Genomic DNA, 72,089 nt, shown 5'->3' with positions numbered 1-72,089 from the left:
AGACAATATCTCCAATATCAAATTTAATTCATCCTTGGAAATTCTAAAATATTAAACACATAACTAATTTAATAACTATTCTAAATAACTCTTCTATCCCACCCTCACTTCTGCTATGCTACTCTAATAATTAATATATATATATATATATATACATATATTATATGTATATATTATTATATTATTTAATTAATTAAAACAAATTTAGGATTGTTACGTTAATCATGTATATATGTTTTTGGGGTCATTACATTCTCTCCTCCTTATAGAAATTTCAAGAACGAAATTTTGGTAAACATACGTAACAATAGGTTTAAACCTATCCTAATCTACCCATTCCTACCCTTATCCTAATTCATACCTATATTCTAGTAAAAATCATTCTTAAAATCTACAGAATTTATATCCCGACGCTCTGATACCAACTATAGTAACCCAAAAATTTGCTCTGATACCAACTGTAGTAACCTGAATTTTATATAGCGGAAGACCTCAAATTCATTATATCATAGTACTAAATAACCTCATTACGACAATATATACAATGTCAAATTTAATTCATCCTTAGAAATTCTAAAATATTAAACACATAACTAATTTAATATCTATTCTAAATGATTATTTTATCCCACCCTCGGTTCCACTATGCTAATTTGATAGTGCGTATGTATATATAATATTAATATATTATTATATTATATTATTTAATTAATATAATTAATTAATTAATTCTTTTTAGGATTGTTACATTAATCACGTATATATGTTTTTTGGGGTCGTTACTATAACGACCTGTTTACTTATCAAATAATAAAACATAATTAATAAGATGGTCAACCCAAACCCATAGGTAACGAGGACATACTTGACATATACAGCGGAAACCTAAACAGTAGTACAAATAATCATATACATCCCACCATATATTATATAATACCAGAATTATCTACATTCCCCAAAATACTGTATTTATTTACATTCTTCCAAAATATTTCAAAATACATCTAGCATCCCATAACCAAAACAATTCTGATCCTACTACATTGCTTACCCTCCTAATGGGGTAATATCACTGACTCAACGGTGGCTTCGACCCACCGGTCTTTCTGGGTCTCCTGAAAAGTTAATTAATGTTGGGGGTGAGACACATCTCAGTAAAGGAAAATAAACTAAATGCAACTGTGTGGCAACATGAACATTTAATGCAATTATACATATACAGTACATTTCATATATCTATAGACATTTATCATAACATACTGAATAATCATATACTTTCATACTTGCTAGTAAATCATATCATACATAAAACATCCGTTATAACTGATAACACTAAAAACATACCCAAGATGAATAGCTAGTTGATGTCATGTATTACCCTCATGACGGGTTGTGCAGCCCGAAGGCGGGACCCGACAATGGCTGACCGACCACTGCCGAGTCAAAAATGTATGTAAGTATGATGGGCCCGCCACACCCTGGTCCGGACTCCTAGGTGGACGTCTACAACTCTACACTGAAAGCCACATCGACTATCCATCTCCCACCCCCTTGTGGGGTGGTTAGCACCAATCTGAACATAGATATCTGATCTATAAATAGCTACGGTACCGTGCTCCTGGAACTAAACTAAACTAACATTCGGGTTCTGATAACATATAATACATGATAATATAATGTTTAACATAAATAGATTGATAACGTTTTCTATATTTTCATAAATATGGCCTTGCACCAAATATTTCATAAATTACGGCCTTGCGCCAAACATTTCATAAATACGGCCTTGCGCCAAAATCATATGTAAAACACGGCCTTGTGCCGGCTATCAATCACGGCCTTACGCCAAATATCTCATACACATCAATCTGAGTAAGTAAATCAATTATCATGTATTTTGGAATCAGAATGTACTGCATTTTTCATAATTCCTGAAAACATGTTTTTCTCTTAAAATTTCCATATCATAATACATTTCATACAAAAATAATATTCATGCCACACAGAGCTGAGCAAATCCGTACATTTCATTCTAAAATCACATTTCTGTATAACAGCAGTATTTCTCAATAACATACATTTTCTCAATAATATTCAAATATAATACATGTTCCTTGAAAATCACTTTACTGATAATAATAATAATAATAGTAATAATAATAATAATAATAATAATACGTGTGGAAAAATAACTGCTTTAGTTTATTCCCTTACCTAGCAACTAAAAAGCCCCTATATATTCCTGGCCTTACACCCGTAGGATTTCCTGATCAATACCCTGGAAATGAAGACAATCAATTCTAAACTTCAGTATTTCTACGTGTATATCATTTCCTATAACTACCGTAAGATCAAATTTGACTTAAAAAGCCTTACCTCAACTTAGAGATGATTTCCAACTGGTTTTCACTGACGATCTGCTCTGGTAGATTTGGAGAGAACTTCCCTAGGAGCGTCGTGGTGGCTTCAGATTGTCGAACAAGCAGAAATCCAACCCGAAATCTTAGAGAGAAGAGAGAGAAACCGTAGAGAGAGAGAGAGAGAGAGAGAGAGAAAGAGAGAGAAAGAGAGAGAGAGAAAATGAAAGATTGCTTAATGGTGAAGTAAAAATCAGGATTTTTGATATTTATAGAACCAGATTCGTCGACGACCCACGTCATTCATCGACGAGTCCTTTAATAATTTCGTCAACAAAACCCACTCTTCGTCAACGAAATTCAGACTACTCAAAACCTCTCAGTATCTCCTCGTCAATGAATCCTGTCTTCGACGAAGAATCCTCTTATACCCTCGTCAACGAATCCCCTGTATTCGTCGATGAAGCCCTGATGATTTCCCTCGGTTATTCCTTCCAAAGTGCAATGTCGTCGACGAACGCAAAGCGTTGATCGACAGAGTCGACTTCGTCCTTCTGTTACTGTCTCCATTTCCCTTCCTCTTAATCATTATTTAAATCCCATTATTATTCGGGTTGTTTGCACATTCTCCCCTCCTTATAAAATTTCGTCCTCGAAATTTACTATTCACGTAGTTTATCATCCCTTAGGCAAAATGGTCTACTTATTTTATTACTTACCCTCACTTATGGCAGAGGAATATCGTGGTTACAACTCAAGTTCTAGGAGATTACATATACCAAAAGAATTTCCCCTCAAAACTAAAAGACCACATACTAACTATAGTATTACATGTACCTGCAAAAGAAAACTGTATATTTATTTATATTTCTGATTACATTTAAACTTCTTGGAATAGTTGCGGATATTTCTGTCTAATCTGCTCCTCAAGCTCCCAAGAAGCCTCTTCTATCGCATGATTCCTCCATAAAACTTTTACTAGTGGAATCTTCTTACTACGTAATTCCTGTTTCTTTATGTCCAAAATTTGCACTAGTACCTCCTCATAAACTAACGAATCGTGAGCTCTAACTCACCATAGCTAATAATATGAGAAGGATCTGGGACGTATTTCCTCAACATATATATATGGAATACGTCGTGTATTCTGGATAGTGTAGGTGGAAAAGCTAACCTGTAGGCCACCGACCCCACTTTCTCTAAAATCTCAAATAGACCGATAAACCTAGGGCTAAGTTTACCCTTCTTTCCGAATCTTATAACTCCTTTCAATGAAGCTATCTTCAGAAACACATGATCACCAGCGTCGAATTCCAAATTCCTACAACGATTATCAGCATAACTTTTCTATCGGCTCTGAGCTGCATTGATTCTTTCCTTGATAAGTCGAACCTTATTGTATACCTGTTGTACCAGCTCTAGCCCCACAACTCTCCGTTCACCCATCTCGTCCCAATACAAAGGAGATTGACATCTCCTACCGTATAGTGCCTCAAACGGTGCTATGCCAATACTAGACTGGTAACTATTATTATATGCGAACTCCACCAGTGGCATGAACTAGGTCCAGCTACCCCCAAAATCTAATACACATGCACGGAGCATATCTTCTAGTATCTATATCTTCCTCCCAGTCTGTCCGTCTGACTGAGGATGGAATGTCGTGCTAAATGATAACTGAGAACCTAAAGCCTCTTGCAAGCTCCTCCAAAATCGTGACGTGAATCGCGGGTCTCGATATGACACAATAGATACGGGCACCCCATGAGAACGAACTATCTCCTGAATGTAAATCTCCGCTAAACGGCTGAGGGAATAGCTGATCTTGATAGGGAGAAAATGGGCAGATTTAGTCAACCAGTCAACTATCACCCAAATCGCATTCTGGCCATGCGATGTCGACGGCAGCCCTGAAACGAAATCCATGGATATATGATCCCACTTCCACTCAGGGATAAATAGCGGCTGCAACTGACTCGCTGGCCTCTGGTGCTCAGCTTTTACCTGCTGGCACGTCAAGCACTGGGCTACATACTCGGCAATTTCTCTCTTCATGCCACTCCACCAGTAAAACTCTCGCAGATCTATGTACATTTTCGTACTGCCGGGATGAACTGTATACAAAGAACTATGAGCCTCCTCTAAAATAGTCCTCATAATGTCAGCATCAGCAGGAACACACAGTCTAGAACGGAACCACAAAGCTCCGTCATCTGAAATGCAGAATTCCTTTCCCTGACCACTTTGCACTCTGTCCATTAACTCTACCAATTCTGGATCTTCTTCTGGGCGGCTTTAATTCTTTCCTGCAGAGTAGGTTGTACCACTAAACTGGCTATACACACTGGAATATTTCTCTCAATCAATTCAATGTCGAGTCTCTCTAGATCCATCATGATCGGATGCTGGATCTCCATAGCTGCCAACGCTGATACCCCAGACTTCCTGCTCAGTGCATCAGCTACCACATTTGCTTTCCCTGGGTGGTAACTGATAGTACAGTCAAAATCCTTAATCAACTCTAACCATCTTCTCTACCTCATATTCAATCCCTTCTGGGTGAAGAAATACTTTAAGCTCTTGTGGTCAGAGAAAATCTTGTACTGCTTGCCGTACAGGTAATGCCTCCAAATTTTTAATGCGTGTACCACTGCAGCCAATTCAAGATCATGGGTAGGGTAGTTCTTTTCATATTCTTTCAATTGTCGGGATGCGTATGCCACTACCCTGCCATGCTGCATCAATACACAGTCAAGTCCTTTCAAGGACACATCAGTGTAGATAGTATAACCCTCACCCCTAGACGGGATGATCAACATAGGCGTTGTGACTAACCTCTGCTTCAGTTCCTGAAAACTCTGCTCACAGCTATCATCCCATTCAAATCTGGCATTCTTCCTAGTCAGTCGTGTCAGAGGTCCTGATAAAATTGAGAACGCCTCAACGAAACAACGGTAATATCCAGCTAACCCCAAGAAACTCCTGACCTCCTGGACATTCCTCGGTCTAGCCCAATTCACTACTACCTCAATCTTGCTAGGGTCTATAGAAATTCCGTCTCTTGAGATAACATGCCCCAAAAACACAACTTTCTCGAGCCAAACTTCACATTTACTGAATTTTGCATGCAGCTTCTTCTCCCTAAGCATCTGCAAAACCTACCTCAAATGTTTCTCGTGCTCCTCATAGCTCCTCGAATAGACCAATACATCATCAATAAAAACAACCACAAACTGATCTAAATATGGATGAAAAATCCTATTCATCAAATCCATAAATATCACAGGAGCATTCGTTAGACCGAATGGCATAACAAGAAACTCATAATGCCCATATCTGGTCCTAAAAGCTGTCTTCAATACATCCTCTACTCTCACCTTTACCTGATGGTAACCTGATCTAAGGTCAATTTTAGAATATACCCGTGTACCCTGGAGCTGATCGAACAAATCATCGATACGGGGTAGAGGATACTTGTTCTTGATTGTCACTTTATTAATCTCTCTGTAATCTATACACATCCTCATAGACCCGTCCTTCTTTTTCACAAACAGTACTGGAGCTCCCCACGGAGATGCACTAGGTCGTATAAAGCCCTTATCAAGTAAATCCTGCAACTAATCTTTCAGTTCTGCTAACTCTGCCGGCGCCATTCGGTACGGTGCTTTAGAGATAGGCGACGTACCTGGAAGTAGATCAATGGAAAAATCTACCTCTCGATCAAGTGGCAAACCTGGTAATTCATTTGGGAACACATCTGCAAACCCCTTTACTACTGGCATGCTGGTGAGCTTTACTTCATTCCCTGTTGCTTCCTTTACAAAGGACACAAACCCCTAACAACCATTCAAGAGTAGTCACCTCGCCTAAATAGATGAGATCAAAAGAGGTAAAGATTGCACTTGAGACCCTGTAAATCTAAATTCTGGTTTCCCTGGAGGTCTGAATATCACTTCTTTTGCACGACAGTCCATAATAGCAGAATTAGCTGCTAGCCAATCCATGCCAAAGATGATATCAAATCCATGCATATCCAATACTACCAAATCAGCAGATAGAACCCTCCCCTGAATATCAACTGGGCAACTACAGAGCATCCTACTACATCTTACTGCTGACCCGATCGGTGTAGCCACTAATAGTTCAATATCTAGTGATTGCGTTTCTGCCCCACATAGTTTAACACACGCCACAGAAACAAAAGAGTGTGTGGCACCTGAATCAAATAATGCAGTGAATTTAAATAAAAACATACTAATCATACCTATCACCACATCGCCGGCTGCCTCAGCATCACCTGGCTTCAAAGCGAAAACCCTGGCTGGAGCTATGTTCCTCTGCTGGCCTCCACGTGGCGCCTGGTAGCCTCCTCGAGCAGGTTTAGGAGCAATAACAGCACCAATCTAAGCCTGGCAATCCCTCATCACATGCCTTAGCTCCCCATATCGATAGCAAACACCTCGCCCGGCACGATACTCTCCTAGGTGCCTCTTCCCACAAGTCAGGCAAACTGGAGGTGGCTGCACACTCTGAAAAACATGAATCCCTGTCTCCTACCTCCGATCTCTATAGAAACTACCACTCTTCCACGAACCATGTCCAATCCCCTGTTGGGAACCAGAGGGTATGGATCTCTTCTTCTGTCTCTGCTCCTCAGCCTCCAACCGCTCTCCAATCTCTGCTATAGTGGCCCTATCAACCAGCTCGGCAAAGTCCTACAACTTCAGTATCGATACCTGCTTGTATATTTCTCTCCTCAGGCCTCTTTCAAACTATCGTACCTTCTTTGTTTCATCTGATATAATACACGGGGCGAAGCGAGATAGCTCAATGAACCTCACCGCATACTGCTGTACTGACAGCTGTCCTAATTTCAGATTCAGAAACTCCTAAATCTTAGCCTCCCTGGACGAGGTTGGAAAATACCTGTCGAAGAATATTTCTTTAAACCGCTCCCACGTCATATCCACAGGTACAATCCTCTGCTGCTTTAATAATCTCACTGTCGACCACCATCTCTCGCCCTCTCCGGTTAGTTTGTATGTGGCAAATAGAACCTTCTGCTCCTCAGTACACTGCAGTACTGCAAACACTTTCTCTATCTCCTGCACCTAGTTTTTAGCGACTGCAGGATCTATCCCTCCTGAGAAAGCTAGAGGGTTCATCTTAATAAACTTCTCGATCAAGCTATCATGGCCTGCCGATGGACCACCCTGTTCCTTCAAACTCCTGGCAATTTCTGCCATAACCTGCTGTGTCACACTGCGTAAGACGGCATCTGAATCACTACCCACAGCGCCTGAGGGTCCAGCACCCTCACTCCCACTGGCGTGGGCACTATTGCCACCAAGGTCCATCCTGAAAAAAAACAAGTAACTTAACTCAAAACCCACTTCTCTATATATATCACTCAACTCATATAATATATTCTCCTAATTAACTCGTCACTCCTGATCTTAATTTAAGGTCCAATCCTGCAACTTAGATACCCAACCCAACGATGGTTTACAATGACTTTCCTGAAATCGTCACCCTAGGAAAATCACACAAACCACCACAGAAGTCCTGCATCTAGACTACAGAACCAGACCTCAAATTCCCTTATCCGATGCTCTGGTATTATTACTACTGAACTCTAGAGTCTACGGAACCTAGTATCCTAGGCTCTGATACCAAACTGTAATGACCTGCTTACTTATCAAATAATAAAACATAATTAATAAGATGGTCAACCCGAACCCATTGGTAACAGGGACATACCTAACATATACAGTGGAAACCTAAACAGCAGTACAAATAATCATATGCATCGCACCATATATTACATAATACCAGAGTTATCTACATTCCCCAAAATACTGTATTTATTTACATTCTTCCAAAATATTTCAAAATACATCTAGGATCCCATAACCAAAACAATTCTGATCCTAGTACATTGCTTACCCTCCTAACGGGGTCATATCACTGACTCAATGGCGGCCTCAACCCACCGGTCTCTCTGGGTCTCCTGAAAAGTTAATTAATGTTAAGGGTGAGACACATCTCAGTAAGGGAAAATAAACTAAATGCAACTGTGTGGCAATATGACCATTTAATGCAATTATACATATACAGTACATTTCATATATCTGTAGACATTTATCATAACATAATGAATAATCATATACTTTCATACTTGCTAGTAAATCATATCGTATGTAAAACATCCGTTATAACTGATAAGACTGAAAACATACCCAGGATGAATAGCTAGCTGATGTCATGTATTACCCCCCATGATGGGTTATGCAGCCTAAAGGTGAGACTCAACAATGGCTGGCCGACCACTGCCGAGTCAAAAATGCCTGTAAGTACGATGGGCCTGCCACACCCTCGTCCGGACTACTAGGTGGACGTCTACAACTCTACACTGAAATCCACATCGACTATCCATCTCTCACCCCCTTGTGGGGTGGTTAGTACCAATTTGAACATAGATATTTAATCTATAAATAGCTACAGTACCGTGCTCTTGGAACTAAACTAAACTAACATCCGGGTTCTGATAATATATAATACATGATAATGTAACGTTTAACATAAATAGATTGATAGAGTTTTCTATATTTTCATAAATATAGCCTTGCGCCAAATATTTCATAAATTATGGTCTTGCGCCGAACATTTCATAAATACAGTCTTGCAGTGAAATCATATGTAAAACACGGCCTTGTGCTGGCTGTCAATCACAGCCTTGCGCCAAATATCTCATACACATCATTCTGAGTAAGTAAATCAATTATCATGTATTTTGGAATCAGAATGTACTGCATTTTTCATAATTCCTGAAAACGTGTTTTTTATCTTAAAATTTCCATATCATAATACATTTCATACAAAAATAATATTCATGCCACACAAAGCTGAGCAAATCCGTACGTTTCATTCTAAAATCACATTCCTGTATAATAGCAGTATTTCTCAATAACATACATTTTCTCAATAATATTCAAATATAATACATATTCCCTGAAAATCACTTTACTGATAATAATAATAATAATAATAATAATAATAATAATAATAATAATAATAATAATAATAATAATAATAATAATAATAATACGTGTGGAAAAATAACTGCTTTAGTTTATTCCCTTACCAAGCAACTAAAAAGCCCCTATATATTCCTAACCTCACACCCGTAGGATTTCCTGATCAATACCCCGGAAATGAAAACTCTCAGTTGTAAACTTCAGTATTTCTATGTGTATATCATTTCCTATAACTACCGCAAGATCAAATTTGGCTTAAAAAGCCTTACATCAACTTAGGGATGATTTCCAACTAGTTTTCACCAATGATCCGCTCCGGCAGATTTGGAGAGAACTTCCCCAGGAGCGTTGTGGTAGCTTCAGATTGTCGAACGGGCGAAAATTCGGCCCGAAATCTTAGAAAGAAGAGAGCGAAACCGTAGAGAGAGAGAGAGAGAGAGAGAGAGAGAAAATGAAAGATTTCTTAATGGTGAAGTAAAAATCTGGATTTTTGATATTTATAGAACTGGATTCATCGACGAGCCACGTCATTCGTCGACGCATCCTTTAATAATTTTGTTGACGAAACCCACTCCTCGTCGAAGAAATTCAGACAACTCAAAACTTCTCGGTATCTCCTCGTTGACGAATCCTGTCTTCGTCGACAAATCCTCTTATACCCTCATCGATGAATCCCCTGTATTCATCGATGAAACCCTGATGATTTCCCTCGGTTATTCCGTCCAAAGTGCAATGTCGTCGACGAACGCATCGATTTCCTCCTTCTGTTACTATCTCCATTTCCCTTGCTCTTAATCATTATTTAAATCCCATTATTATTCGGGTTGTCATTGTTACACTCCAATAAATTCATTATGCATGAATCAATAATGAACATTTGCAAACTAGATAAAACAAGTTGGAAGGGAAGGAGCTTTAAATGTAAGTCTGGTCAAAATGACCATCGACATGCACACCTTAAGGGGAGCCTAAGTGTAATGGTAAAGTTGTTGTCATGTGACCTGGAAGTCACGAATTTGAGGAGTGGAAATAGCCTCCCATAAAAATGTGAGATAAGATTGCATACTATAGACCCATCGTGGTCTATCTGTCCCTTTCCTAGACCCTACCTATGCAAGAGCTTTTGTGCACTGTGCTACCCTTTGTATTTCAAATTCCAACACAAATTAAGTTGATGGCACAACATAATGTTTTTTTATCATAAAAATTATATAAAATCTTGGAGCTAACATTCTTTGTTAACCACAACAATAAAAAAAAGACTTTATTTAGAAAACCATAAGATCCAATCATACCTAGACCTTGTATCCTTAATAACTCTTCAATGATCTTCAATTTCAATTTCATCTAACCAATGCATCTTCACTTGCATTTGGAAAACCTTGAATATAAAAAAAGTCATTGCCAATAAAGATTAGATTGCTTGGGTTAGAAGTTGCAAACCTCTAGTGTTTGAAGTAGCAACCAAAGTGTTAAGCCTAGGGTTCTTTCCATTTAACTAAATATGGATTCAAAAGTGCTACTACTAGCATCCTTCATTCAAAAAGTATGTGCATACAATCAACGCATCATTAACATGGACATTTTCTTAGCCAATATCAATATGTGTTACAATAAAAGAACAAGTACTCATTGACTTTGCCTAGAAACCATTATGCTCCTTAAAAAAGATTGAGGCTTCCAAATTTGTGCCGTGCCCATTACATGTATTAAAGTCACTAGATATATTGATGCCGATTTACATGTCATAACCTTGCAAGATATTCACAATTTCATTATAATATTCTATAGGACTACCAAAAATCCATGCCACAACCAAACTTGCTAAAAGGTACCATAATCATCCATAGCTTTTGTGGTGAACCAAAAAATCACAAATGATTAACTCAATAAAATAAAATGCACAACTGTTGAAAATTTACCTCGTTGGTAATTTTTGATAATCAAAAGGTCTTGTCGCTCTATAGTGTTGCTCATCCCACAATAGGATGCAAAATTTTTAACTTAGTAACATGTGCTAATGCTACATTTTGATTTCTAATTAAAAGGACAAGGCAAAGTGGAAGACAATTTGAAATCATAACATCAAATAGGTCAAAGGTCATTGATTTTTTTTTCCTTTATCTTTATATTAACCAATGTTAGCATATTTAAAAACTTAATATTCAACTATGGCAAAGAAAGGAAGGTAAAAAGAGGAAAGCGATAGCAAGTAACAATAGCAAAAGAACAACATATATAACGTATATAATGGACATGCAAAAAATGTACTAGTTGAATGGAAAATCATAATCTTGCCATTCATATATAACATAGTTTTACCAAAATAAGAGAGAAAAGAATGAGTGTATGAGCCCCACACGAGCTTTAAAATTGTACATGTTCATGTGACCTATGCACAATGCTCCAAATAAGAATTACTAGAAGGTGAACTCTAGAAACCAAAGACAAATTTTGTGTGCATATTTGTGTTGTTGACCACCCATTCTTATTCTTTGGAATAGGACAAACCTCACATATATGCTTTCATGGCCTTTTTTTTTTTTTTTTTTTGCAAAAATAAAAAAATGCAATTGACATCATTACTTTTCCCACATTCACAAATTTTATTCTTTGGTGATAAACTCTTTTATATTGATAGACACCTAAAACAATTAAATTTAGAAAGCGTATTAAGGTATCAAGTCATATTAAATAGGGACATATAAGGGCTATATATCTCTAGACCATTATGTATCGACATAGTAGATTTGATGCAAAAATATGACCACTAGCAGTATGACCAAAATAAAAAGTTTTCATTACATTCTCCAAAGGAGTAGGAATCAACATAATAACATTAAAATTATAATTGGCTTAAGTTTTTCAACACCTAAGTTCTATACCCAATAAAAATAACTTACATTAGCATTCCAAAAACCAATGCCCAAAGCAAAATTAGAGGCCAAAGAAAACAAAGATTTTTGAAAACTTAATTAGAAGTCCAAAAACTCATTTTTTTAAGATTGCATACAATCCATCTCATACCTTTAAAAATAGTCTACTTTGCTATCCAATCAAAGGTCTCAGGTTCTATTGACCAGCCATTTTTCTAATTTAATCTGAATTAAAACATACCGCTATTCAATACCATGCCTAGTAGATAAGTTATTTGGAAAAGAATTTACAATCTACCAATCATTGGAGTATAATGTTTTGAATCTAGGACAACTTTGCCACAATACATTGCAACTAAGTTTAAAAACTAAAATTTGAATATCATTTTGAAAATGCCAAAATTTCAGATTTTTTTTTTTAAAAGAAAATCAATTCAAAAAGAAAATTGAACCCTAAAAATCAAAGTTGTTCATGGGCATTAAAATATTTTAAATTCTTAAGCAATTAGAGGTGATTAGATTTATAAAATAATTGAGATTCATGTGGATTATTAAAACAACAAAAAGGAAGCCTTAGAAAACAACATGGGAGAGAGAGAGAGAGAGAGAGAGAGAGAGAGAGAGATCTAATGATGGTGAAAATACAATTTTGATCCATGTTGGTGGATATTCAAATGAGTGAAAGAGACAGGCGATATTTAAGATGGTGAAGATTTGAACGAGAATGCAATTCTAAGATGCCCTATTAATGTGATCTTTAGTGAACAAGAAAGAGAGGTGGGAAATGGTTGAGGGGTCAAGGAAGATCATAGAGGATAAGGGAGAATGGGCATTTGATTCTTACTACGGGTGAGAATGGACATTCCTCAATTATATGTTAGAATGAACATTCCATTTTATTCCATTCTTTCATATCAAACATGACCATAGCTGTATATATTCAAAGGTGGGGTGAGAATATGAGTGTGAAGGAGATGGAATCTTAACCCATTTGTCCAATGAATCCCTAAGGAGATATCAAGAAATCCTTTTTAAAATCAACTTATTAATGGCATGGAATTTTTGCTCAAATTTTGATCAATTTTGAAAATAGAAAATTGCAAGAAGATGGAAAAGAGCAAGGAAAAGGGGTAGCGGAGGGAAAGGGAGGGAGTGTTTTGGTTATTCGAACAAATGACTATCGACAAGTTACTTTGTTATGACACCTTTTGACATAATTAAAGAATATTGTAGGTAATATTTTCTAGAAATTTGTTAAATAAATTGTTATAACTTGGTCTATTATGGAGCCTAAGTTTATTGCATTAAATTTGATGCATTAAATTTGACAAGAATTGAGACTTATATATGACTTAAATGTTAGGACTAGAGGAATCCTCATAAGTGAGATTGATATATACAAGTAAGCACCTACTTGACTTAAAAGGCTAGGCAGTAAGCATTGGACTGAATTTTGTATTTAAACCTCCATCACCAATCTAATTTTTCAATAAGAAACAAACTCATAAGTAAAATTGCCAATAATTAACACATCTTTACAAGTGTTTATGCATTACAATTGCCGCTACTATCTATTTTGAGAAAAATATATGTCATTTAGAAAAGTCAGCATAGTCCTCTAATTAGACTTCCTTATTTAATAATATTATTTCAAATAATAGATTTTATTTAATAGGCACACGTACAATAGAGTGGAACTTATTATTTACAATAATTTCATTAAATAGGAAGATGTTATGAAATATAGGTGGATGTCTCCCATGAACCTACTCTATATATCTACACTAATCTATATCCCTATGAATCTACCCCATATATATACACTAATTTATATCCCTATGAACCTGCCCTATATGTTTGCACTAATTCATCTTACATCCTTATCGCCCTATAAAAGGGCACTCCCTCCCTCTCATTTGTATACACATACATATAGCATGCTTATATGTACATATTGCATACTTGTGAGGAGCATATAGAAAGGACAAGAAGACGAGAGATAAAGAAAAGATAGAGATATCTTGTACAAGGTTAAGTTCCATATCATTTTGTAATTCCTCCCGTGATAGTGAAGTTTTGATCCCATCCGCCCGTGGAGTAGGCATAGCCGAACCACGTAAATTCGTCTTGCCTTCATTTATTTTTTCTGCTCGTTTCTATTTATTTTATTATTAATTTCTGCATCATTTTATAACACATTATCAGCACGAGACTCTAATCAACTGACATATTTCTTTAATTCTTATTTAATTCACGAGATTCAACCCGACTAATATATTTTTATATATTTATACAACCTTAATGGACGGTTTTATTTCTATTTATACCGCCTTAATGGCTAGTTTTATTTCTATACCACACACACACACACACACACACACACACACACACATATATATATATATATATATATTTAAACTACCAATCTCTTCCAGAAGAGATTCTATATATTTAAATTTCCCATCTATATATTTAATCTCTAGAAGAAATATTAAATATTTACCTCCCGAAGAGGGTATATTTTTAACCTCTTGAAGAGTTGTTCAAATCAACCTCCTGAAGAGGTGAAACGTTTATCCTCCAGATGAGATATTATATTTAACCTCTGAAAGAGGTGGAAATTTATTATCCAATTTAATATTGTAATTGGGATCATACTCCTGAAGAGTACAAATTAAGAAAAATAAAATAATGTCCCTGAAGAAACATATTTAAGTAACTCCAAAAGGGTGAAAATAATAATATATTATTGTCACAGTTTTATTTTAACTTTAACATTCTGTTTTTACAAGTTGCCTTATTATTATTGTTAATTTATTTGCATGTCAAATATAAGTAAAATTAAATTTGTTGTACTTGACATCAAAAGACAATAATTGTATATCGTATATTCCTGATGTCAAAATTCATCTAAATGCAATGAAATTGAGAAATACTATTTTAGATGGAAATATCACATCCTTGTAGGATTGCGTAAAAGCCATGATCTTCCTCACACATGTATGTATGATGATGTGTGGAAGGTGCATGGATTGAACAGTTTATTAAGAAAATACTATATATATATATATCATGCATAGGCTCAAACGTATTTTCCTCTTTTACTTTATATTCAGCTCCTCATCAAATTAATAATTCTTCTCTCTCTTATAATTATTATCTTTTTCTAATTGCTTTCTCTCTCATATATTTTTATTATCATTGTTATTATCATTGTATTTATAGAGGAAGAATTAAAGACTGAATACCTCACTATTAAAGATCCACTTATCCTACGGAAAATTTTTAAAGGATATATTTGATTATCTGATTTTACCAAAAGGTCAATATGAATAGTTCCACCTGAAGTTGCAAGATTTTAAAACAGTTAGTAAATATAATTGAGCTTTACATAAAATTATCTTGAAGTTAAAACTATGTGGTGAAAATATTACTGACGACGACATGCTTGAAAAAACTTTTACTAGTTTCCATCCCACTAATATGCTCCTGCAGCAGCAATATAGGGAAACGAAATTTACTAAATTCTTTGAACTTATATCATATCTTCTTGTCACTGAGCATAATAACAAGCTTTTGATAAAATATCAACAAACTCGTTCAATTGGTTTGACCCTATTACCTGAAGTGAATATGAAAACATTTCATGGTCAAAGACGAGGACAAAGGTATGGTTGTGGGCATGATTATGGTTGTGATTGAAATAATCAATGACATCGAGACGTGAGGTTACGATCCCCCAGAAGAGGGATAGCCCCCAGAAGTGGGATGACCCTCATAAGGGGGATAATCAATGATACGCATCATGAAAATAAATGTTACAGATGCATAGTAAAAAGTCATTGGTTGCGTACCTGTTGTACGCCGAGACACTTGATAGTAAAGAAGTAAAAGTAAGATTTTCTTGCAAATCAAACAATGATGCAAATGAAGCAATTTTATGTTTGGATTTATTATTGCTTTGATTGATTCTAAATGTCTATGGAAAAGTTTATTTAGCTAATATTGTTCTATTACATAATAGGAAATATTTCCATTACTTGAATATATTTTCAATAAATATCAATACAATATATGGTTCTACAAATTTGATTGAAGGCTCCAAAAGAGCTAATATAAAGTTATCTAATGGTACTTTATTACAAATTGACAAACCTTTATATTCTAGTAGATCTAGAAGAAATCTGTTAAGCTTTAAAGATTTAAAACTCAATGGATATCACATTGAAACTAAAAATGAGGGTAGTAAATAATTTCTTTATATTACTTTTGTTGTTTCTGGAAGAAATAAATTTTAGAAAAATTGTCAACTTTATTTTCTGGTTTGTATTATACAAATATTAAAACAGTTGAATCATATAATGTCTTGCACCAGAAGTGTAATGACCCAAAGTTATTTACACTTTGGCCTGAATATATTGGATATCCTGGAGATGTAATGATGCAAAGAATCATTGAAAATTCACACGGTCGTCCACTAAAGAACTAGAAGATTCTTTTATCAACTGATTTCATGTGTACTGCTTGGAAATTAATTGTTATTTTAATGAAGCAGTTTTCCCTACATTAGGGGGGGAGAAATTAGTGCCTGAAGCACAACATTAAATCACATGGAAATCAGTTTTCCTTGCAAGGGATTGCAAATCAATTACCAGTTTCTTTTGCAGATATTGTTAAACGTCATAGCCTGTGGAGTATATACGTGTGTCCCACAACAGATATACAATGTAGAGTTAGAGGGGGAGTGAATGGCTCTTTTCGCATATTAAAAATATCTCTCTACAAAATAATAGTCTTGGCAAGATGGCAAGTAATTATATCACAATATACAAAATATAAATCATGCACAAGACAAATAGTAAAATAAAGAGTAGGGAGAGAAAATCTTAACACCGGCCTTTAACATGGTTCGGCACCAAATCTATGTTCACGCCTTAGCACCAAGCTAAGGATTCCACAATCCACTATAAACGCTCCTTCCCCGACGGAGCAAGCCTTACAACTTGGGTACACGACCCTACTCTCGGGAACAAATCCCTACACGCTCACAAAGAGCTTTTGGCTCACAAAGAACCCTCACCAAAACGATTCACAAAGAACCTTCCAACAAATGGTTCACAAGGAACCTTACAAGATGATGGAAATACAAAGGATGCTCCGAAAATGAGCTGATATAAATGCAAAGTGCCTAGGTTTTGTAATCAAAGAGATTTTTCACTAAATGCTTGTATAAATCACAAAAATCATACTAAACAAGTTTATGGACTTGTATTTATAGGCAAAGTGGGCTTCTAGCCTTTTTATGTCCATTGGGCATTTAAAACAATAAAAAAAAAAAAACTATGCAAACTAGTTGTTTATAGCCGTTATGGCAGAAATCCCGACGCAAACCGTCGACGATTTTTCTAAAACCGTCAAAGTCATCAACATAAAAGTTATGGAATTTTTTCTTAGCTTTCCATAGACACCAAGACTGCCCTTTTTGAATTTTTCTACCAAAATTTATGCCCCAAATACCGAAAGGTGTTTAAGAAATTTGATAGGTGCATAACTGAGATTTTAAACCCAACCAAAAAGCCTTTTAATCTCTTAAAACATTCTTGGACAAAAGTATATAAAATATATAAAGTATAATGAAGACTAAAACTTGTCCAAGTGAGCTTTTCCTCAAATATAAGATATCTTATTCAATAAAACACATTTGAAAGCTCGTTTTGATATCTTATATGTCATTATGTCCTTTAATGAAAATATGCTTGACTTCTTGAAGCTTTTGGACATAAGACTCATTTAGATAAAAATTGGGACTAAGTATGAAGATGTTCAAAATACCAAGATGTTAAAAACTTGTCCCTTTGAAAAACATATTTGAGTTTAGGATTTTTTTAACAAACTCTTTGATTTTAACTTTGAAAACTATGAATTGAGTTTGTGACTTTTAGTGCAATCTTATAAACTCAAGTGTCCTAGTATGCATGCATTGGCTCAACTCTTGCTCAAAAATCATGCAAGAAACACACCCGCAAGAGTTACAAAATGTCCCTAACTCACACAACCCTTATTACATATAAATTAACAATTAATCTTCCGGCTGTGCTTGGGTCCTTCCGAGTATGTGTTCTTTTGATCTTCCTACTCGCACCTCAACTCGGTTTGATTTTTCCTTTGATCCAGTACTTCATGTATGAGTACCTGTACTAAACATGATCTGTAAAGATAAGAAAACACTAGGAACAATATATAGGTTAATATCATCAAAACACTTAAAACAATGATGGTGTAGCCACCAAGGCTAACATTCTCCTCCTTTTTGATATGAGTACCTGTATTTATACTTGCTATGGCTTGATATGCAAAGATAAGATAAACTAGAACCACTAATGGGTTGTTATCATCAAAACAAGACAATTAAGCTCACATAGCCTCTAAGGCTAACAGATACCAAGGCCATATTAAAATCTCATATACCTGCTACAAATATTCCAGCATGTATTGATGTCCCTGAAAGACAATAGTCGGTTAATAAACCTAAGCCACAAGTTAAGTGTGGTAGGCCTATTGGTGTAAAAGATAAAACTCCCAGATTGGGAAGATCGAAATTTGTAAACACTCCAAAGAGATTATAGAGGTGGATAATCCATTCGACATTCACAAACCCGTTTCTCCTGAAAATGAAATTTCTATTATGAAACCTCCTGAAGAGAAAACTCCTCTTCAAGAGAAATCTCCTAAAGAGAACTGAACTGAAGAGGAAACTCCGAAAGAGAAAACTCCTAAAGAGACATCCCTTGAAAAGGGACAGGTACCTGAAAATAATAATGAGATATCAATTCATTACACAAGAGAAATGTTGGATAGAAATAAAGTTGTTGTTAACAACACATTTGCATATGCAGTAGCTACTGACATTACCACAAGAAATGTAATTACCAAAAGTAATGACATTACGAGAAGTAATGAAGATTTTGAACCTAAATCTATTAATGAATTTCGATATAGAAGTGATTGGCAAAATGAAAAGAGGCCATCACATCAAAATTAAACTCTTTATCAAAAAGAGAAGTTTTTGGATTTGTAGACCAGACACTAGAAGATGTCCAACCTGTTGGATACAAATGGGTATTTGTGCGCAAGCGAAATGAAAAATAATGAAATTACTCAATATAAAGCAAGGCTTGTGGCATAAGGTTTCTCGTAGAAACCTGAAATTGATTATGGGGAGACATATTCTCCCATAATGGATGAAATCACATTCAGATTTCTAATTGAGCTAACAATCACTGGACGACTGAGCATGCGTCATATGGACGTAGTAACAACATGGATCATTGGATAGTGAAATTTATATAAAAAATCCCTGAAGGATTTGAATTGCCTGAAGCAAAATCCAGATATATATATATATATATATATTCAATTAAACTCCAACGTTCCTTATGTGTATTAAACCAATTTGGATGCATGTGGTACAATCGATTGAGTACCTTATGAAAGAAGGATTCATAAAAGATCCAACTTATCCATGCATTTTTATCAGAATCTAGATTTTCTATAATTGTTGTTTATGTTGATAATTTGAAATTAGTTGGGACTCCTGAAGAGCTCACTAAAATTACTTATGGCAGATTTAAGATGAAAGATTTGGGAAAGACAAAATATTTTCTTGGCCTACAAATGAAACATGTAAATGGCGGAATTCTTGATCTAAATATACCAAAAAGGTATTAAGGAAATTTTATATGGATAAAACTCATCATTTGGGATCTCCAATGATGGTGTAATTATGACCTCAAGATGAGGGGGAGGAATTACTTGGTCTTGAAGTACCATATTTAATTGTTGTCAGCTCTTTGATGTATCTGGAAATTGTACAAGACCCAACATTGCATTTGCTATAAATCTACTAGTAAGATATAACTCTACTCCTACTCGACGACACTAGAATGAAATTAAGCACATTCTACCCTATTTGAGAGGTACATCTGATTTGCGTCTATTCTACTCATTTGATTCCAAATCTCAATTAGCAAGATATGCAGATGCTAGATATGTAAGGACCTGGAATATTTATATAATAATAATAATAATAATAATAATAATAATAATAATAATAATAATAATAATAATAATAATAATAATAATAATAACAATAATCAAATGGTTTGGTACAAGACCAAAACATCGACAGTTTCAGGGAGCTCAGGGTAACCATTGACTGTTTTAGACAATCGAGAGACTTTATGTAAGAACATAGAAAAATTGGTTTGGTAGGGGACCAAACCGTCAACGGTTTCAAGAAAATCATCAACAGTTTCAGGCAGCCGAGGGTCTTTAAGTGGGGAGGATCTTATGTTTTTTTTCAAAAACACTCTCATACCTCTCCTTCTCAAATTAGGGTTTTGGGCTCTCTATCTCTCCACTCTCACTCTCTCATGTCCCTCTCTCTCCTAAGCTCTCCTAGATCTCCACTCCCACTCTCCGATCTCCTCTCTCTCTCTCTCTCTCTCTCTCTCTCTCTCTCTCTCTCTCTCTATCTCTCTCTTCTTCGATTGTTTCTCTCTCCTCGGCCAGGTTAAGGAAACTCGAGTTTCGTCTTCCAAAATTTGTACACTCGATTTAGGGAATGTGGTAGGCCTATCTTCAGTATTAGGTAAGGGGAATAGATTATGTCAGTATATTATGGAAATTGAACAGATTAAACTTGAATATGTGGATGATTTTTGCTATTATACAAGTATTTGGGAAAAGTTAAAGTGAGAAGGGTGATCATCTCCTCTTTTTTGTTAAACATATATTTGGACTTGTATTAAACTGTGGAGGTGATCATACCTTTATTTTCAGCAAACTGTACCGGTTATGTTTTGATTTAACACTCAATTAAGTGTGGCGTGAAAATGTATTGTTAAACACATAATTAAACTTGTGGGAATTGTTATGGTATTAGATGACAAAAACTGTGGTTTATACTAAGTTCTTGAAATGCTGAGAATAAGGTAAAGATTGTAAATTTAACGGTGAATTATTGATCACATGATTGTTGAGAAATTTATGTGTTGAGAACAATGGGGAGGAATTATTTGCAAATTCTGTGTTGATAATTATGAGCATGTTATTTGTTTTATTTATGTAAATTGCAATGTATGTTCTAAGAACCTTAATGGACCTATGGATGCTCGGTACCGTAGCTAGTAGGAAAATTAGTGCAACCACACTATTTTTAAAGTGTAGGCCATGGGATAGTCGATTTTTCCGCGAAGAGTTGTTGTACCCTCCTAGAGTCCGGACCAAGTTGTGGTAGGCAAATCGAACTTACAGACGAGATACTTTGACTTAGCTTGGTGGTAGGCCATCCAAGGCTAAGTCTAGTCTTCGAACCGCACAACCCGTCATGGGGGTTAAACATGTCGTTAGTCCAGAATGAGAGGTCCTTTTAGACATAATTATAGATTTGTATATTTATATATTTGGGGCTATTATTAAGCCAGAGTTATTAACTGAAGGAAAATATGTATTTTCAACTATACTAATGTGAGTACAGTTTATAAATGCCTTTTCAGTTAAAGTTAAATAAATGGATATATTTGCTTACACAAAAACTCATGTTAGCCACACACTAATAATAATCTATTCCGTCTTATTGAGAAGTGTTTCACCCCAATAAATATTTTCACATTTCAGGGCGAACAGGGAATCAGGCTTAGGAACTACAGAGCGGGGTGTAGATAGTAGAGTTAGGGTAAGTGTTTGTATGAAACTGAACTAGTTATGCTTTCGTTTACCTTGGGATGTAATATTGTTTTTGGGGGAGATACCTATGTAATAATGGTGATGGTTTTAGTACTCTGGTATGGTATTTGAGGTTTATTGTGTTTCCACTGTTTGTTTTAAATTTTTGATATGGGAAGGTGTACCCTAGACCCCACTGGGTTTCGGGTAGTTACAATTGTCATATCAGATATATGTTACAGATGTGGTATCAGAGGTGTGTATGTTTCGATGTGTTACAATTGAAGTATCAGAATCTAGGTTGTTAGGTTCTGTAGACTTTAGCGGATAATAATACCAGAGTATAGGTATGATTTATGAGAAGGGTAGTAATGGGGTAGGCTAGGTGTTGTAAGGTTAACAGGGTATAGGATGTATATCGGGGTATAATACATTAAGCAGATGGGAATTTTGGATTTTTTCTCGCATCCACAAGTAGAAGTCCATCGAGGGTTTCCTTGGATTTCCCTGAAACAATCAACAGTTTCTGAAAAGCCACGGTGAACTATTGACGATTTTTCTCCCTGAAGGATGCGTTATGTTCTTCTCTTAGTGAAAATTTGTCATTATAAGAATTGAACCACCATTCATAACACTAGGATACATATTGTTTAGTATTCAGAAAGTTGCAATTATGTGTGTGATTAGAGGTTCATTTTTTTTTAAAGTGCGTAACATTTTTATAAAAAGAGGGATTTAGTATGGCATATAAGAGGCAAAATCGTTGACGATTTTCTAGGGCTTTCACAAACCGTCAACAGTTTCCTCAAAGAGTATGCTCTCTGTATTTCTAGCCATTGATGGTTTTTGAAATCTCAGGGAAATCGTCGACTATTTTGTGTCTGAGCAATGAGATTGAACCTTAAATTGAGAACTTAAATGTTAAATTAGTTTAATTGTACCAATTATGTTACGATTTTAGGATTCTAAAATGATGTGTTGTCTCATCTTCAGAATGGACCCCAGGGATAACAACGTGAACACTGGAGGAGGTAGCAATTTGGGGGCTTCCAGCGAGGATGTCATTGATTCCACGTTAGTGCTATAGGGTTTAGCCTAGTAGGTCATGGCGGAGATCATGCTGACCTCTAGGGGCAAAGCTGCCCACCCGCTGATTAGAGTTGCTCTATTGAGCAATTTACTCGTATGAATCCCCCGACGATTTTGGGAGGAGCTGACCCAATAGTTGTAGAGAATTGGGTTCAGGAGATAGAGGAGATACTAGCAGCCCTTAGCTGCACAAATGAACAGAAGGTCCTATATGCCACCTTTAAAATGATGGGGGAGGCCAAGTGTTGGTGGATATCGGTGAAGTTGCTAGAAGAACAGAGGTCAGTACCCGTAATTTTGACCTAGACCTGTTTCATGAAGCTCCATCCACCAAGTGTTGGTGGATATCGGTGAAGTTGCTAGAAGAACAGAGGCTAGTACATGCAATTCTAACCTGGACCTATTTCAAGAAGCTCTTCTTTGATCAATACTTCCCCACTTCCACCAGGGATGCAAAGGCGAAGGAATTCACTAACTTGACTCAGGGGAACTTGACCATGTAATAGTATACGACCAAGTTTGTGAAGTTGTCCCGATTCGCCCTTATATGGTCTCAAATGAGTCAATGAAGGCTTGGAGATTTGAGAAAGGCTAGAGTCTGAGGATCTACGAGCAGGTAGTGACATTCCAAGTTCAGATCTTCTCGGAATTAGTGGATAAAGCCACGGTACTGAAGATGTGATACCCAATGGAAGAAAGGCTTAAAAAGAATTTGATGTTACTACCCATATTAACAAGGTGCACATTTCTTTTCGAGGGCCTTCCCATAAGAACTCCATGGTTAAGCATGCTTGGCTTGGAGTAATCTTGGGATGGGTGACCTTTTGGGAAGTTTTCTCAGGAAGTGTGTGAGTGAGGACAAAACACATTAAAAAGGACACGTGTTGGTCTATAAGGCCAGTCATTAGTTCGATAAGGCTCACCCCCCGTGGTCTGGTACTAGTTGAGGAGGAGAAACACTGTGCTTCTTGGCAGACCCTGATTAGGGCATTACAAAATGATATCAAATTTGATTACCCAGCCGGAAATATGATGAGATTCACATCGCTTGGGTTTGGAAATGTGGGTTCGCAATGAGGACGTTGCATTCTGTATGTGGGGGAGAATGTGATACCCCTTGGAAGAAAGGCTTAAAAAGGATTTGATGTTATTGCCCATATCAATAAGGTGCACCTTTCTTTTCGAGAGTCTTCCCATAAGAACTTCATGGTTAAGTGTGCTTGGCTTGGAGTATGGGAGGTTTTCTCAAGAAGTGTGTGAATGAGGAAAAAACACACTGAAAAAGACACGTGTTGGTCTATGGGGCCATTCATTAGTCCGATAAGTACTACTCCCTGTTGTCTGGTCTAAGTGGAGGAGGAGAGATGCAATGCTCCCTAGCAGACCCAGGTTGGAGCGTTATAGGATACGAGTCTGCAGAGGAGTGTAGGGTTACAGAGTCAAAGGAAGATGCTTATGCCTCCTAGTTTTCACACTAGTACTAGTCAGGGTCCATGGTTGAGAAATAGCAACAATATGGGCCAGAGATCAAAGTTGGAGAATCTAGCTAATCAAGGTAATTCATCACATCCTTTGTGTCCTAGGTGTAATATAAGGCATTGGGAGGAATGCCGGGGTGGAGTGGTTATCTATTATCAGTGCGGTAGACCCTACCAAATTGCACGAGATTGTTGTGAGCCATTGAGCAATACACCCACTCCTAATCGATACAGGGGAAACAATCAAGCACCCTGAGGTGGCTATTAGAGGAAACCACCCAGGCATGGGTTTATTCTCTTACATCAGGAGATGCATAAAATGTTGGTGATAGGTAATAACTGTAATGACTTGAAGAATAATGGTATTTAAATAGTAAAGAGAGAGAAAAATGGAAATAGTAAAAGAGGGCGGTAGCAGACTTTGCGTTCCTCGACGACGTGGCATTTTGGGCTTGTTGATGAGGGTGCACTTCGTCGACGAGAATACACCAAGGAGATATATGTCGTAGCTCTAAATTTCGTTGATGAGGAGTAATATTCGTTGACGAATTGCCTTCTTGACCTCGTCGATGAAGGCTAGTGTATAAATATGCATAACTTTCATTTTATGGCCAAAAATCCTACAAGAATTTCTCTCTCTCTCTCTCTCTCCTCACTTCGTCCCTCCTTCCTTCTCTCTATGATCTCGGGTCGGGTTCTTGCCGATTCGACGATTTGGTGCCACCACGACGCTCCTGGGAAAATTCTCTAAAAACCTACTGGAGTGGATCGTCGGTGGAGCTACTTTGGAATTCATCCCTAGTTTAAGGTAAGGATTTTTATTCAAAATTTGGTCTTTCCATAGTTATAGGAAATGTTGTACACAAAGAAATACTGAAGTTTAGTTCTGAGAGATGTTGGTTTCAGGGTGTTGAACGGGGAACCTTGTAGGTGTAGGACACGAGTATATTTTAGGGGATTTTTTCTTAGAAATCAGGTAAGGCAATAAACTAAAGTAGTTATTTTTTCATAAATATTATTATTAAATTATTAGAATAATTATGTTAAGGAAAGCATGTATTATATTTGTATATTATTGAGAAAATGCATATTTGGAAAAATACTCCTATGTTACTGAAATGTATGTATTAGTAAGAAATGCTAGAAAATACGATTTTAGAATAAAATGTATGGTTTTATTCAGCATTGTGTGGCATAAATGTTATTTTACGTGAAAAGTATTATGTTATGGCAATTTTACGAATAAAGTATGTTTTCAAAAATGATGAAATATTGCAGTAAATTATGATTTCAAAATACATGATAAAAAAATTATTTATTTAGAATAATATGTATGAAATGTTTGGCGCAATGCCGTAATTGATAGCTGACGCAAGGCCATATATTATGTATGATTTCGGTGCAATGCCGTATTTATAAACATTCAGCGCAAGGCCGCAAATATGAAAGAAATCGGTGCAAGGTCGTATGTATATATGTTATTACAGAAAATGCTATCAGTCTATTTATGTTAGACAAGTATATTATCATGTATTATATGTTATCAGAACCTGAATGATAATTCAGTTCAGTTTCAGGAGCACAGTACCGTAGCTATACAGATCAGATTATTATATTTCAAACTTATGCTAACCGCCCCTACAAGTAGAGGGGATAGGAGATGGATAGTCGATGTGGCTTTCAGTGTAGATATGTTGATGTCTACCTAGCAGTCCGGACCACGGTGTGGAGGGCCTATCGTACTTACAAACATTTTTGACTCAGCAGTGGTCGGCCAACCATTGTCAGGTCCCACCTTCGGACTGCGCAACCCGTCTTGGGGGGTAATACATGACATCAGTTAGCTATACATCTTGGGTAAATTTTTAGTATTATTAGCTATACTAGAAAGATCATAAACAGTACGACTTATTAGAAATATGAAAGTATATGTTTATGTAGTTATTAAATGATTAATGCTTTTTAGTATGCAAAATGTACTGTATATTTATAATAGTATTAAATATTCATGTTCCCACATATCTATATTTAGTTTATTTTTCCCTTACTGAGAGGTGTCTCACCCCTAACATTAAATAATTTTCAGGAAACCTAGAAAGACCAACGGAGTAAGGCCGCCGTTGAGTCTGTTGTACTACCCTGCTAAAAGGGTAAGTTTGATCTAGGATTAGGAGATTTTGATGTGGAATCCTAAAGATATTTTTGGATATTTTGGGGATTGTGTTTGAGTACAGTATTATTTTGGATTGTAGTTAACTCTGGCATTATTTATTTTATGGTTTGATGGATGTTATCTATATTTACTGTTGCTTAGGTTTCCGTTGTGTATGTTAGGTGTACCTCGCTATCCACAGGTTCGGGTTCACTTTATTGATTATGTTTAATTATATAGTAAAGTAAGCAGGTTGTTACAATATCTATATTTTTGCAAATAAAGCTATTGTATTATTTGATTCATGAGCAACACATTCATTCATATCTCTGGGGTATATCAAGATTTGTGGGGTGGGAACTCAGCTGTTAGATACATACCTATATATGGTCACATCGATGGGAACCGTAGTGGTATGTAGAAAAGTACTTAAGGACTATCCAATTGGGATTCAGGGGAGAATGCTACCTGCTAATCTAGTGGTGTTTGACATGTATGGATTTGATGTGATTTTGGGGATGGACTGGCTAGACTCTAGTTATGCTAGTAGAAATTGTCACAGGAAGGAGGTAGTGTTCAGACCTCCTGGGGAGTAGGAGTATAAATTTGTTGGGTCATGCGTGCACTCCTCGCCACAAATACTATCAGCTATTCAGGAAAAAAGGCTACTCTTAGATGGATGTTAAGGGTACCTAGCGTATGTGAAGGAAACACCAATGAAGGGACTAAAGCTGGAGGATATCCCAGTAGTGAGGGAATTCTCGAATGTGTTTCCGGAAGACTTACTTGGGTTGCCTCCCGATCGTGAAGTTGAGTTTGTTATTGATCTACTTCCAGAAATGACACCAATAAGGCTCCATACAAAATGACTCCGGCAGAATTGAAGGAATTGAAGGAGCAGTTATAGGAATTAGTGGATAAGGGATTCATCAAACCTAGTGTGTCACCTTGGGGAGCACCAGTTCTTTTTGTTAAAAAGAAATATGGGTCGAGGAGGATGTGTATCGATTATGGGGAAATATATAAGGTGACAACCAAGAACAAGTACCCACTACCCCGGATAGATGATATATTTGACCAACTCTAGGGAACACAAGTCTTCTCTAAGATCGATCTCCGATCCGGGTATTTATCAAGTGAAAGTCAAATCAGAGGATGTTCCAAAGACTGCATTCTGAACTAGATATAGTCACTATGAATTCTTAGTTATGTCATTCCGACTGACTAATGCTCCTGCTACATTTATGGACTTGATGAATAGGGTCTTCCATGAAAATTTGGATTAGTTTGTGGTGGTATTCATTAATGACATTTTAGTTTATTTAAAGAGTCCTAAGTAGCATGAGAATCATTTGAGATTGGTACTTCAGGTACTAAGAGAAAGGAAGTTTTATGCGAAATTCAAGAATTATGAGTTCTGGCTAAAGAAAGTTGCATTTTTAGGACATGTGATATCCAGGGGTGGTATTTTTGTGCACCCAAGTAAGATAGAGGCTGTAGTGGATTGGGCGAGACTGAGAAATGTTCACGAGGTCAAAAGTTTCTTAGGTTTGGCAAGGTATTATCGCCGATTCGTGGAGGGGTTTTCTAAATTGTCAAGTCCTCTGACAAAGTTAACAAGAAAGAATGCGAGGTATGAGTGGACAGACGAATGTGAGCAAAGCTTCATGGAATTAAAACAATGACTTGTCACTGCTTCGGTCCTGACTATTCCATCTAGAGAGGGTGGTTTTGTGATTTACAGTGATGCGTCTCAGAAAGGGCTTGGGTGCGTGTTAATGCAACAAGGGAAGTCTGTGGCATATTCTTCTCGGCAAGTCAAAGAGTACGAGAAGAATTATCTAATGCACGATTTGGAATTAACGGAAGTGGTTTTTGCATTGAAAATCTAGAGACACTACTTGTGTGGTGAAAGGAGTGAGATTTTTATGGACCATAAAAGCCTTAAGTACTTTTTCATGCAAAAGGAACTGAATATGAGACAAAGGAGATGGCTAGAACTAATAAAGGACTTTGATTGTACCATCAACTACCACCAGAGAAAGCCAATGTGGTCGCTGATGCGTTAAGTCGAAAGTCAGGGAATGCGTCAGTCTCAACAATGGTGACTCAATATCAAATCAAGATGAATCTGGAAAGATTTGGTGTGGAGATAGTAGAAGAGAATCATCAGGCTTTCATCGCTAACCTTGTAATCCAACTGACCTTGCTGGAAAAGATTAAGGTCGCATAGATGAAAGATTCAAAGTTAGTAAAGATTATGGGTAAAGTTCAGAGTGGATTGAGGACAAATTTTAACATCTCAAATAATGAGGTGTTGAGGTTTCACACCATATTATGTGTACCAAATGATGCATATATTAAATGAACAATTCTGGATGAAGCTCATCGCTCTCTTTATACAGTGCATCCAGGAAGCACCAAGATGTATCGGAATTTGCGGGAATCTTTTTGGTGGAACAACATGAAGAGGGAGATTACCCGATTCGTGGAGCAGTGTCTTACATGTCAGCAAGTGAAGGCTGAACAACAGAGACCGATAAGACCATTGCAGCCACTCCATATTCCTGAGTAGAAGTGGGAGCACATTTCCATAGATTTTGTAAATGGGTTGCCATCAACGCTGCATGGGCAAAACATCATTTGGGTAGTTGTTGACCGTCTAACGAAAGTTGCTCATTTTGTTCCAATCAAAGTTAACTACTCCATGAATAGACTAGCAGAGTTGTATGTTCAAGAGATAGTTAGATTGCACGGCGTACCAGTGTCCATCATATCAGATCGAGACCCACGGTTCACCTCCCAATTTTGGAAGAGTTTGCAAAAAGCCTTGGGGTCTCAACTCACCTTTAGCACCAAATTTCACCCCTATACTGATGGACAGTTAGAGTGAACAATTCATATATTGGAAGATATGTTGTGGGCATGTGTGTTGGATTTCGGAGGAAGTTGCATTCAGTATCTGCCATTGGTTGAATTCGCCTACAACAATAGCTATTAGGCCAGTTGAGATTGCATCATATGAAGCGTTATATGGTCGGAAGTACCGATCTCTATTATATTGGGATGAGGTTGGTGAACGGTGAATTTTGGGACTAGAGATTATACAGTAGACTTCAGAGAAAATCAAACTCATCCGGGATAAAATTAAAATAGTTTAGAGTCGGCAGAAGAGTTATGCTGATACTCGCGGATAAGAGCTAGAGTTTGATGTAGGGGATATGATATTTTTGAGGATTGCTCAAATGAAGGGGGTTATGAGATTTGGAAAGAAGGGTAAGCTAAGCACTAGGTATATCAAGCCATTCGAGGTACTGGAGAGGATTTGTCTAGTTGCTTACAGAATAGCATTACCCTAGGTGTTATCTAAGATTCATTACATGTTTCATGGGTCCATGCTGAAAAAAGAACATTCCAAATCCGTCGCATATGATAAGTTGTGAGGCGTTGGAAGTCAAGGATACCTTATCATATAAGGAAGTGCCAATTCAGATTCTAGACAGGAAGGGTCAGGAGCTACGAACCAAAAAGATTTCATTGGTAAAAGTACTCTAGTGTAATCATGCAGTTGAGGAAGTTTCATGGGAGTTAGAAAAGGAGATATGTCAGAGGTACCCACACTTATTCAACGAGGCTTAATGTTAAGTCAGGTAACTTTGACAGGTTATGTGGTTGCTTGAATCTTTGGGTATAGGTTTGTTTAGTATCTTTCATAATTTCATAAATATGGCCTTGCGCCGAACATTTCATAAATACGCCCTCGTGTCGATCGTCTCATAAATACGGCATCGCGCCAAAATCATATATAAATACAGCCTCGCGCTGAAATCATAAATATGACCTCACGCCGAAATCATAAATAAATATGGCCTCATGCCAAAATCATAAATACGACCTTGCGCCAAAATCATAAATACGGTCTCGTGCCAAAAATTTCATAATTACGACCTCGTGCTGAATATTTCATACATATCATTCTGAAAATAATCAATTTATCATACATTTCAACATCATAAGGTACTATATACTTTCATAATTTCTCAAACCATACTACGTTCATATCATTATCATATCATAATATTTCTTCACGTAAAATAATATTCATGCCACACATTTGTTGTATAAAACTTTACATTGCATTCTAAAAATCATAATTTCTGACATCTCATACATATATACACGTTTCAACATATTAGCAACATTTTTCTCAAACGTATATTTCCTTCGTAATCTATAGGTATAATACATGCTTTTCAGAAAATAACTTTTCTCATAAATAATAATAATTTGCATAAAAATGACTGCTTTAGTTTATTCCCTTACCTGACTACTGAGAAAAACCCCTATAAACTCTAGTCTCAAACTTGCAGGATTTCCTAATTAATACCCTAAAAAATGAAAACTCCCAATATTAAATTTCAATATTTTCATGCATATATCATTTCCTATAACTACCGTAAGACCAAATTTGACTTAAAAAGTCTTACCTCAACTCAGGGATGATTTTCAACTTGTTTTCACCAACGATTCGCTCCGTCAGATTTGGAGAGAACTTCCCCAAGAACGTCGTGGTGGCTTCAGATTGTCGAACCGGCATAAATCAGGCCCAAAATCGATGAGAGAGAGAGAGAGAGAGAAGAGAGGTTGCTTAATAGTGAAGTTAAAAATTTGGATTTTGATATTTATAGAACAGGGGATTCGTCGACGAGCCACGTAATTCGTCGACAAATCCTTTAATAATTTCGTTGTTGAAATTCAGTCCTCGTCGACGAAATTCAGTCGGCTCAAAACCTCTCTCAGTATTTCCTCGTCAATGAAATTCAGTCTTCGTTGACGAATTCTCTTCTACCCTCGTCGATGAATCCTGACTTCATCGACGAGTCCTCTGATAATTTCCTTTCCTCTTTATTATTTAAATTTCATTTTTATTCGGGTTGTCACATTCTCCCCTCCTTATAAAAGTTCATCCTCGAAATTTACTATTTATATAATTCATCATCCCTTATGGCGGAGGAATTTTATTACTTACCCTCACTTATGGCGGAGGAATACTGTGGTTACATCTCAAGTCCTGGGAGAATACATATACCAAAAGAAAATTTCCCCCAAAACTAAAATACCTCTTACTACTAGAATATTACATGTACCTACAAAAGAAACATTACATATTACTCACATTTCTTAATTACATTTGATCTTCCTGGAACGATTGCGGGTATTTTTGTCTGATCTGCTCCTCGAGTTCCTCGATGAAATTCAATTGGGTCAAAGCCTCTCTCGGTATTTCCTCGTAAACGAAATTCAGTCTTCGTCAACGAATTCTCTTCTACCCTCGTCGACGAATCCTGACTTCGTCAACGAGTCATTAGATAATTTCCTTTCCTCTTTATTATTTAAATTCCATTTTTATTCGGGTTGTCACATTTAAGTTGTTTAATTAGGTTTTATCAATTTTAATTTGTCGATTTTGGTTTTTGTTATAGTTGGTTTTGGGACAGTTTTGGTTGGTTATTGTAATCTCCTAAAAGCCTGGTATGTAACCATGGTATTCCTCCGCCATAAGCATGGGTTATTAATAAACTTGGGACGGGACCGCTATGTGGGTGGCTATCGGCTTTTCTGTAAAGTTAGATTACCATTTAAAGGAATTCTAGAGTTTGGGTTGAATCTTGATTAGCAAATTTCGAGGATGAAATTTTTATAAGGAGGGGAGGATGTAAGGACTCGGAATATAATAATAATAATAATAATAATAATAATAATAATAATAATAATAATAATAATAATAATAATAATAATAATAATAAGTGGTTTGGTACAATACCAAATCATCAACGGTTTCAGGGAGCTCAGGGAAACTGTCGACTGTTTTAGATAACCAAGAGCCTTTATGTAAGAACACAGAAAAATTGGTTTGGTAGGAGACCAAACCATTGACGGTTTCAAGAAAATCGTCGACCATTTCAGGCGGCCGAGGGTCTTTAAGTGGGGAGGATCTTACGTTTTTAAAAAAAATACTCTCATCTCTCTCTCTCTCTCAAATTAGGGTGTTGGGCTCTCTATCTCTCCATTCTCACTCTCTCATGTCTCTCTCTCTCCTAAGCTCTCCCGGGTCTCCACTCCCACTCTCCGATCCTCTCTCTCTCTCTCTTCTCCGATTGTTTCTCTATTCTCGGCCAAGTTTAAGGAAACTCAAGTTCCGTTTCCCGAAAGTTGTAGGCTCAGTTTCAGGAACGTGGTAAGTCTATCTTCGGTATTAGGTAAGGGAAATATATTATGTCAGTATATTATGGAAATTGAACCAATTAAACTTGAATATGTGGATGATTTTTGCTATTATACAAGTATTTGAGAAAAGTTAAAGTGAGTAGGGCGATCATCTCCTTTTTCTTGTAAAACATATATTTGGAGTTGCATTAAACTGTGGAGGTGATCATACCTTTATTTTCAGCAAACTATACCGATTATATTTTGTTTTAACATTCAAATAAGTGTGGCATGAGAATGCCTTGTTTTATTGCATAATAAAACCTATGAGTGTGACGTCCCGACCCGCCAAGTGGGGCCCGAGTGCCAGGTGTTTCAATCACCTGTATCTGATACCATAATTAACATACACGCAGCGGCACATGAATAAATAACCTCAAATAAATACCAGAGTTCTATATAACAACCAAAAATCAACACTATAACATCCAAATAACTGTATCCACAACCAGCATTTAAAACGTAATTCCGTACAAATATATCTATACATATATTAGTATCTCACAATACCCCAAAAAGAAACTATCACAAACAGTCCCAGCCTAGGCCTTCAAACCCGGTCTCCAGAAGAACCTGAAAAATTGTTAATCCACTAGGGTGAGACACTTCTCAGTAAGGGTGGAATAAATTATAACAGTGTGTGACAAATGAGTTTTAATATTTATAACTCAAAATAAACTACTTCTTATATAACATCAATAACAACTGAGAAAATGTACCATTAATAACATTCCCGACATCCAATATCACACACACATTCAATATGCACAAGTATATAATTTTTATGCAAGCGAAAGTCCCCAAGGATAGGGAAGATTACCCGCCCATACAAGTAGCTTCCCTCTGCTCTGGTACTAAAAACTACTTACCAGAGCACTCACCTTACTCAGTAAGCCCTTAGGTGAAGTATTATCTTACCGCTAGTCCACAGATAATTATTATTTTAAAGGCGAAGGTTTCCGAGGATCGGGATGTCTACCCGCCCGTACAAGTAGCATCCCTTTGCACTGATACCAAGAAACTACCTAACAGAGCACTCGCCTTTCTCAGCAAGCTCCCGGTGGTATGTTTACCTCGCCGCATGCACACACATGCATTCACAATATGCTATACCATTATTTTTATGCTATAATTAAATTCACATGCACACAACATATCCACACAGGAATCATGCATCTCATACTTCATCTTCCAATGTCCTCAGTACGTGGCCCACACAGAGCAACTGCGTACATGTCAGTACGTGGCCCACACAGGCACCTACGTACTTCTTATCTACACATGGCCCACACAGGTACCACTAACCGCACAGGGTACATAACATGGCCCACACAGGCGCCATTATCCACACAGGATATAACGTGGCCCACACAGGCACCACTACCCACACAGGGTATATAACATGGCCCACACAGGCGCCATTATTCACCAGTATCCAATCCCCATGACCTACCCGTCATACATCAGTAGAACAAGCTCCTCGACCTGCCAATGTCCTACCCCATATAAATAACGATATGACGAGCTCCTCGACCTGCCAACGTCACATCATCATTTATATATAGGCAATATAACAACCTCCTCATGCCAACGTTATATTGAGATGCATACGAATAACCACACAGTTAGTTCACACAAACGCATTAAATCATTTCCACACAGGAATCAAACATAACAACTCATTCATCTTATCATAATCATTTCAAACACCCCCACATACAAACCCAAATACCACAGTAATTCATATCCAATTTATTAGGAAAATTACTCCCATGTCACACGAATTTAATATCATAAACAATTATCCCAAATATAACCGTAAACCAAATAATCATTTTTTTTTCCAGTAATCAAACTATTCTGAAAATCATATAAATAAATAATAAATTTCGTATGCTTGTAAATAATTGGTTCACTTTAATAAAATACTGATATAATTTTATTCCCCCTTACCTGATTCCCTGAATTACGCTTGCAGGGCTCCCAAACTTATACCCGCGACGCTCACCCGAACCCTGATTCAATCAAATCAACCCCAATAAAATATTATTTTAACATTTCCTAATTTATAATAATTAAATGATAATTAATTTCTAAATAACACATTTATCCTAATTTTGGACTATTTCTACAATAACCCCACGAGAATTTCACTCTGCTAGACTTGTAGAGAATCATCCCTAAATTCTCGTGGTGGTGTCCGATCACCCATTTGGCTTAAAATTTAGGACAAATTGAGATAAGAATGAGAATTTGGCTTACCCCACGAGATATTCCCACGTTACTCCTACAACAAATCCACTTCGGTAGATATGTCGGTGGCGAAGAATGGAGTTCGGTGATATCTTTGGATTTCCAATTGGGCGAGAATCGACCGTAAAATAGTAGAAGAAAGAGGAGTGGAGAGTGAGAGAATATATTTAATTTTTTTTCTTTCTCTTTCTTTCTTTCCTTTCTTATCTGTTCTGTGCGCGTGAATTTTTTTTTCTCCTCTTTCCTTCTTTCCTTCTGTTTTGTTCCAGCGAGAAAACTCACACACTAAGTTTTCGTTTTTTTTTTCTTTTCTTTTCTCTTGTTTTTTTTCTTCTTTCCTTTATCCTTTCTTTCTCCTTGACCCATTCTTTAATATATATATATATATATATATATATATATATATACACTTATATATACTTACTTATATATACTTTTATATATATATACTTACATATATACTTTTATATATATATATATATATATCCAAAATCCTTAAATTTATTAATTTAATTAATTTTCTTAATAATAATTAATTAATAATAATAATAATATTTTTTTTAATTAATAATTTTTTATTTTATTTATTTATTTATTTATTTTTTGGGTCGTTACAATGAGAATTGTTATGGTATTATATGACAAAAACTGTGGTTTATACTGAGTTCTTGAAATGCTGAGAATAAGGCAAAGATTGTGAATTTCACAGTGAAATACTGATCATGTGATTGTTGAGAAATTTATGTATTGAGAACGATGGGGAGGAATTATTTGCGAATTATGCGTTGAGAATTATGAGCATGTTATTTGTTTTATTTATGTAAATTGCAATGTATGTTCTAAGAACCTTGATGGACCTGTGGATGCTTGGTACCGTAGTTAGTGGGAAAATCAGTGCAGCCACACTGTTGTGGAAGTGTAGGCCATGGGATAGTCGATTTGGCCGCAAATAGTTGTTGTATCCTCCTGGAGTCTAAACCAAGTTGCGATAGTCAAATCGGATTTACAGACGAGATACTTTGACTTAGCTTGTTGGTAGGCCAGCCAAGGTTAAGTCGAGTCTTTGGACCGCACAACTCATCATAGGAGTTAAATATGTCGTTAGTCCAGAATGAGAGGTCCTTTTAGACATAATTGTAGATTTATATATTTAAATATTTGGGGCTTTATTGAGCCGAAGTTATTAACTGAAGGAAAATATGTATTTTCAACTATACTGATGTGGGTATAGTTTAGAAATGCCTTTTCAGTTAAAGTTAAATAAATGGATATATTTGCTTACACAAAAACTCATGTTAATCACACACTGATAATAATCTATTCCATTTTACTGAGAAGTGTCTCACCCCAATAAATATTTTCACATTTTAGGGCAAATAGGAAATCAGGCTTAGGAGCTATAGAGCGGGGTGTAGATAGTAGAGTTAGGGTAAGTGTTTATATGAAATTGAACTAGTTATGCTTTTGTGTAACTTGGGATGTAAAATTGTTTTTGGGGAGATACCTATGTAATAATGGTGATGGTTTTTGTACTCTGGTATGGTATTTGAGATTTATTGTGTTTACCCTATTTGTTTTAAATATTGATAGGGGAAGGTGTACCTTGGACCCCACTAGGTTTCGAGTAGTTACAATTATCGTATCAAAGATACGTTACAGATGTGGCATCAGAGGTGTGTTTGTTTCGGGGCGTTATAGGATTATCTATCTGATTCTCACAATACTAAATCTCAAATTGGATATGTATTTTTTTATGGAAAAACTGTTATATCTTGGAAACTAGCAAAACAAACAATTACAATAATATCCTCCAATCATTCAGAAATACTAGCTATCCATGAAACTAGTAGAGAATGGTGTGTCTCAGATCAATAATTCCTCATATCCAAGAAAATTGTAGTTTTTAATCAATCAATGATATTCCAACAGTTTTATGTGAAGATAACAACATGTATAACTCAATTGAGAGAAGGATACCTAAAGGATGACAGAACAAAATATATCTCTCCAAAATTCTTCTATACGCATGAACTCTAAAAGAATGGCGATATAGATGTTTACAGATCCGATCAAGTGATAATCTTGTAGATTTGTTCACTAAAGCTTTGCCTACTACAACATTAAAGAAATTAGTTCATTTTATCGGAGTGAGACACCTTAAAGATTTTAACAGAAGGAGTTAATATATGGGTGACATCTAAGGGGGAGTGTTATGAAATATAGGTGGATGTCTCCCATGAACCTACCCAATATATCTATTCTAATCCATGCCCCTATGAATTTATCCTATATATATATATACACACTAATTCATATCCCTATAAGCCTGCTTTATATGTCTGCACTAATTCATCTTCCACCCCTTCATCTTCCATTCTTATTACCCTATAAAAGGGCATCCCCTCCCTCTCATTTGTATACACATACATATAGCATGCTTATATGGACATATTGCATACTTGAAGTGAGGAGCATATAGAAAGGGGAAAAAAAGAGGAGAGATAAAGAGATATCTTGTACAAGACATATTTCATATTATTTTTTAATTCTTCCCGTGATAGTGAGATTTTGATTCTATCCGCCTGTAGAATAGACATAGCCGAACCATGTAAATTTAATCTTGTCTTCATTTATTTTTTTGCTCGATTCTATTTATTTTATTATTAATTTCTGCATCATTTTATAGTAGAAAGACTTAATATTTCCCACCCTTCCTCGCGTGCGCGTGAAAAAGTATAAATTAGCAACGGCGGCTGAGAGGATAAATGATAATATGTAGAGAAAAAAAATGGATAATTTGATGGCACAGTGGGTGATTTGGTGGAGCCCACGTTAGCAACTAGCTGAAAACAAGCCGTCCACGAGTTGGATTTTGGATGCCGCCGGAAAGGAACCCCCTCTCGTCTACCTCTGCAAGCGCCATTGGCGCTCAGTCCGGGCTTTACTTCCTCCAATCGCCACTGCAGCTCAACAACGGCGGCCGCATTTTAACTCGTTTGAAGAGGTTAGGGTTTCTTATGTGCATCTATAGTGCTTGATGAAGCCCTTTGCCCCTATCTAACAAAGACTGTTTGAAAATAGTTGTGTTATGGTCTGTGTTGTTGGTAGGGTTAGGATTTGTTGAACCGGTGAATGATGCAAGTTCATATAAGTTGCGTAAGATAAACAAATTGTAAAGAAGAAAAAGAAGTTAGAACTTATGTTGCAGAACGTTTCCTGCATTTCTGATGTCTTTAACCAGCAAGGTTTTGCTGCTTAAAGAACATCCTATGTTTATGTCTTCGTGATAGTATTCTTTTTAAAACCTTTTTGCAAATGAAACAAATGCATCAAGTTTCAGAAAATCACTGACTGTGTCTTTCATTATTTATAGCCTTTTTGGAAAATGAGATAGTATAAAAAAAATGCCGAATGTAATTATTTATTAGTATTACAATGCTGAGCGTCCTCTGTTTTTTGCAAGTAAGATAATTTTCGAGACAAAAAAATGATGTTTGTGTTTATATATTTACAAGGCTGAATATCCCTATTTTTGGGCAAGTAAGGCAAATTCACCCTTTCTTGAATTGACATGAGTGGACATTCTACTGTGAAGATTGAGAGGAAAACTTTTAATGTTAATTGCTTGGATAGTACAACATTCATACTTTCTAAAATTGCAGGGTGATTCTTCTCATTTTTATCTTTTTATGGATTTTGAGAGCCTTGGGGGTGAATTGTTTGGGTCCTCTAGGTGCAGCAACTGGGCATTGGGGGGATGCTATCTTTAGAAGAGAAGGAGGCATGATTTCAATAAACTAGAGGAGGAATGAGAAGGGTAGGTTATCTATATCAAGAAGCATTCTCTTGGATGTCAAAGGCAAGCACTCTGTGCCCTAGAAGATAATTAGAATGAAGGTTGGCATAAGTTTCTAGAAACATTTTTGAAGTTGTCTATTGACCTTGAAGGATATCGTAGCATGAGTTGTGCATATTGTGGCTCCATGGACACCATTCATCGTGAGCAGAAGTTGGAGAAGTAGAATGTTTTTCAAAAGCTCTTGGATAACCTCTTATTCGCCGAAGTTGTCAGAGATTTTTTGGTAAAGGGAAGGAGAACATGTTTTTGACTACCAGTATAGGAAATACTTGGGGGTATTATCATGTTTATGAGTATAGGGAAGACTTGTGTTTGTTTGTGCTTGCTGATTTTGATAGTTGTCTACTGGCTGTGGTTCGATAATTGATTACTGTTCGTTTGCTATTTGATTTCTTTATGTCTGGTCGCGTTCTTCCATCTATTGATAGACGCTTTCTTCTTGCTTTATAGTCTATGTGGTTATGGGGGATGGAATTGACATGAGTGGACATTCTATTGTGAAGATTGTGAGGAAAACTTTTAATGCTAATTGCTTGGATAGTACAACATTCATACTTTCTGAAATTGTAGGGAGATTCTTCTCATTTATATCTTTTTATGGATTTTGACAGCCTTGGGGGTGATTTGTTTGGGTCCTCCAGGTGCAGCAACTGGGCATTGGGGGGATGCTATTTTTAGAAGAGGAGGCATGATTTCAATAGACTAGAGGAGGAATGAGAAGGTTAGGTTATCTGTATCGAGAAGCATTCTCTTGGACGTCAAAGGCAAGCACTCTGTGCCCCAAAAGATAATCAGAATGAAGGATGGCATAAGTTTCTAGAAACATTTTTGAAGTTGTCTAAAGATACCCGTAGCATGAGTTGTTCATATTGTGGCTCCATGGACACCATTCATCGTGAGCAGAAGTTGGAGAAGCAAAATGTTTTTCAAAGGCTCTTGGATAACCTCTTGTTCATCGAAGTTGTTAGAGATTTTTTGGTAAAGGGAAGGAGAGCTTCCGCGCAATTTGGAAGCAACTCCTTTTCAAACGTTGGTAATGGGGATTGGGCCTATATATAATGGGCCGAGAAGGGTTGTTAGCAAATGGGTTGAAAGGGGTAAAAATACTATGGCTATGCTATTCATTAGGGGGATCTGAGACCTTTTGGTTCTAAGGAAAGGAGATTTATTGATTTAGGTCCCTTTTCTAGTAGCCAAATGGGTAAGCTTGGTGGATTGGAATTGGGGGGGAAGTTAGAAAGGGAGGTCGGGCAAAGCTCTCAAGGTAAATTGAAGGGGGAGGATTTAAAGGCACAATGTTCGAGATACTTAAAGGTGATGGAGGAGAATCTAAGGAATGCTTAGAACGTTATCGACCCACGACTATCTCTTATCCCTTAGCGTAGCCGATGGGGAATCTAGAAGGGAGTTGAAAATTCCCGATAGCAGAGGTGGCGTAGTTTCTACATCAAACTTAGGGGGAGGGAAAGGTGAAGTAGTCAAAGGTGGTGATGGGCGGAAAGTTGAAGATAATTTGATAACTGGTGGTGAAGAGGTGGTCTCTAATATGGAAGATGACTCGAGCAGCTTTTGGCATTTTAAGAAGGAATTTTTGGTGGATTAGTTGAGAGCTGATTTAGATTTGTATGATGAGGATACCTTGGAACAACTTACAAAGGAATTTTTCAAAGGTGAGAGAGTGGAAGACTTGGGGCAAGGTGATGACAACACATAAAGTATACAACTATATAGGGAAGAGTGTGCTCAATTTTTTTTTGAAAATGTGCAAGGGGGTACAAATGACATTAAACACAACTTAAACCAGATGAAAGAATTGATTGATAAGGGGTCTTTGCCCCCTGTGCCTAAGCCTAACTCAGACACAGTGGACTTTGTTGATATTCTTTCTGTAAATGGATTCGGGGTTATTGATGGAGTGGTAGCTATCCCTATGGTCAGTTTGAATTTGTCCAAATTTGGAAAAAAAGGTATTCTTCCCCTTCTTTTCAATTCTTGTTTTTTTTTTCTTGACACTTTATTTCACAGGGAGGGTTCTATTGGGGTAGCGCTTCTGGTATTGGCCTGGGGGGGGGGGGGTAGTGAGAGAGACATTGTAGATCCAAATAAATTCCTTGAGGACCTGGGCTTGAAACTAGTTAGTCTTGTTGGGACCTAGGTGAAATTGTAGCGAGACCTAGAATATTGAGTGAAAAAAGAAGAAGGTTTCGAAAGAACATAAGAATTTAGTTTCTTCTATCAATTATGGGGGAGGGAAGGGAGAGTTGAGAAGGGAGGTAAACGAGTAAATTTATGAAAAATGTTTGTTGGAATGTTAGAGGTCTAGGATACTTTAGAAAAATAAGGCTAATCGAAGAGCTCTTACTTAGATATTCTCCTAATATTGTTTTGATTTAGGAGACTAAGCGTGAGAATGTTGATGGGGGGTTGTTAGAGGGATTTGGGAAGGATGTAATGAGGATTGGGCCTTTGTACCTTCTTGGGGGTCAGCAGGTGGTATTTTGGTGTTGTGGGATACTTGCGTTATTGTTAAAGTGGATAGTCTAGCAGCCTTTTTCTCTCATTCCATCGTAGTAGAAGTGAAAGGCCAAGGCCTATGGTGGGCATCATCAGTGCATGGTCCTTCTATACTAATCCTTTGGAGCTCTTTTTGGGATGATCTTTGTTATGTGTTTGGCTTTTGTGCTCCTACTTGGATAGCGGGAGGTGATTTTAATCCTGTGTGGTTTCCCCAAGAGAAGAAAGGGTGTGATAGATTTATTGCTACTATTCAAAGTTTTGATTCCCTTACTAGGGACTGTGTTTTGAGAGATCTTCCCTTTGATAATTCTAACTTTTTGTGGTCAGTGGGAGGTGCTAGATTGGTGGCAAGTGGGTTCGATAGATTCCTTTTTTGCACGGAGTGGGAGGATGAGTTCCCTAATCTCTCTCAATCCATTTTACCTATGCCCATTTCTAACCACTTTCTTATCATGTTGGAATCGAGGAAGGTTTCTTGGGCTTCTACTATTTTTAGGCTTGAAAATATGTGGTTGGATCATGATTCCTTGCAACCCTTAGGAATTCTTGGAATGAGGATGAGGAGAGGGGATGGGAAGGTTTCAGAGTCATGAAAAATTGAAGAGGTTAAAAGAGAAGTTAAAAGAATGGAATAAGGAGGTGTTATGAGATTTAAGGTTTAGAAAGGCCAGTATTCTAGGAGAATTGGCTGAGTTAGATAGGAAGGAAGTAGATAGTATTCTCTAGGGGGAGGAAGAGATGAAAAGGGTATCTTTGAAGAATGAATTGGAGGAGGTGATTTTCAGGGAAATGAGAAGTTGGAGGAGGAATATGAAGTTTAAATGGATAAAAAATGGTGATTGTAATTCTAAATTTTTTCATAGGATAGCTAATGGGTAAATGAGGAAGAATTTGATTAGGGAGTTGGAAGTGGACAGGAGGGGACATTATTTCCGATCAGAGTCAAATTGCATATGAAATCACTAATTTTTATTCTAATTTGTATTCTGAGGATGATAGTAGACCAATGGTTGAAGGTTTAGATTGGGTCCCTTTGTCTGGTCATGAGGTAGTTTGGTTGGCGAGACCTTTTGAGGAAGAGGAAGTGAGGATCATGATTTTTGGATTGGAGAGGGATATAGCTCCAGGACCTTACAGATTTAATATGGCTTTCTTCCAAGATTGTTAGGAGGTGGTTAAGGTTGACTTGCTTAAGATTTTTAATTAATTTTAGGGGAATGGAATTTTAAGTAAGAGTATCAATACTACTTTCATAACTTTAGTTCCGAAGAAGAATAAACCCATCAAGATGTCAGACTATAGACCTATTAGCTTAGTGTCCAGTGTATATTAGCTTAGTTTCCAGTGTTTATAAATCATCACTAAAGTTTTAGCTAATAGGTTGAATGAGGTGCTTGATAAGACTATCTCTCAGGCTCATAGCACATTTGTTGGGGTAGGCAAATGGTGGATGCCATTTTGGTTGCCAATGAGGTTGTTGAGGATATTCAGGGAGGAAGAAGAAGGGACTCAATTTTCAGTTGGATTTTGACAAAGCTTATGATGGAGTGAATTGGAATTTCCTGGATAAGATTTTTGTGAGGAAGGTGGTTGGTGAGAGATGGTGGCATTGGATTAGAGGCTGTTTGCATAATGTGAGCTACTCAGTTTTAATGAATGGTGAGTCTAAATCTTAGTTTAAGGCTACGAGAGGTATTAGGCAAGGTGACTTTCTTTCCCTGTTTTTTCTTTTTGAACAGAAAAATAAGAATTCATTAAAAGGGCACCAAGGGGGTGCCGCCCATTTACAAGTAGGAGAAGAGGGAAAAAAAGAAAAGAAAAGAGAACAATCATCAGTGTGACAGTATATCCCAGAGAGAAAAATAAAATGAGCGTCCAGCATGTACTGCACACTAAAATAGGAAGAAAGCGTAGAGAGTCATCTATCCTTGAGGATTGTGGGAAAAGCAGAAGTTCCTTCATGTGCTCTAGCATTTCTCTATCCACGTAATCCAGAAGGCGGTGAGAAGGATTGTGGACAAGGCCTTTTTCCTTTCTCTATTTGCACAAGTACCCTTCCAAACCCAGATTTCCTTTCCCACAGATTCAGCAGTGACCCGATCTGTCAAAAAATAGCAATGGACAGATTCCTCAAATTCCCTGGGGCAGTAGAGCAGAAGGTGGTCAATAGTTTCAGCATCAACTTTGCAGGGAAAGCATCTGTTAACCAAGGTGGGACCCCTTCTCTGAAGATTATTGAGTGCAGGAATCTTCCCAAAATTTGCCTCCCAAGGAAGAAAAAAAAGCGACTTTGGTTGGCGCAAGAGTTTTCCAAATGGATTTCCAAGGTAAATCGCTTCTGGTCTCAGAGCGCTTGTCCAGCTGCTTGTAAAAGGAGCTGACTGTGAAGAAACCATTTTTTATTGAGCTTCCATAAGGGCACATCTGGAATTATCCTCTGAAGATTCGGATCTTCATTTGGACTGTGACTTAGAACAGGAGTAATAAGCATGATTTGCTATAAACAAGAAGGCTCCACAAGTCTCTTAGCCCTGCATGTGCTTGATGTGCCGCAAGTCCTGTGAAACAAGTGCCTCACCTTTTCCTCCATGGTTAGGTGGCAGTCCACCTTTGGAATGCTGTCATATCTTGCTTTGGTGGTGCCTTGCAATGTGGGAGATCTCTTGCTTGTGAAACATGGGGATTTTGGCTCATGTAGAAAGGGATAAATTTTATGCTGTGGTGTGATCTTCCTTTGGTTTGAGAGCAAGGTGAGAACATTCAAGGGTTGTACAACTTCTATTGGTTTTTTATGGGATAGAGTTGTGCTCTTGGCTTACTTTTGGGTGTATTCATTTAGTTTTTTGAGGTGTTTGTCCATGTCTGACATTCGAAGGTATTGGAAGGCAGCTCTATTGTAAACGTTTTGGTTATTGCTCTTTGTTTTAGGAGGACACCTTGTCCTCATCTCCTGGTACTTTGTTTCGCTCCTTAATAAAATTTTCTCCTATCCAAAACCAATATTGGGGGGTTGTTTTGATGGCCTCTAAGAGAAAGCTTCGCCATTATATTGTTAACGTGCAAATGACAACTATCAAACTTGTTGGGTCCTCCAACTACTTGTTATTGTAGTCTTAGCCTCTTAGGCAGTGTAAATGTATATTGACGCAAAAGGGAAATCAAAGTATTTGTTACATTCTCCTCCATCTCCATACTCCAAAGGATTATGAAGATTGGATGAAAGAGGGATTTTGCTTTGTTTGGTTGTAGCATAGCATGGGGCCATCAATTGCTTTGAACATGATATTTCATTGAACAATATAATTTATATGGGATGATCTCTGAGAAAGCTTATAACAAGATAAAAATCAAACTTGTTAACATGAGAAGTTTTTCAAATTTGATCAAGAATTAGTGAGTCGTATAACACACTCAAGTCTCAAAGGTGGGAGGAACTCAATATCTTCCATCAAGTTAGTTCTGGAGTTGAAATGATTAAGAGGCAATGAGGAAAATTCTTGGCTGCCAAAATTTTGTCTCGAGTCCTTACCCTCAGCCCATTGTGATGAGATTCTTGCCCATGAATCCGTACCATCCATGAATTAAGCATATGCTAGAATCCAATGAATCACCAATGGTGGCTCTCAATCCTTTTTCTCAAGCTTCTTCTCATAATAATTTATCCATGGTTGGCAATGCCTTTAATTGTGGCAAAGGAAGTGTTGGGAGAATGAGATCGAGGTTTGAAGGGTGGTTGTGGGCCTGTGGTAGAGGTAGTGTATCAAGACAAGGTGTTCGTCGTAGCAATTTTTTTATTTGCACACAATGTGTCAAGGAAAACATAATATTGATTGTTGTTGGGATATCCATAGGAAACAAAGTTGGGAACTTGGCCATCCCATTGGGAGTTTACTTTATCTACCATGCTCTGAGAGTAGCATAAAAATCTTGTCTACATGGTTAACAAATCCAAACTTAGTCTTCTACGTGTAGTGCTATTGTGGCCCATTCAAGTAACAATTGCGCTTCTTGCCCCTTCATCCTTTTTTCCTTGGGTTATTTATTTTGGTGCCTCCTCTTATATGCTAGTAGTCCCAATTTACTCCAGTCCTTGAAACCCACTACTTCATACTCATAAGGTTTGGTTTCATCAATTTCTCATTGAGGGAATATTATTTTGTTTCCTTGTAATTTTTTTTTTCATTTGTATTATGTGTGCCCAAACTTAATCTGAACTTTTTTTTAGTTAGCCAATTAACTAATCTCATAACTGCTCTTTCATCTTCCTTCCTTTTCATTGTTTTATTTAGGATCTCCAATAAAGAAGAGATTGGTGGAGGGACAACAAAGAATTGATTGTTTCAATTTGATGTTGGTGGTGGTAGATCTAGTCCTTGCCATTCATCTACTTCAATTTTTGCTCATGGTTTTTCTCTGGTCAAGCGGCATGCTTTTGGTTATTTGTCCCTTCTAAAAATTGCAACAATTTCTTCCCAACTTAATGGCTATTTCTTTTGCATGGCAGTTAGGAAAGCATGTAGGACTTCTTTTCCATCTAGAGTAAAGTCTTGTGGTAAACAATCTCTCTTATTCATTCAGGAATTTGGGGTCTATGTATGTAGAGTGATTATGAATATTTTGTGTCCTTTGTGGATGATTTTTTGTGTATGGCCTGGATCTATTTGTCAAAATAGATATGAATTTCTTAATGTACTCAACTCAATTTTACTAGGAAATAAAAACTCAGTATGGCATTGGTATTCATTTTTTCAATTAGATATGCCAAAATTTGTTCAAAAGGGCAAGCAAGGTGATAATCTCTCTTTTATGACAGTAGCTGAAAAATAGCCCCTTGATTTTGATTTCCATCCTTACCTCAATATGACACAAGATGCTGGAGCCCCAAACTAGGATATATACCCCTTAGCACAATGGAGTAGCATTAATCTTTGGGAGAAACTCTTAGAATGTACACAGGCTGGTGTTCAGTGTTCACCGTTTGAAGGATCTTGCTGACCTTTTGAATGCTTTACATTTAGTTTGTGCCCAAGGGAGGGAGCTATTGAAGAAAGGAGACTGAGAGAGACATTTGAGATCTGCAAACCCACTTTGGAGGGCATTGGTATTTTTGACTGCCAAAGAAGAATTTTATTAAGAGATTAAGAATGTTTAACCAGGAGAGAAAGACATCTCCTTATAAAAATCTGGAAAAAATCCAGACAAAACAGAGAAGAACACTGAAAAGCAGAAAGAACAAATCAAACCTGCACAGCCAAACAATCCAAACAATCCAACAAATATTGCCAATCATGCTTGTTAATGGTTATTTAGTCCTTTAGCATTATTATTATGTGTTTAGAGTTTTGTTAGTGTGTGAGTTAGTAAGGGTATTATGGTCATTCCTATTGTACAGGACACATTATAAATAGAGGGAGAGACCTATCATTGAGGCTAGGTCTTCCATTTTACCCAATTATTCAACATGGTATCAGAGCATGATTCTGAAACCTAACCCTTTATTGTTACCACCACCATCAAAACCAAAGCCCAAAACCCAAAATCAGCTACATGTATACTATCATAGAAGAATTCCCAGCAACACTATAGCCCTAGAAAACAGCCAGAAGCTGCTGGAAGTGAGACCAGTCACTGGAAATTTTCTGGGTGACACTGCCAGTTCAGAAACACAAAATCTACTTTAGATTTTGCAAAAACAACACCATAGTCACCCACAGACACTGTTGATCTGCTCCCCACTGAAATCCCATCTCCAGGAAGTGCCCCACGCGCCCTCACGTGCTGGTCGAAGGCTGCCAGGGTTGACCCCACGCGCCACCACATGAAGGTACTTTTAGGCATGTTTTTGACCTGAAATCATCCAGCAGTGATCCAATCCCTCTATTAACATGTTGGTGGAATTTTTTGTGATGTTTTTTGTCCAAAGATCTCACCTTTTTTAATTGCTCATGTGTGGCACCCAAGGAATGGTTGTTTGATGCTTCGTGAAGCTGTTTATCAATGACTATGGAGTTTATTGGGTCTGAAACAGTGGGATTTGTTGTGTTTTTTGATTCAATGTTCTAATTCCTTCCATATACAAAAATATCAAGCTGTTGGGCATGTGTTTTGCTCAAAGATCCAATCTTTGTTGTGACCATGCCCTCGCGGTAATTCGTTAGTTGTTGTTCGGTGTTAGTAACAGTCATTGACTCTCTTGGAGTAGTGGTAGTGCTCATAAGCTGTTTTTTTGTGAAGCTGTGGCAGTGTTATATAAGTTTGTTGGTGATTTGTCCATGGTAGTTTTGGTGGTTCACCTCTCCAATTTTCTAGTGCTGTGTGTTGCTTTCTTGGGGCTGCATCTGAGTTTCTTGGTGCTGTGGCAGCCTTGTACTGATTTATTTGTGACTTGTTCATGGTGGGTCACCTTGTCCTTGGTTGTTCCGATTGTTTTAGCAATTAATCTTGTGATCATTGGTCTGAGTTTGTGAGTGTTGGGATAGAGTTTGCAAATCCCAAAAGTATGGTTCCCTCGTTAGTCTCTTGTTTGAGTGAACCACGTACTATGAATATATTATAGGAGGAGTATTCAAGGTTTCTACAGTATCAATTGTCTCAACAAGCATCTTATCAAATTGTGTCTTTTGCCCAGAAAGTTTATTTTGCAGTTTGTATGTCATCTGGTATATTTGCCACTAGTCCTTGGGTTATTGATTTTGCTGCCATTGACCATATAATAGGTGCAACCAACTTATTTTTAGACATCCAGTACCCTGAAAAATTATCTCAAGTTACCCTTGCTTATGGGGCCACTATTGCTGTTAAGGGATAGGAACAGTAAATCCTGCTCCTTCCATCTATCTTTCTTCTGCTTTATACATTCCTAAATCTCCTTTCTATCTTGTGTTAGTTAGTAAGCTTACAAAGTCACTAAATTGTTCTATCACATTCTTTCTTGGTTTTGTGGTTATTTAGGATCTGAAGACGATAAAGACAATTGGTGCAGAACATGAGGCTTGTGGACTTTACTACTTTAAGTCGCTTTCTCCACCCATTGGCTGCACAGTTGCAGCTGTTACGGAGATAATTTAGGATAATTGGGCTGTAAATAATTTAGTTGAAATATTTTAGTTTATATTTAGATTGTATATAGCAGAAAATTAGGCTGTAAATAATGCTGAAAATATGGCAGCATTTAGGCGCTGAAAATGTGCTGAAAATCGGGCAACAATTATGTAAATCTCTTCTATATATAATGAAAGCAAACCCGATGGAAAGGGCATTTAGACCAAAATTAACATGGTATCAAAGCTAGTTACCAAGAGGTCTTGGGTTCTAGTCTCGTCACCCGCATTTATTTTGTGGTGTCCATTTTGGTGGTTTTGAGTTTTGTTGGAGGCTGCTGGAAATTTATTTTAGTTGCGCATGCTGTTCTTGGTTGCGGGCTACTCATTTCGGCGTTTTTCTCGTGGTGGCTGGGCTTCTTTGCGGCTGTCGACAGTTTCTGTGACGGTCATTAGCTTTGACTCCTCCTGGTGTGATCGACGAAGGTGCTGTGTTTGACATGGGCTTTTTATTTCTGCTGGGCTTTTGTAATCTAGTCATGTCTATGGACCTTTTATTATTTGGATTTGGACCCGATTTGAGTTAGGCTTGCCGTTTATTTGGTTGACTGCTTGGGCTTATTTTTTTTAGTGCCTTTCATCATGTCTATTGAAAAGACTATTGTTTGATTGACTAGAAAGAATTTCCTTACGTGGGAATTCCAATTTAAAATGTTCTTGAAAGGGCACGAATTATCAAATCATATTGATAGTTCTGCTCAAGTTCCCACTGATGAAAAGGAATTTGCACAATGGGAGGTCAAGGACGCTAAGGTGATCTTTTGGCTATTGGGGACGATTGAGTCTCACCTTGTGACCAATCTTCGTTGTTTTACTACGGCTCAGGCTATGTGGGATTATCTCCACTGTATTTACCACAAAGATCACAGTGCTCGGAGTTTCCAATTGGAGTTGGAAATTAGTAATTACAGTCAAGGTAGTTTACCTATTGATCAATTTTATTATGGTTTTCTTAATCTTTGGAGCGAGTATTCTACTATTGTTCATGCTAAGGTTCCCCCCATGACACTCGCAACTCTTCAAGCGGTTCATGTTGAGAGTCAACACGATCAGTTTTTGATGAAACTTATACTTGAATTTGAGCCTGTTCGAGCCAATTTATTTACCGTAATCCAGTTCCTTCTTTGGATATTTGTTTGGGAGATTCATTGCGTGAAGAACAACGGTCATCCACTCAGATGGGTATGATTTCTGAGAACGTATTTTCTGAGGCTGTGAATGTAGCATATGCAGCACAAAGGAGAGGGAGGAACAAGTTTCAGTTGCAAGGAGTTTGGTCATATTGCTCTCAATTGTCCTAAGAAAGTTTGTAACTACTGCAAGAAAGAAGGCCATATCATCAAAGACTGTCAGGTGCGGCCTCAAAATCACCAATCCTAAGCTTTTCAGGCTGTTGTTCAGTCCTCTTCTTCTTCTTCCACGCCACCCACTGTAAGCTCTGATTCCTCTATTCTCACACTAGTAATGGTCCAACAGATGATTGTGTCTGCTTTTACGACCTTCGGTTTGCAAGATACGACTACTAACTCAACTTCTTGGATTGTTGAATGTAGCATATGCAGCACAAAGGAGAGTGAGGAACAAGTTGCAGTGTTTCAGTTGCAAGGAGTTTGGTCATATTGCTCTCAACTGTCCTAAGAAAGTTTGTAACTACTGCAAGAAAGAAGGTCATATCATCAAAGACTGTCGAGTGCGGCCTCAAAATCACCAATCCCAAGCTTTTTAGGCTGTTGTTCAGTCCTCTTCTTCTTCTTCCGCGCCACCCACTGTAAGCTCTGATTCCTCTGTTCTCACACCAGTAATGGTCCAACAGATGATTGTGTTTGTTTTATGCCCTTCGGCTTGCAAGGTACGACTACTAACTCAACTTCTCAAATTGTTGAATGTAGCATATGCAACACAAAGGAGAGTGAGGAACAAGTTGCAGTGTTTTAGTTGCAAGGAGTTTGGTCATATTGCTCTCAACTGTCCTAAGAAAGTTTGTAACTACTGCAAGAAAGAAGGTCATATCATCAAAGACTGTTGAATGCGACCTCAAAATCACCAATCCCAAGCTTTTCAGGCTGTTGTTCAGTCCTTTTCTTCTTCCGCGCCACCCACTGTAAGTTTTGATTCCTTTGTTCTCACACCAGCAATGGTCCAATAGATGATTGTGTCTGCTTTTACGACCTTTGGTTTGCAAGGTACGACTACTAACTCAACTTCTCGGATTGTTGGTTCGGCACTTCTAATCATATGATTGGTAGTATGACGGGTCTCCATGGTGTTCATAAGTATAGAGGCACGCAAAATATTTAGATCCCTGATGGCAGTACTCTTCCAATTACTGTTGTTGGTAATTTGGCCTTTTCATTTCGCGATGTTTTATCTCTCCTGGATTGTCTACCAATTTGATTTATGTTGGACAATTGGTAGATAATAACTGTGATGTTCATTTTTCTCGTGGTGGTTGTCTTGTGCAGGACTAGATGTCGGGGATGGTGATCGTGAAGGTGCCTAAAGTGGGACGTTTATTTCCTTTACAATTTTCTATTCCTAATGTTGTTTCTCTTGCTTGTACGACTATTGCCAATAATAATGAAGTTGGGCATAAGAAATTGGGTCATCCTAATTCTGTTGTTTTGACTCATCTTATGAAACATGGGTTTTTTGGCAATAAAGATTCCTTTTCTTTTTCTCCTGTATCTTTTGATTTTGCTACTTGTCGTCTTGGTAAAAGTAAAACTTTACCTTTTCCTACGCATGGTAGTTGTGCATCTAATTGCTTTGAGATTGTCATTACTGATGTTTGGGGTGTGAGTCTTATTATTTCTCATCGTCAGTATCATTATTTTGTGACGTTTATTGATGATTATAGTGGATTCACTTGGATATATTTTCTCCGCTCTAAAGCTGACGTGTCTTTTAAAAATTTGTTGTGCTTGTCGAGACACAGTTTAGTGCTTGTATCAAAACTTTACACTCCGACTTAGGGGGGGGGGGGGAGTACATTTCTCATTCTTTTTAAACTTTTCTTCAGCAAAAGGGGATCATTTCCCAGTGTTCTTGTCCTTATACTCTTCAACAAAATGGAGTTGCTGAGCGTAAGATTCGTCATCTCTTAGATGTTGTTCATACTTTGTTGATTGATTCTTTTATACCTTATAAGTTATGGGTAGAAGATTTATCTACTACTGTCTATTTGATCAATCGTTTGCCTACTGCTACTCTAAATTATGATTCTCCTTATTTTTGATTATTTGGCATATCTCCTGAGTATCAATCATTTTAGACTTTTGGGTGTGTTTGTTTTGTTCATCTACCAATTGTTGAGCGTCACAAGCTTGCTGCCCAGTCTGTCACGTGTGCCTTTATGGGATATAGTCCTACTCAGAAAGGATTTGTTTGTTATGATGCTCATGCAAACAAATTTTGGATCTCCCAAAATGTGATTTTCTTTGAAAATTAATATTTCTTTTAGTCTCATGTTATTTTTGATACTCCTAGTAGTCTTCTTCCCTATTTTGATGATGTGTCTTCTTCTATTGAGCGATTTAAACTAGGTGCGGTGTATCATTGACGTCCTCCTCCTCCTTCAACGGTCCTTCCAGACACTTATTCGTCATTTGATTCTACGGTTCCTCGCCGCTCTACTCTGGTTGCACATCCACTGAATAGGTATGGTTTTCCTCATACCTTGCTTACTGCCACTCTCGACACTGTTTCTATTCCTCACTCATATACTCAGGCACCCACCCAAGCATGTTGGTAGCAGGCCATGCAAGAAGAAGTCCAAGCTCTTCAAGATAATCACACTTGGGATCTTGTGACTTGTCCCTCTAGTGTCAATCAAACCTATTGGTTGTAAATAGGTGTACTTAGTCAAGTTTCAGTCTGATGGGTCACTGGACAAATTTAAGGCCCGTCTCGTGGCTCTTGGGAACTGGCAAGAGTATGGTATTGATTATGAAGAGACCTTTTCACCTATTTCCAAAATGACTATTGTGCAGACTATCTTGGCACTTGCTGCGTCCCAGGGGTGGTCTCTCCGGCAAATGGATGTGAAGAATGCTTTTCTGCATAGGGATTTGAAGGAAGAAATCTATGCCTCCACCTCCTGGCATGTTTGCTACACCTTGCTCAGAGATTTGTTGGCTACGCCGATCCTTGTGTGGACTGAAACAAGCTCTGCATGTATGGTTTGATAAATTTCGCTCTACCCTGCTGTCTCAATTTGATTCCTCTCTTTTTCTTCACAAGACTTCTGGAGGAATTGTATTGCTTCTGGTATATGTCGATGACATTGTGGATACTGGTTCTGATACTGAGTTAATTAAGCAATTACAACAGCATCTCAAGGCCTCTTTTCACATGAAAGATCTTGGTTCCCTGCAGTACTTTCTTGGCCTTGAGGTGCAGCTTACTTTGACTGGTATGTTGTTACACCAGCACAAATACACGCAGGAAGTGATTTCATTGGCTGGTCTCCAATTAGGTAACTCTGTTCTTACTCCCTTGGAGGTAAATCTTAAGCTTTGTCAGGAAGAAGGCGAGCTTCTATCAGATCCATCCTTGTATCGGCAGCTTGTTGGGAGTTTGAACTACTTAACGATTACTCGTCCTGATATTTCTTTTGCTGTGTAGCAAGTCAGTCAATTTATGTAAGCTCCCCGACATCTTCATTTAGGCACTGTCCGCCACATTATCCAATATCTGAAGGGCACCTCTACACAGGGGTTGTTCTTTCCTAAGGAATCTTCCTTACAGTTGGTGGGGTATAGTGATGTTGATTGGGCCGGATGTGCGGATACTCATCACTCTGTTACTGGCTGGTGCATGTTCTTAGGAAACACACTCATTTCTTGGAAGAGTACGAAGCAAGACAGAGTTTCCAAGTCCTCCACTGAGTCTGAGTATCGTGCTATGTCTTTCGCATGCTCTGAGATCACGTGGCTTTGCGGGTTATTGGGTGAGCTTGGTTTTTCTCAGCTTCATTCCACTCCTCTTCATGCTGATAATGCCAGTGCTATTTAGATAGCCGCTAATCCTATCTTCCATGAGCGTATGAAACATATCGAAGTTGATTGCCATTCCATACGTGAATTTTTTGACAAACAAGTGATTACTCTTCCGCACATTTCCACCGAACGTCAAACTGTAGACATATTCACTAAAGCTCTTTCTCGGCACCGACATCAGTTCTTGGTTGACAAATTGATGCTTCTTGATCTACCAACATCAATTTGAGGGGGGATGTTACGGAGATAATTTAGGATAATTAGGTTGTAAATAATTTAGTTGAAATATTTTAGTTTATATTTAGATTGTATATAGTAGAAAATTAGGCTGTAAATAATGCTGAAAATCTGGCAGCATTTAAGTGCTGAAAATGTGCTGAAAATTGGGCAACAACTATGTAAATCTATTCTATATATAATGAAAGCAAACCCGATGGAAACGACATTCAGACCAAAATTAATAGCAGCTACACCACTTCAAATCCATTGTCGTCATTCATCCTTGGACAAGCTGAAACAGCTAGTTCCTACATTGTGTCTATGTTTAATATTGAGTGTGAATCTTGTCAATTGGGTAAACATCATTGTGTTCCCTTTGCTTCTTGAGTCCAAGTGTCACGGGCCGACTATTTTCACACCTTTGTGAAAGGGCCGTGCGACGCTAGCTAAAGCACTCTTGCTTAACTAGCCAACCTATCGTTTACCAACATTCATCCACGAAACACTTTTATTAGCATTCAATCAAATGGCAACGGAAACAGTAAGCAATCATGAAAGCAATGGCAAGCAAGCAGTAAACATTGAATCTACGCAATTCATTAAAAACACCTCTGTTGACAATGTGTGTTTAGTGAGGGAGGCAAGTAGGCTAAACACGTTGACAATAGCTAGTGAGTTTTACAATGACTGATGAACACTCACCCTCCCCTAAAGAGGTTTTTATGTAAATGTCATCCTGGCACTAGGAAACATCAAAGTGACCGAGGAGTCATACTGCCTTATTTGGCATACAAAGAAACTACTTGCAGAAAATAACCCTACACTAGTATTTTACAAGATGGAAACCCATCCCAAGCACACGTGACAAGTGGTCACAGGCAAGCATAATGCCCTAAATAAGCTTAGCTCGTGACACTCCCCCACTTATGCAGTCGACGTCCTCGTAGACTTTGTAGGTAGGTACACTTCAACTTTGTCCACGAACGGTTGCATATCTTCTGCAGAAATCCAGCAGATTTCTTTATCACCATGGCCTTTCCCCTTCACTAGGAACTCTTGCCGCTTCTTCCTTGAGGATATGAACTTTTTGCCTGCAAGGATCTCTTCAACTTCATGTCTGTCAGGTGGCACTGTCTTCAACTCTGCTCTGTTTGACTGTCTGTCGGTGAGAACTTGAAGAGATGTCAATATGTGCACCGAGGAACTTGAAAAATTCATACTTCAAGAAGTTGTCAGTGAATATTGAGTCTTGGTCACAACCAATACCTTGGGGAACACCCCAATATTTCACAATAGTCACAAGGAACAATTGTGCCATCTCCTTTGTCGAACAGTACTTTGGTGCGGCCATGAACGTACCATACTTCGAAAACCTATCTATAACCACAATCATAGACCCTGTATTTCCCACTCTGGGCAGGATGGTGACGAAGTCTTGTGAGACACTTTCCCATGGTTTGGACGGTACTAGTAAGGACTCCTGCAGCCCTACACTCTTCTTGCGCTCCACCTTGTCTTGTTGGCAAGTGAGACAAGTTCGAGTATAATGAACCACATCATCACGCATGTGCGGCCAATGATACCTCTGCTCCAGTAGTCCTGTCATTAGAGTCATTCTCCACGAATACCCTTCAATGAACTTCCTATAATAGTTTGTAAGGCCAAGAACAAAACACCACTCCTTCATTGCCGTGGGGATCTTCCATTCTTGAATCATCCTTACCTTCTCAATACCCCTTCCGATATAATCTTATTCAACCACATGACCAAGGAATTTGTTGCTCCACTGAGCAAGAGAGCACTTCTCTTTCTTCACATGCAAACTGTTTCCCCTTAGCCTGTCGAACACCTTCCGTAGATGCTCTTCATGTTTCCTCTGAAACAACACCGATACTCCCAATGGTGCTTTGGAAGGGCGAACACATCCCCCTTCCAATTCATCAAGCTGTTTCCCCAACTCTGCTGACTCTGGAGGCGCCATCCGACATGACCCTTTAGTAGGTGGTTTCACTCCTAGCGACAACTCGATCCCAAGCTCCACAATCCGTTGTGAAGGCAAATTGTGAGGCAGCTTATCCGGCAACACCTCCTTGTACTCATCTAACACCGCTTGGATGGTCGTAGGCACTAGCTCTTGGTCTACTTGTTCATCTACCACCACCGTGGCGAGATGTTTTTGCTTACCCTTTCTCAATTCCTCTTTGAGTTGTATGGCTGAAAGGGACTTCCCATCGTCTCCTTTTATTGCAATGACTTGCACCATGCACGAGTGATCTCCCATTAGACATAGGGAACCAAACGAAGGCATCAACACTGCCTTCGTCCCCCTTATGAACTCCATTCCTAGAATGATTGGAAAGTCATTCAATGGCACCGTTGTGACATTCGCATGACCTTCCCATAGTCCAAGCTTCACAGTTACTTGCTTGGCTACTCCCAGAGTAGGTTGGGCTACAGAGTTAACTGCTTTCATGCGTCCTGTATCCTTCTCTAAGGATAAGTTGAGTCTCCATGCTTCCAACTGTGAAACAAAATTATGAGTAGCCCCTGTATCTAGCATAGCGCGGGTACTTTTCCCATTGATCCTCAAGTCCACAAACATTAACCCTTTTGCTCGTGTAACTTTCGGAGCTTTTGCCTGCTTTTCCAATGTGTTCACTTGCCGCATTGTACCTTCCCTCGGGGCATCATCCTCTTCCTCCTCGCTTTCCACCACTTGTCCCGAAGTGGGGTGGTTAGTCCTTTCATGTTAGTTCATTATGATATTTGGGGTCCAAGTGTTACATCAAAGTTGGGTTAATGACTACTCTAGGATGACTTGGTTTATATTTAATGAAAGATTGTTCCGAGGAGTTTGATATCTTATGTCCCTTCTGTTCCCAAATAAAGACTCAATTTGATATGCTAGTCAAGATACTTCGTAGTGATAAAGCTAAGGAGTACTTTAGTACCCAATTCAGTACGTATATGAGTAAGTCAGGTATGATCCATTAGTCTTCTTGTGCCCACACTCCACAAAAAAATGGAGTTGTAGAGCAGAAAAAGGGTGAGGACGGCAATGGTTGAAGAGATGCATGCACTACATGATAATGATACTTGATAAGTTTGTGGTTGGTTGTTGCTGGATGTACAATGTGAAAGTCAATCCTGATGGTTTTGTGGCTCGTTTGAAGGCCCACCTTGTTGCTAAGGGGAATACTCAAGTGTATGGTTTGTATTATTCAAACACGTTCTCTCTGGTTGCTAAACTTGCCTTAGTACGTTTGTTCATATCTTTAGCCACCACTTATCTTTGGCCTCTACATCAATTAGATGCGAAGAATGCTTTCCTACATGGTGATCTTCATGAGGAGCTATATATGGAGCAACCAACTGGATTTGTTGCTTAGGGGGGGGGGGGGGTCAGGTCAGTATGTCAACTTAAAAAATCATTATATGGTTTGAAAAAATCTCCAAAAGCATGGTTTGGCTGTTTTAGTGCTGTAGTACTTAAGTTTGGCCTTTGTTGGTGTGCAGTAGATCACTCAATATTTTATTGTCATACTAGATCACTCAGTATTTTATTGTCATACTCCATCGAGTAGGATTTTGCTTATTGTGTATGTGGATGACACTGTGATCATGGGTGATGATGATTGAGGCATCCAGGACCTAAGCTTTTCCTAGAGAGTAAGTTTCAGACCAAGGATTGGGACCATTGAAGTACTTCAAAATAGAAGTATCGAGATCTTGTATGGGAACTATCTTGTCACAAAGGAAGTATTTCTTGATCCTTTCAGATAAGATGGGGCTGTTGGGATCCAAACTTGTTCATATACCCATGGATCCCAATTGTAAGTTAGTGTCCATATATGGGTGATTTGTTGCCTAACCCAGGTCGGTACCGGAGACTTGTTGGGAAGTTGAATTATCTCAGTCACTCGACCAAATATATCCTTTGCAACAAGTGTTGTGAGTCAGTTTGTTGATTCCACGAGAACAAGTCACTAGGATGCAGTAATTCACATTTTGATATATCTCAAAGGTGCACCAGGGAGAGGTCTCTTATATCAGGATCAGGGTCCACACTCATATTTAGGGATTATACAAATGTATATTGGGCCAGATCACCTTTCGACCAAAGATTTACAACGGGGTATTGTATCTTTGTTAGTGGTAATTTGGTGTCTTGAAAAAGTAAGAAGCAAACTGTGGTGGCTAGGTTAAGTGCTGAGTTAGAGTCGGAGTATAAGGCTATAGCATACACTGCATGTGAACTTGTTTGGTTGAAGAACATGTTGAAAGAATTAGATTTTCCACATTCTCAGACTATGGAGTTGATGTTTGATGATCGAGTTGCTATTCATATTGCCTTCAACCCGGTCTTCCATGAGCGGATAAAGCACATTGACGTTGATTGCCTCTTTATTTGGGAGAAACTTGTATAGAAGCTCATTACAACCGCTCATGTGAAGTCTGAGTTTCAGCTTGCTAATTTGTTCACTAGAGCCTTGGGAAGTGCTCGTGTGAAATTAATTTGTAACAAGCTAGGAGAATATGATATATATGCTCTAGCTTGAAGGGGAGAGTTAATGGTTATTTAGTCATTTAGTATTATTATTATGTGTTAGTAAGCACATTATGATCATTCCTATTGTACTTGACATATATTATAAATAGAGGGAGAGACCTATCATTGAGGCAAGGTCTTCTATTTTACCCAAATTTTCAACAATGCGGAATATCCGAAAAGCTCTCCCCCTTAAGTTTCCATGACCCACATATCAAAGAGAAGCCAAATAATGAATCTTCTCCCAAACTAGTAAATACGACAACTTCTTCCCTGAAAATATACATGCATTGTGTTTCATCCACAGCCCCCAAAATACTGCAAAGAAAGCACATTTCCAGAGGGCTGCCCTTTCCTTTTTCTTGTCAAAACTGACAAAAGGAATTGCCAAAAAGTTCTCCACTGTCTTTGAGCAAACCCAACATTCGCCAATAAAACTATATAACTTAAATCATACCCTTCAGGAAAAATCACAAAGTATAAAAAGAAGTGGTGCAGACCCCGAACAGTATAAACGAAGTACAAACATCTGGAGGGAGCCTTCAAAGGTTTCCAATCACTTTCTTGTTCGGTTGGAGTCTAGAAAGGTTGAGTGGGGCCCTTGAGAATATGTGGATGGAGGCAAGCGGAGGCAGGGATGGGTTTACGTTGCTTCCAAGTGTTGGGATGTGATAAGGATTGACTCCATAAGGGTGGGTGTTTACTATTGGCAAAGAAGAGCAAGTCAATGAAGGGTGTCAGAGAGTTGGGCCTATTCACTTGTTCTGTGTGTAAAAAATTGTTGCAAGATTATTGCTAATAGATTGAATTGTCCAATTAGTGACATTAGTTTCTCTTGCCTTAGAGTGCTTTTGTGGGGGTTGAGGGTGGGGGGCAGATGTGGTGGATCTAATGCTAATGGAGGTTGGAAGAGGTTTGTCATAGTAAGAAGGAAGGGTATGTGTTCAAGCAGATTGAGGAAGATATGATAGAATGAGTGGGAGTTTTGGTCAAAGGTGTTAAGGAAGGAAAGGTTTTGCTCTTTGAAGATAGGTTGAAGAGTGCACATGAGGGAGTGGGTGTCTAATTTTTATTTTCAGTGATTATTAATGGAGAAGCCAGAAGAGTTATTTCGTTCTTCTAGGTGGCAGCAAGGGGATCTCACCTCGTTTTTTGGTGTGATTGTGATAGATAGTGGGTAGTAGTGAGGGGGTAAGGTAGGGATGGTAGGAGGTGTTTGTTCTCATTGGCAGTTTGCGGATGGACACTACTTTTTTCTAGATGAAAATGGTGAGTCTTCTGTAAACATTCCACTAGCTTAGAAATTTTTGTAAGGGTCGATGGTCTTGGAAGTTAATTCGGGGAAGAACGGCGTGGGCCATTATCTTAGTTTTGTAGGAGACTGGTCTGACCCCACTTAGCTGGGTCTGGTGTCTTGATGGCTGTTGACTTATCTAGGAGTCCCTTTGGGGGGGGAAGATTGCTGTTTAGCTTCTAGGATCTATGGTAACTAGGCAGCTAATAGGTTGGATGGGAAGAAAGGTGCTTTATCTATTTGAGGGCTGGTATCACCCTTATCCAGGCTGTTCTACCATCCTTTTATTTATCTGGATTTAGAATTATAGGATAGTGGTTCAAAAGCATGAGAGGATATATGGATTCTCTTTGGTAAAGGGTTGAGGGAGGATAGATCATTGGTTGGTGAGAGGTAGTCTGTAAGGTCAGGGAGATGGGAGGGCTGGGTCTTGTTCGTTTGTGTCCCACAATGCTGCTCTTTTGGAAAATGTCGTGGAGGTACGCTTGGAGGCATATTACTTGATTAGAGTTATAAAGTAAGTTTGGGTTGTAGGAGAATGGATGAGGATGTTAATTGTGGCTTAGATGCTCATTGAAAAGTCCTTGGAGTTTTTTCAGTTTGATTTGCAGGTGTACCCTTCTTGATTCCTCTAACCGCGTTCTTTCATTGGGAGAGGAGTTGTATTCATATTGGGTGGGGTTGCTGCTTTTCTTGTCCTTTGTTTGTTTTTGGTATAGTCTTCTGTCATAGTGAGTGACTCCTCCTTCTTATTTATGATGGGAATTCATATTCTGTGTTTAGAAGGGATTGGTGGTAAGGAATTGGAGGAGATTTTTTCTTGCTGTGGCGGGGTTATGGTTTAGAGGGTGTCATATGTCTACTGGGGTCATGGTAGGAAGTGGTTTGGACTCTTTTGGGAATTATTCATGTGAGTTATTTTCCTTGTTGTGAAGTTAGAGATGGAGAGGAGAGGAGAGAAGAGGCAGAGTAGAAGAAGAGGAAACAAGAGATTAAAACTGAGTGGGGCAATTTCTTGGAGTCACGACAGCTCCAGGTATGCCTCCTAATATAACAAATAAAGTCTTAGGACAAAAAATACCCCCATTTCACAACTATTTATTAAATAACATATTCTCTTCTAACACTCACCTAAGCTGGAGGTGTGTAAATATCACCTAGACCACAGCATTGTAACTAACATTAGATAATGCGGAGGCTAAATAAAGGCTTCATTAAAACCATAGCATCATGATGATAGATTCACAAAGGTCGTCTCACGGACCTCTCAACACAACATCCCTGACCAAAATACGATCAACTTCTATGTGCTTTGTCCTGCTCATGGAACCTGAATACTAGGGCAATATAAATGGCATCTTGATTTTCACAAACTTATTTATGGCTTTGTTCTCAAGAATCCCATCTTGACATTAGAGGACCTCAGCACATAAGCTCACGCAAGTATGAGCATAGCCTCAATATTCCGCGTCAGGCACTAGATCTTGTTACAGGAGTTTGTTTTTGCTACGTCAAGTAACAAGATTACTCCCACAAATGTACAATCCCACAGCAAGACCTTCGATAATACAACAGTTCAGTCCAATCGCTAAGAGCTATCCACAGTCTCACAATTTCTGTGACATTGTTATATCGAAACTTTGCTAGGAGAGTGTTTGAGCACCACAAATTCTACACATAACATTCCAAATGTGGTGGTTTGGGTTTTCATAAATTGGCGCACCACCCCAGCGCAAAAAGATATGTCAGGTCTAGTGATAGTCAAGTAGATCAAACTGCAAACAACTGCCTATAGACACTGTCTTCAAAGGAGGCTCCAACATCCCTCCAGGAAACTCATATTGGGAATCCATAGGGATCAATTGGTTTAGCTCCAACACCATTCTCACTAGCTAGTCCACGTTATATTTTTGCTGAGATAGACTCAACCCTTTTCTACACCATACAATCTCAATACCAAGAAAGTAATGAAAAATGTCCAAGTCCTTGATTTGAAATTTTTCTTGAAGTCGTTGCTTAACATCGACGATTCCACTATACTTGCTGCTAGTGATGATGATATCATTAACATAAACTACTAGAAGTACCACAACTGTCTTCGTTTTACGAACAAGAACCGAATGATCAGAGTAGCACTGGATAAAGCCAAATGCAGAAACTACAACACTAAATTTGTCAAAGTAGGCTTAAGGAGACTTTTTAAAACCATATGACCTTATGCAACTGACATACTGTACCATCCTCCCCTTGGGCAACTTACCCACGAGGTTGCTCCATGTATACCTTATTCAACAAATCTCCGTATAAGAGGGCATTCTTGACATCCAATTGATATGAGGGCCAATCAAGATTAACTACCAATGAGATCAATACACAAAAAAAGTTAATCGAGCAATTGGAGGGAAGGTCTCAAAATACTCAATACCATACATTTGGGCGTACCCTTTGGCAACCAACTGAGTCTCAAGGCATCCATTTCTACATCCATTGCATGCTTCCACTCAAGGTTAGTAAGTGCTTCAACATGCGAGGAAAGGATAGAAACTAAGGAAATAGACAGGGCAAAAGAACACATGGATTAGGAGGGTGAAGAACTGAAACATAATGAGTGCAACTAAGGATTTCTAAGCACATGTTTGAGTACATTTTCAATGAGCAATGAGCAAACTCAAGTCACATCAAGATGGATCTCCAAAACTTGAAGTCAAAATAGTGATGGATAGAGGGGGTGTCTGCATGGTGGTAGTGATGTTTGTGCTTGCTTTCCATCATTCATAAACATTCAATTGTTTCTTTGGATTAATAACTAATGGATTTGGAAGAGGAACAAAATATTTCTCGAGACAGATAAGGGTAGGAACATGAGGATCAGCACAAGAAGGGGGGACCATAAATTGTTGATGGAATCAAAATAGATTCATCCAAGGACCCAACACTAGAAAATAGGGTGTCTTGTAAAAAAGGTAACATCAACACTAACATATTTCTTGGGATCATAACATCTATATCCTTTCTGAGTTCTCGAGTACCCAACAATTACACATTTAACAATGCGAGGAGAGAACTTGTCTTGATTTGTATGTGGAACATGAACAAAACATGTGCACCCAAACACAACGCACAACAGAGAACAGGGATGTTTTGGGTATAGGTTGGAGAAGGGAATTTGTCCCCCTAGAACACTTGAGGCATCCTATTTAGCATAAAATAGGATGTAAGAAAAGCATCGGTCCAAAAGGTTTTAGGAACATGCATATGGAGCGGAGATTGTGCTATGTCAAGTAAATGTTATTTTTTTCGTTCAGCTACTCCATTCTGCTGAGGGGTATGTATACATGATGTTTGATGAATAATCTTTTTGGCCAAGGAAAAAAACGACCTCATTTTGAACAAATTCAAGTGCATTATCAAATCGAAAAATTTGAATACTAATGCTATACTAAGTTTTTATTTTTTGGTAGAATTGAGTAAATAGATTCAAAAATTCAGACCCGTCTTTTAACAAATATATCTAGGTCATATGCAAAAAATCATCCACAGAGGACACAAAATATTGATGACTAGTCAAATTTTTAACTCTACACGATCCCCGAATATTTGAATGAATAAGAGAAAACAATGATTTACTATGAGACTCGACTCTAGATGGAAAAGATGTCCTAATATGCTTTCTAAACTGACACGTAGAACACTCAAAACAAGAACCAGACTTGAACATAGGAAAAACTTCTTGTAGTTTTTGAAGGGATGGATGGCTCAAATGAGCATGCCACTAATCAAGAGAAACACCTTGAGTTGAAATTGAGGAAGTCATATGACAAGAATTGGATCCATCATGACCATCTTCGAAATAGTACATGCCATCCTTCTCAGGCCCTCCACTAATCCTCTTCTTTGTCCAGAGATCCTTAATGACACAATAAGAAGGAAGCATTACAAAACAATTATAAGACATAGTTAATTGACTAATTGATAGCAAGTTCAGGGGAAATTTAGGCACATATAACACATATGAAAGGGGAATAGAAGGCATTGAAAGAATATTGCCAGAACCAAAAACTGGCGTAATCGAACCATCAACAAGTTTAACCTTGGAGTGTAGAGATTCAAGGACTCAAAACAAATTAGGACTACCTGTCATATGAGAGGAGGCATCAGAATCTTTTAACCCAAGGTGAGGAGGATGAAGAGGCAAGAAGCCCGGTTGTACCTAAATGGCCCACAATAGCACTAGATTTAAAAACTGAGTTTGGAGTTGTTACATAGTACAAAAAAGATTGTTAAACTCCTCTTGGAACAAGGTAGATGATGTACTCAACTCCTCAGTGGAGTGTCTAGGTGTGTTTGAAGTGTCAAATAGTAGAATCACCCTTTGCAAGAGACTTATTGGCCCAAGTTGGTTTCCCAAGGAGATCCCAACAGCGATTAATGGTATGATTCTCCTTGCCAAAATGTGTGCAAATGCGAGAATTGCCACGATGAGCTCCTCATCATGTCACACAGCCTGTCATGACCACAATCCAAACCGCCTCCTCTATGGCTGACTTATTGCGAGAAGGAGCTTGAGAACTCGGGCACCAGTGCAGCACAAACTTAACATGAACAGCAGTTTCAGGACTTTGAAAAACCAGAACTTATAACACTTCAAATCCTCCAAAATCCAGAACTTCAATAGGCAGTTATGACTACAGAACTGAGCTTACAATATCCAAGGAGGAATTACTTAATCACCAAAAACAGGGCAGACCACGGCAAAGTACTGCAGGCATTTAATAAAAAACCTGGCAGCGGCTCCAGGCATTACAGTTAGCAGCAACTGGAAATGAATGCAGAGAAAAACAGGAAATCAATATTTGAACACCAATCAAAACCAACCAGCAATTGGTACAAAATATTGCAAGCAATCAATCACGAATACACATCATCAAAACAGCATCATCAGCAAACCACAAAGAAAGTGCAGAGGAACAGCAGCAGCAGCAGCATACTTGAAACACAGTATAACTGAGTACACAAGAAAATCACCATGAAAACACACAGCTTCCTGCCGAAAATGCTGCACAACCTAATCCAGAGGGTGGGTGTCCTTAAATGACTCTCAAACCAACCAGAAAATCAGATTTGAGGACTGATTAGGGGAGGATAAAGAAAAAAAAAGGAAAAACAGAGAATCAAAACTAGTTCAGATAAATCAGATTTGTAGGAAATCAATGCTCTGATACCATGTTGTAAAGTTAGAGATGGAGGAGAGAAGAAGAGAATGAGAGAAGAGAATAGGAGAAGAGAAAAAGAGAGGAAAAAACTGAGCAGCAGTTTCTGGAGTCTATGGTCCAAGTCTGCCCTCTTTTTTATTGAATTATTAATAGTAATAATAATCTTTAAGGACATAAACACCCTCATTAATACAACCTAATTATTAAAATAACATATTCCCTTTTAGGTAAGGTTGATAAGTTTTTTCTTCTATACTGGCACATTTAGGAGGCTAAAGTCCCTTCTAAAATAAAGGAATTTGTTTGGTTGGTGGTCCTTAATAGCACTAACACCAACAATCTGCTGCAGAGTAGGCCTTCTAAGGCGGTCTCCACATATGTGGGCCTTCTAAGGCTTTGTCTCCACGTGTGTTTTTTGTGTGGGAGTAGTTGAGAGAATGTTCCCCAATTGTTTTAGAGTTTGTTTTCTTGGGGTATGTGCATGTGTTGAAGGTTGGTGGAGGAGCTCGAGTATTTGACTTCTTTGTCTTCAGAAGGAAAGGATGCTAGGAGGTTGTGGAGGTGAGCTTGTTGTGCTGTTCTACAGTGATTTTGGTTGGAGCAAAATGCAAGAATATGTTCTGGTCCCTAGAGCTTCTTTGGGACAGGTTGCGGTAGTTGGCATTTGTTTGGGCTTACAGAGCAGTTTCTTTCAAGGGCTACTTCTGTGAGGATGTTAATTGTGATCTGATGGCATTATTGAGCTGATCGTGTTTTTCCTTCTTTCTTTTTGTTTGAGACTCCCTTGTCCTCTTTTGTATCCTTTTCTCTCTGCTGTCTCTAATAAAGGTTCTTTTTCCATAAAAGAAAAAAAATTCATTTCAACTAATGAACACATTTTCAATAGATAATGTTTTCAACAACTAAATAGGTCTAAGGTTTTTATTTATTGAGAAAATGGTGCATTCAAGTATCTGGTTTATTATTTTCAAATTTTTTTTTGCTAGATAATTAGTTAATAAATTAGGGTATTCTGTAATTGATTTGTAGCATTGAATGAATTGAATTTTGATTTGGTTTGAAAGGAGCAGCCTTTTCTTGCTACTATCTCTTACCTTTGGCAATTTGTGATGTAACTGTGAAGGGATCAACAGAGAGAATACGAAATGATATCTACATCACTGTCTTGCCTTCACAGTACTTTTGCTTCTTCACAACAGCTTTTTTGTGGACCTAAGTTTGTGGCAACAAAGTCCCATCCCTCTCTAAACATTGAAGCCAAAACCAGAACAAAAAGAGAAGACCGGATTGCTCGTCATGCTCGTGTTAGAAAGAAGGTATAACTTGTAAAAGAAAATCAGAATATTGTTTTATCTAATATTGCTTTTGTTGTGTTTGATTTGAATATTGTGTGCCTACATGCTCTATTGATATCCACTATTATGGAAAGAAGGGAGATTTTATGGTCTTTGCTTAGTCGCTTTTTAAGTTATTTTCCTAAATGTGATCATATAAAATTCTCAATAGCTAAAACTTTTCTAGACTATTTAAGGGTTAGGGGATGGAGGCATGCAAAATGAAGAGTAATATTATTTTTGTTCAAACAAAAGACGTTTTTAGTTGTTATTCATCCACAACCGTCTGTTACTAAGCTCTATTGGCACCATGTGGAGTTGACTATCTGGTGTGGTTATTGTTATATCTCAATTCATAATTCACTAACCATGGGAGTTCTTTGTCTGAACTCTCCCATGGCTTAATTTAGGATGTTGTGCACTTGTGCATGCAGGCATATTTGATTTGTGGAAGTGTTTTTATGTGTTTGATGCAGGAATAACATCCAATACAATTTGAATTCCTGTCAACTCTCCCCAAAATTAATAATTCTAGAATCCTAAATGGACTGAAATACTGTTTTCGTAGATAATTCCTCCACTCCCTCTTCTGTTCAGTCCCAGACTCCCTGTCCTGCTGTTCTCTTTCATTCTCCCTTACCCCACTCCATTTCTTTCTCTCAATTCTGTGTTCCAGATTTCTGTTTCTGTCCCGCATCAATTTGGTATCAGAGCTTAACCATGATTACAAAAATCATGGAGGTTGCTACATCAGAGTACTCCTCATCATCATGTAGCTTTACAAAAAATCAGTCATGCCCCTGAAATTTGAAATCCAACTTCCAGCAAGAATTTTACCGCACCTCCCTCACCATCAGCAACAGACTCCCTGGAAGACCTCCCCATGCAATTTCACCTTCATCTGGCGAGGGTTGTGGCCCCACATGCCTTCTGAAATTTTCCAGTCGCAACCCCTTCGAAATCCAACCTGGCCGGAGTAGTTTTGACGCACCACCATTACCATTCAACTCACCACCCTTCATTCTATTTCTATCCTGAAAACCATCACTGGAGGACCCCTGCCAGAGTTGTTATGACACTTTTAAACTACCATTCGACTCACCATCCTTTGATTTTTAAATTTTTGGAGCTTCCTGTCCTTGCCCAGGTCATAATTTCCTCTCTCTTTCTAATACATCTTTTGTCATTGGGAGAAAAAATTGACCACTTGTTTGGCAATTATGGAATTCACTCTAGCACTTTTTGAGCAAAGTTAGGTTTGGCTAGAGTCTCTAGACTATCTGGGGTGTTGTTTCTTTTCGAAGCATTGGGCTTGGGAGAAGAAGGAATGTAGATTCTATGGGATTGTGTTGTTTGCTATTTTTTTGGAAGAACACTTGGATTTTCAGATATGATTTAAGATTTCTTTGCTTCTTTTTGGCCTTAGGTCATAGGTGTTTCTGCAAGATATTATTTAATAAACAACTTATTTCTTTGTTTTCTACTTTTCTTCCTCTTTTCCTTTGTCTTTTCTCTTTTTGGCAGACTACTTACCACCTTTTTTTTTTTTTTTAGTCCTCTCTTTCCTTAGTAATTTTTCTTACTTTGTCTAAAAAATTTTGTAATCAAGAGGGGGCTCTTTTATATCTGCTAGTAAATATTCATTTTTTGGACCTTCTGATGTAATATTTTTACTTATGCTGTTTCAATTAGTTTTAGAAGGCTAGTCTTTTCTTTGCTGCTTTATTTTTGTATTTACTTTTTTTTTAAAATTTTATTTTCAATAATTGAGGATTGCTGTTGCTGCTTGCCACAAATTTGTTTCTCATTTTGTTTGCATTCTGAGATTTCAAGTCTCCACTTGCAAACTGAATTTCGTTATCACATGTCTTTTGACTATGAAATTTCTTATACCTAGAAGCTATTCCAGTCTTTTCCTTTCCTTTGCTGCCCAAAAATAAAAACCGACCTGAAGATTCTGGAGACAGATGGGGATAGAGCATTAATTGTGTTTCTGTATTTGAAGCTCTGTTTATGCCTACTTCGGTGGTTTGGCAATTTTGGGTACTTTCTAGTGGTACTTTGTTCTTTCTGTGCTGTGATTCACCAGCTATCTTCTGTTCTTGGCAGTTTGGGATCAGAGAGAGCATTTTGCACTTCTGTATTTTAACCACTGTTTCTGCCTAGTTTGATGATTTGGGATCTTGGGTACATTTTTTGTGATACTCCTTATTCTCTTTGTACTTGGTTTTGCTGAGCTATCTTCTGTTCTTGGCAGTTTGGAATTGCATTTGTATTAATAATTTGTTGATTATCTAAATTGAATAAAACAGTTGAATGACTACTGGGTATTCTGTGCAATGAAGTTGCTTCTTAGCTAGTTAGCTGTACAAGCGTAGTGGAATTTGCAAACATTGAAGGTGCCAAAATAGTAAGGGTAAGTTGAGTAAACATGGATCAAGATAGTGATAAATACACAATCTTCAAGAATTTAGTGAACAATGTGGTCTTTGTTGGGTAGAGTAGTAAAAAAGAATTCTTGTAGTGCAGCCAATGTAACTGGTATTAAGACTTAAATGAGTTTAGTCCTGATGCTGGCACTGGCCTTTCATTTGTGTTTCCTAGAATTATCTTCTATATAAAACTAGTTGTGCTGATTTTGCCCTAAGAGATGCAGTTTCTTTTCAATTTGGCAATCAATTTTTTTTTTTTTTCATTTATTCTATTGAAGGTTGAAGGGACGCCAGAAAGGCCAAGGTTGTGCGTTTTCCGTTCCAACAAACATCTCTATGTTCAGGTGATAGATGACACTAAGATGCATACCCTTGCCTCGGCTTCAACAGTGCAGAAACCTGTTTCTGAGGAGTTTGACTACAGTTCTGGTCCCACTGTTGTAAGTTCATAAAATACCTGCTGAAGTGATAGAGCTCCATTGATGCAACAGTTGATCTATAAAATCTTATGTTCTGGCTGATTTTTTTTCCCTTTTTGAAAGTATCCATATTAACTTGATTTTCTTTTCTTTTCTCTTTTTCTTTTTCTGTTGTTCATTTTTCTCTCTTCTAATACTTTTGTTTGTTTATGGAAAAAAAAAAAGGTAATCCTCCAGTTAAAAAGAGAACAACTAGTAACCCAAAAAAAAAAAAGAAGAAAAAAAAGACAAATGTAGACTAAATAATAACTGCAGGCCAGTCCCTTTGGAAGTCCTTTAAATACTTGGGCTGATTACATTTTGGGTGTAAACAGACGCATAACAGTATGTAAATATACATTTTGGGTGCAGACCCACAAAAATATGTCATTATATTTCATATATTTTATATAATTTGAAATGTAATAACAAATTTAGGCATTCAAACTTTGTTTAATGTTTAATTTTCACTACAAAGATGAATATATATTTTTCAATTTGGGTATTATATTATTACCGAGAAGGTAACATATTGTGTATGTGTTGATTCTGAAAGAAGCTAAGTTACAATATAAATGTAGACAATGGTGGACCAGAACCAGTTGACATTATTTAGTGCTTAGGCATGCTATTTTTCAAACAAAAGGACAAATATTTTAAGTTTTCATATATAATGATGATGGCAAATTGTTATTATTCTAACGTGTTAGTACTTTATATAGTAGAATGACACATCATGAACTTATGGCTTAAAGAATTCACTTAATGTGTCATCACTTGGAGCAGTATTCGATGCTTCTTTATATTACACATTGTGTAAGATCATTAGTTTTTGGTAAATTGGTACCGACACCAAAGGACTAAGATAGTGCTTAGGAAGGGCATTAAACTGGTTTCTGATTCTCTGGTGAACCATCCCTGTAGGTAGACTGCCACTTGCAATCTACCTGATGATTTTTTTACTGTGTTTGATTTCTTTGCACATTTTGGTACATCAAAGTGGAATAAAATTGAGCAGAATGGAATCAGATTTATGACTTTATTTCATCATATTCTCCACTTGAAATTTCATTCCATTCCATTCTATTTTCGCCCCATTCCATTCTGTAAACCAACCAAACATATATCCTTGTTCTGCTGTTTCTTCTTTTGAAGTCCTATTGCAAGGGTCTATCTAGTTTAGAAGATGTCCTGCGCAGTTTGGTAGTCCCAAGCAGAAGTACTTATGTTTGCACATTTTTGGCATCAGGAAGTGGCAAAGAGGTTGGGTGAAATCATTGCGAAGAATTGTTTAGAGAAAAGAATCACAAAAGTTGCCTTTGATCGGGGTGGATACCTATACCATGGACGCATTGAAGCCCTTGCTGATGCTGCACGGGTGCATGGCCTTCAATTCTAGAGCTTTGTTAGTTAGTCTTTCCTTGCCTGAGAATGGCATCTATGTTTGAAGATATCAGCCTTTCGCTGTTACTCGTAGCATATGATGTGGATGGGCTTGACATTGCCTACAATTTCATTTTGTTGTAATTTTAACTAATTTCTTCGGGAATTTGTGATGGTTGTCTTTTTGTTCCCAAACCCCAAAAAAATGCTAGTTTAGTTTAGTTGGACACCATATTTCTGGTTGATTCTTTGATGCTGGTGGCTGCAGTGTGGTTTTCCTGCTCGGCCCTGGGGAAGTGGTTAGGTTTTGCCTGCTGTCTTGTGAGGTGTTTTTAGCTGTTCAAATTGCTATTTTTTTGGGGAATTTCTTGTATTTTTTCTGTGCGCACATTGTTTTTGCTCTTGTGGTTGCCCTACATATTGGAAAAGGTCTTGCATCATGATCTCATGTCAACAAGAAGCCTTGTTGGTTATATGAATCCTTCTCATGATCCCATGTCAAACATGAATAAAACACTTTTTACGAAACACAATCAATGTTCAATGAAGCAAGAAGAGATAATATTTTACCAAAACTGAATCGAGGCTATTACTATTAGTATTAGAGCAACCATGAGTCATTTTGAGAAGGTGAGATCGAGTCATTTTGTGAAGAGCTTCAGAAATTGAATCGGGGAACTTGCACGTCGAATGTGATATAATAAAATAATAAATTAGTCAATATTTCGTAATGCCCAATACATTTCAGCGTATGAGGTCTATACATTAGTTGTCCCATTGGGCGTAATGGCAATGTGGTTGAACTGTTAATGGATTAAATGCCAAACTACCAATGTTGTGTTCCGTTGTCAAGGACATCTCTATAAATGTTTGAATAAAGTGTTGGATATTTTTCTTGATGATGTGGATAAGAATTATGCTGGCCCTTTAATTTTGCTTGAATTAATTAATGTTCTTGAGAATCCTCCGCCCGCCCCCCCCCCCACTCAAGTGTGTTATTCTTGTTTCTTATTTGTTTTTATTACCTTTGGATAAGAATCTTGTTTGGTAAAAGGCAAAATATATATATATATATATATATATATATATATATATATTTATTATATTTTCTCTTGACATTGAATATTATTAAAATTTTAAAAACTTATTCTAGTATGATTAAAAATTAAGAAAAATGTATAAAATTAATTTTTTATTAATTGATTTGGTATATTTTATTTTATTTTTCACTTTCTTTGATAATCAAATATAAAAAAAGTGAATTGTTTCATATTATTTATTTATTTTTTAATTTTTTTTAAGTTTCAAATAAAACCTCTAAGTTTTGTCCTAATTTTCATAACTTATTTCAATATTAAATTCAACACTTTTATTACTTTTGAGTCTACTCAGGATTTCCTACGAGGCTAAAAAAGGGCTTTCTAAAATAAACTCTTCTTTTAATCCATATTTAAAGGTTTTATATCCCCATTTTCATAGCCTTAAAGATTTTAAAAAAT

General features: G+C 37.6%; 1 protein-coding gene across 2 annotated transcripts; it reads left to right on the top strand.

The window, feature by feature from the left end:
- The first annotated feature begins 37,974 nt into the window (after positions 1–37,974).
- LOC131158396 (large ribosomal subunit protein uL18c-like) lies at positions 37,975–70,822 on the top strand. 2 transcript variants are annotated; one of them, XM_058113242.1, is made up of 4 exons: positions 37,975–38,239; positions 66,107–66,299; positions 69,028–69,189; positions 70,457–70,822. In XM_058113242.1, the coding sequence occupies exons 1-4, from the start codon at positions 38,112–38,114 to the stop codon at positions 70,604–70,606; spliced, it is 633 nt and encodes a 210-aa protein (XP_057969225.1). In that variant the 5' UTR covers positions 37,975–38,111; the 3' UTR covers positions 70,607–70,822. The 2 variants fall into 2 exon arrangements, with proteins under 2 accessions (XP_057969225.1, XP_057969226.1); XM_058113243.1 differs by having other exon boundaries at positions 38,087–38,239; positions 66,117–66,299.
- The last annotated feature ends 1,267 nt before the right edge of the window (positions 70,823–72,089 follow it).

Source organism: Malania oleifera, chromosome 6 (assembly GCF_029873635.1).
Source record: "Malania oleifera isolate guangnan ecotype guangnan chromosome 6, ASM2987363v1, whole genome shotgun sequence".
Taxonomy (NCBI): Eukaryota; Viridiplantae; Streptophyta; class Magnoliopsida; order Santalales; family Ximeniaceae; genus Malania; species Malania oleifera.
The sequence above is the reverse complement of the archived record's forward strand: the minus strand, read 5'-3'. Positions and strand labels throughout refer to the sequence as shown.

What these genes read in the sequence shown, in the direction of transcription:
- LOC131158396 (XM_058113242.1), top strand. Translation starts at nt 38,112, where the DNA reads ATGCCGCCGGAAAGGAACCCCCTCTCGTCTACCTCTGCAAGCGCCATT. An exon ending in ATTTTAACTCGTTTGAAGAG is followed by an intron (nt 38,240 to 66,106) that starts GTTAGGGTTTCT and finishes GTAACTGTGAAG; the next exon opens with GGATCAACAGAGAGAATACG. An exon ending in ACAGTTCTGGTCCCACTGTT is followed by an intron (nt 69,190 to 70,456) that starts GTAAGTTCATAA and finishes TTTTGGCATCAG; the next exon opens with GAAGTGGCAAAGAGGTTGGG.